Source organism: Silene latifolia, chromosome 10 (genome assembly GCF_048544455.1).
Source record: "Silene latifolia isolate original U9 population chromosome 10, ASM4854445v1, whole genome shotgun sequence".
NCBI lineage: Eukaryota > Viridiplantae > Streptophyta > Magnoliopsida > Caryophyllales > Caryophyllaceae > Silene > Silene latifolia.
The window spans coordinates 162,595,928-162,655,788 of NC_133535.1; the positions used below are offsets into that span (position 1 = coordinate 162,595,928).

A 59,861-nucleotide genomic window follows, 5' to 3' on the forward strand; every position below is an offset into this window, starting at 1 on the left:
GATTAGACGGTCTAGTGGTATAGGGATTGGTGTTTTGATTGCTTCTGATTGCTTGCACGATGTTTCCTCTATTTTGCGGAATGATGTCCCTTGTGGTCCATTTGCTAACATTATCCTTGAGTGTAGGGTACTTTTGCAGGATTCACCCGGTTGAAGCTAGGTTTTGAGAGGAGATCGGCCAACCGTGTTGCAGATGCTATCGCCCGCTTCTCTCTTTTAGATACTAGCCCTTCCATGGGATGTTTTGAGTGGGACTGCGCTCCCTACTTTCTATCCGAACTTTGTATTTCAGATATTGTTTTGGCATTTACGTCACTTTCCCCCGACCCTCCCCCTTGATGTAACCTAATTCTTCCGTCCTTTTTAATTTAATGTACGTCTTTTCCAAAAAAAAAAAAAGTAATTACTTTACTACTGATTTATACATTTATCTTTCTCAATACAAGATGGTGTAGTTGCAATCATAACTCACCTAACAATTCAACCTTGAGGTGTATACCTTCTGAAAGAGCGGCCTTACTCAACTTCAAGCATAACCTCACCTTTCGACAAAGATGTTTCATCTTCGTGACAAGGTGAGGAATGCTACAATTGGAGGCGAGTGGGTTGTGATAAAACAACTGGCCGTATTCTAAAACTCAATCTTAGTGGAGATGACACTAATAACTTGATTAAAATTGAGAAGCTCGAGTCTTTGGTGTATTTGCTTGAGCTAAAACAACTAGAGAGCTTGGACCTGAGCTTCAATGACTTTGGTCATAGCTTATGGGTTCGATGAAGCTCAATATTTACCTTCGAATAATTCGACATGTAATGATGCATCTACCAAAGTAATTAAGATAAACATGGCTTGTGCGTACCGTCTTACAATAACTCACCGAAAACAATGGGACTCACAGATGACGGAGGCGGTTGCTATCATGGAAGGGATTAGTGAAGCTGCGAGGCGAGGACATACAAAGATTGTGGTGGAAAGTGATTGCTTGCCAGTCATCGACAGGTTAAAGAAGAAGGACACGGGACGGAGCATGTTTTCTCTTGTGTTGCAGGATATTTTATTTTTATGTATTTCGTTCTCTTCTGTTATTTGGTCGCACACGAGTCGCGCAAACAATAGTGTAGCGCATTCTTTAGCTCATCTGTTAGCTAGAGTAGTCGGTAGATATGTGTGGTCGGATACTTTACCACCGACTGCGAACAATGCTGTTTGTTTTGATTCTCGATTAATGCAGTAAGGCCTTCGGGTTTTCTCCTAAAAAAAAAAAAAAAAAGAAGGGATATTCTATGGTGTACCCCTGAGTTTTTCGGTTTTCTATGGTGTACCCCTCATTTTTTTATATTCTACCTTGTACCCCTAAACTACTTACTTATTTCTCCATCATGGCCAAGTTTAACTCTCCATTAACTTTATCACTATCAAACAACCGTACTTTGACTTTTATTCTGACTTATTAGTGGTGTATCATCATCCTATATGAGAAATATCAGAAATCACTTTTAATAAGCACAAAATAATATTAAAAAATCTGTTATGATTCAAGACATGATAATAGGGATTTGATGAACTTTTAGTTAGATTTTTATACTATTTAGTGGGTTAATAGGTAATGCAGCCAACTACTAAGTAAATGAGTAAGTTATCGAGTAATTGAAATGGTAAATAAATGATTTAATAGGTCAATTAAGAAACCAAATTAGCAAAGATAATAAATAAGGTCATGGTATAGACTAATTTATAGAGTTGAGACACCATAAATTTTAAAAATGTAGGAGACAAAGATAAAAAAAAAACTCTGAAGACACCGTAGAATATCCCAAAAAAAAATAAGTAACTCACCGAAAACAGACCACAAATTGAGCCGCCCATCTTAACAAACATAATCTGCATATTTATTCTGAACCGAGCCAACCCAAGTGACATATTTGCCAACTTTTTATTAACAGCAACCCTTCTCTAAAACCGTAGCAAACTCTTCAAATCTAATTGTGGGGATATACTAAATCAAATCTAACATGTCTTTTTTTTTTTTTTTTTTTTTCTTCCGAAGAAATCTAACATGTCTTTATAAAGAGGATATATCATATATCTGTTTTAAGAGAGAAAATGGTCAAGCACAAAATCCGCATATAAAAAATCACCAAAATTGAATTCAATTAATACAATTAGGGTGGCAATTCTTAAAATGGGTAGTTCAAATCCGTAACAAAATGCAAATATTGTATCACCTGGAGCTACACTATCAGAAATCAGCTTGAAAATTAGGGATTAGGGTTTATGAAATTAGGGGTTTCTTTGAGCGAGCTTGAAATCGGTTTCCGTCTTGATGATTCAGACTCCGAATGATGATAATCCGACTTAATTGATTTGGTGAGCTACTTTCTTTCCCTACTTTCTGGTTTTTTCTTTTTAATATTAATCGCTTTTATAAAAACTTACAAAACACAATCTTAATTAGTACTAACAAAACACAATCTTAATTCCCAGAAATCAGGGGTTTGGTTTAATTGGTTGACCATTATTGTTAGAATCGGGTTTGGTATTGCGGATTCAAGTTCAGAATGATGATAGTCCTGCTTCGTTGATTTGGTGAGCTCCTCTTATTTCCCTACTCTCTTGTTTTCCTAGTCTATATATCAAGAAAAACCGTTACTATAAAATCGTTTTATAAGAGACTTCCGCGTAAAAAATGTTGCCTGTTGGTCTTAAATTCACATGGATGCTGAAACCTTAGACGTATGTGCCGGACACCCCACAATATACGTTATTACATTTCCACACATAATTCTGCATACCTCCAAAATACTTCTCATTGTCATTGGGACCTCTATTTCTGTACTCCTTGTGCTGCGTCTTTGTGACTCCATGACTTTTGACTCAAATGTAATAATTTGTGTCGGAATGACGACATTAGCAGCTTAGCATGTACACTATATATAATTATAAGTTCGTCTTTTGCAAACTTATATTGTGTTATCAACTAAACAGACTACTCTTTACTAAACTACCATTTACCATTTTACCGCTGTTTGTTTATAACAATGCGGAACACAGTAATTACTTCCCTACTGATTTATACATTTATCTTTCTCAATACAAGATGGTGTAGTTGCAATCATAACTCACCTAACAATTCAACCTTGAGGTGTATACCTTCTGAAAGAGCGGCCTTGCTCAACTTCAAGCATAACCTCACCTATTTCGACAAAGATGTTTCATCTTCGTGGCAAGGTGAGGAATGCTGCAAATGGAGACGTGTGTTTTGTGATAACACTACTGGCCATATTCTCAAACTCCACCTTAATGGAGACGACAGTAACCATTTGATTAAAATGGAGAAGCTCGAGTCCTTGGTGTATTTGCTTGAGCTAAAACACATAGAGAGCTTGGACCTGAGCTACAATAACTTTGGTCATCGCTCAATTCCAAGGGTTATGGGTTCGATGAAGCAACTCAGGTATCTCAATCTTTCATTTGCTTCTTTTGGCGGGTTAATTCCTTTTGATTTACGTAACCTCACTAACCTGCAAGTCCTTGATATGGGAAGTGATTGGGATAGTGATTATGAGATTGTCGTAGATAGTTTAGGTTGGGTTTCTGGTCTAAGAGAACTGCGATACTTGAACATGAATCATGTGAATATGAGTTATTCGCATGATTGGATTGAGTCGTTAATTGGACCACTCCCTTATATCCGGGAGTTACAGTTGAACAACTGTGGACTGACTCATTATAAACACGTTCACAGAAACTATTCGATTGCTGCTCATCTTCCAATCAGCTATTTAGATCTAAGTAGCAACAACCTTGGTGGAGATATACTTTGTATACTTCAAAATCTAACCTCTCTTGAATACCTTGACCTTTCTGACAGCATTCACCTTCCGCAATTTGATTTTAGCAATGATTCGATGAATCTTTGGGGTCTTGTACACAACTTGTGTACTTTGAGATTATTAGACTTGTCCAGTAATGATCTTCAAGGCAACTTTTTCCAACCACGTCGAAACTTATCCAACAATTGCTTCAACCATTATGATCTAGAGGATTTATCCATTATGAGCAGCTCTCTTACTGGTTATATTCCTGGATGGTTAGGAGAGGAATTTAGGAATCTTAAATCAATTGGTCTTTCTTCGAACAAGTTATCGGATGAGATTCCAGCATCTTTAGGGAAGCTATCATCTTTAAGGACACTTGATCTCTCTGGTAACATGTTATCAGGCGAGATTCCAGTATCTTTAGGGATGCTATCAAATTTGACGAAGCTAGATCTTAGCGGAAATAATTTGACTTCTATCGCACCCTTTCCCAGGTTTCCATCAAACTTAGAGACCTTAGATCTTTCTAATAATCAGTTTAGTGGCAAAATACCAACATCAATAGGACAACTTTCCAAGTTGCAAAGTCTATTTTTGAAAGACAATCCATTGGAAGGAGTGCTTCTCTCTGAACCTCAGTTTGGTAGCCTCTCAAGTTTGACTCTTTTAGAGATAGACGATACCTTGCTAACACTCAACCTGTCCTCTGGATGGGTGCCTCCATTCCAACTTCAATACTTCTCAGCCGCAAACTGCAAAATCAACGGAAAACTTCCTCCATGGCTTCAAACTCAAAAGAACCTATCATATCTCACTTTGTCTAATGCAAATATCTCCGGAGAGATGCCAAGATGGTTTCATACAATGCAACAACTTGAGTTTGTGGATCTTTCTAACAACAAGCTTAAAGGGTCTCCTATTTTTCCCATTAACTTTTACTCTATCTACCTCTCTAATAACTCATTGTCTAGGCAGATTATGTTAAATGGCAGAAAAACAGAAGTATATCTTCAAGCTAACACGATAAATCTCACAAATAATTCCATCTCTGAGCCACTTCCAGAAAATTTAGGTCATATAATGCCTAACTTGGAACTCCTACTCCTTGCAAATAATCAAATCACTGGTCCAATCCCAAGGTCTTTGTGTCAACTTACGTCATTGAGTAATTTGGATATTCAAAATAATCGCTTATCAGGGGTTATTCCAAATTGCTGGGCCAATATTTCAACCCTTTTGTATGTAAGTCTCTCATACAACAAGCTCGAAGGACATATTCCCTGCTTTAATAACAGAGATTCCTTTAATTTTGGGTTGGGTGATCAATTTTATTTGCATTTGAATGATAACATGTTGACTGGAGAGATACCTTCATGCTTGAGTGATCTTTCAAATCTGCAAATTTTAGACGTTGGTGGAAACCAGCTCTCGGGCAAAATGAACAAGTGGTTTAGAGCCAAGAAGTTCAAAGAACTCAAAATAATTCGGCTCAGAGGTAACAAATTTAGTGGCACTATTCCTAGGCAGATATGCTCCTTGCCTCAGCTCCAACTCGTGGACCTTGCACATAACCATTTTACAGGATACATTCCTCATTGTTTAAGTAACCTTACAGCTATGTCTTCACCTGATGATACATTTATTGCTTATTTGAGTCACGTTAGTGAGGTATATCAAGGAATCGAGCGTACATATACAAGCTCAGTACCGTATTTGGTAGATATAGACCTCTCCAGTAATAACTTGATGGGTAGCATTCCTGATGACATAACAAAGCTCTCGGGCTTGTTGAGTCTCAACTTATCATATAATAACTTATCTGGAACGATCCCTGAGAATATTGGGGGTTTGAAGTCACTGATTGCACTCGACTTGTCAAAGAATAAACTTAGGGGAAGTATCCCTACAAGCATGGGTCAACTATACAAATTGAGCCAACTCAACTTGTCCTACAACAATTTATCAGGTGAAATCCCGACTGGCAACCAGTTACAAACCCTCTCTGACCAATCCTCAATTTATGCCGGAAATCCTTATCTTTGTGGGGATTTTATGCCTAGAAAATGCAAGAGCAAAGCCGACGAACTAGGAAAGGGTGCGAGTGATAAAGGCAATGGCGATAAGGAGAAGAAGCTCAAGAAAATGGGATTCGACCTGGTTGTGGTGTCGGGATTTGCTACAGGTTTCTGGGGTGTTGTTGGGTGTTTGGTGTTAAATAGTAGGTGGAGGCATGAGTTTTTCCGGCGTCTTGAAGATGGGTATAACTGGTTGTATGTGATAGTTGTTCTGAAGGTGAGGTTGCTCAAAGCTAAGATGAAGAGAGGAGAATGAGATGGCTCTTGTGTTAATGCAGTTTGTGTATCCAACAAAGTGATTAGCATTGGTCACTTCTGGAGTCCTGTTATTGTAGTGACTGTATTGGCTCATTGTAGCTTCTTTTACTTTCTTATTTTCCCAAAACATTTTCGGTTACTGTTGCACTCCTAATATTGTAACTCAGTACTTATTGTGTGAGACGATTTCACAATGTAAGACCGTCTATTTATATAAAAATCACTCTTTTATTGATAGAACTAAAAGAATGATTTTTTTAAAACCGTCTCAGGGTGTGAAAAATGAGAAGTATGACCCTTTTATGGGACCAATTCGGCACTGGAAACTTAATCTCGAGTCTTTCAAACTCTATTCGATTTTGACGGTAATTTTTTTCGTGGCACGTAGTTTCTTGTAATGTCTATAATTCGAGTATAACTGACATAGACATCGTCAATACTTAATTAAACAACCATAAATCACAAGTCACAGCATGACTGGTCGACCTAAGAAACTAAGAAACTCTACTTATTGTAGAATTCAGAATGGTGGAAAAAACTGCAATGCATGAAATGAATTCTTACTAATAAATTGTTTTGCAACAGATTTTTAATCCCAAAAAAATAAAGAAATGACGGAAACGAAATTTGCAACAGACGACTTATCAGTCATCACATTAGTCAAAGTCTTCTCTAGTCGTCCCTATAATGCATTTCCACTGCTGTTTCAAGTTTTAAGTCAAGTCAACGTCTTTCCACTGCAAATCAAGTCCCTTTACTTATAAATGTAGCAAATCAACCCCATAAGTTTCTCTTAATGTGAAATTAACCACATATCTTATTTTTAAGAATTAAATCGTTAATTAAATATTTTACTATTATTAAAAATCAAAATTATTGATTAGATTTTAATCCTAAAATTCTCGTTCATTAAAAAACATGTTCAAATATTTTTTTTTAATTTATTTTGACGAAAATGTTCCTAATATGAGAATTGTTAATGATGTTACAACGAAAAGTGACATGACCAAATTTTTGTTTATATTAAAATTGGTTCGAATTTTTCGTTGAATATGTAAATACTATATTTAATTATTTAAAAAATATATTTATAATAATTTTTATAATAGAAAATATAGGTTTTAATTAAAAAAAATGGTAAAAAACTTGATTTGTGCTTAATTGCGCATTTTTGGAAAGTTATGGCCTAATTTGCTACAAGTGAAACTTAGAGCAATAACAATAAAAGAACTTTGGCTCTGTTTGGTAAATGACATATTGGCCAAATTTCAGCATATTGGAGAGGTTTAGCATGTTTGACTTACGAATATGCTATTAGAGCGTTTGGTTAATGTAATATTGAAATACCATATTGGGGTCCAATATGCTATTTTGCAATATGCTGCTTCTGCTAACATATTAGGTTAGCGGATTGGAATGAAAAAATATTGTCATATTTACCCCCTTGAAAAATACTAACCTTCCTTTTATATATTTAAAATAATTTATTCATATCCTTATTTGTCATTTTACAAAGAATCTAAACAATCTGCTAATCTAAAACTGTCAATTACCAAACACCTCTAAAACAATTCTGCTAAATAAATCTGCTAGTCAACCCCGCTAAATTATTATGCTAGTCAAATCTGCTTTCTAAATCTGCTTCTGCTAATATTAATCCGCTGTTTACCAAACAGGGCCTTTATATAAAGTTCTTCTTTTGCCATGTCATATTTTAGTAATTTCAATGTTTAAGAACTTTTGTTTACAATAGATCACATTTATATAAAGTTCTTAAAGTAAAAATAGATTATATGTAATTGGTCTTTCACAATTTTCAAAGTTATATTTATTGGTCACCAAATTCCAATATATAACAAACTAAGTTCTTATTTTATAACTTGGTTCTTAATTTTAAGAACAACTTTTAGTTGCAATAGAGAAACTTTATAATTTGGAGTTCTTATCGAAGACCCAAGAATAAGAACCACTATTACTATTGCTCTTGAAGGATTGATTTGCACATAACTCATAAGTTATGGGGTTAATTTGCTACATCTCCGAAAAATATTATAATGAGTAAAAATTGTACTGAGAAAATAAACTACGGAAAAGAAAAGACATGTGGAAAAAAATAGATGAGCTTTGACATTATAATATGTTTTTTTTTCACGTGCAGAGAATCTTAGAATCCCCACACAAAACACATGACACTCCTAAAAAAACAAACCCAGATTTCCCCCAATTTTTACCGAAATAAGAAAGTGTGATTTGATAATAGATTAGCGTAAATGATGATGATCATCTCCCAAATTTGAATTGATTTGAAATCCGTCCACCAAATTAGTAACAAAATGCAATCAACTATCCAGTGGAGTTGTACAATCAGAAATCAGCTTGAAATTTCCAATATTAGATTGATTGATTCAGGAGTTAGGGTTTATGAAATTAATTAAATCGGGTTTCATCTTGCGAATTCAAGTTGAGAATGATGATTAATTCAAGTTTCATCTTGCGAATCGGGTTTCTGTGTGCTTCAATTGACTTTGGTGAGCTCCTTTCTTTCCCTGTTCTCTTGTTTTCCTACTCGTATTGCTATAAAACCGTTTTATAAGAGACTTACTCGTAATTACAAGTTGTATATGTTATTCTGTTTAATCAAATTCACGTCGACGAAGGAAACCTTAGACATAAGGCATCAATCATTTTACGTAATTTAAGTCAAGTCATTATCATGGCTAATCGTGTGGTTTAGTTTTAAGACTTTTAACTGCTAATTGAAGTTCACATGGATGCCCAAACCTTAGACGTATTTTTCTGCTAATTGAATAGTACATGGGCACCCTACAAGATAAGGTGTTAAGAATAAGTCTAAGTATATGCATCGATATCTTCCATATTATCATGTGTATATTATGTAGAATATGTAATCTAGTTGGTTAAGGATAGTTGAGATATGGTAAGATATTATAGGAGTAATATTAGGAAGTTAATATTAGGGTAAATTGTTTGTACATACTATATATGCGTGTAACATCGATGTCTTTGTTCAAGGAGAATTACATTCATCATCTCGAGTTCTAAGTTTCACATGGTATCAGAGCCCATGGCTAAAGACTTGGGTTTCATGGGCCAAAGTTTGCAGTCGGACGAGCAAAGTTGCTCAGTTGAATTTGTCCGGTCTGAGTTAATATTGGGCCATGTTTACAGCTGGACGAGCAAAGTTGCTCAGTTGAATGAATTTGTCCAGTCTGTGTGAAAAGTGGGCCTCACATGTGCGGGGGATGAAAAGTGGGCCTCACATGTGCGGGGGAGTGTGAAGAAACCCAAAGTTCCACATGTGAGGGTTGTCCCACATTGATAAAAGAGGGTAAGAATCACTTTATAAGGCAAGGGGCTACTCCCTCTATTGCCAATTGGTTTTAGAGTGGAACCCTCTTGGGCCTAAGTTGTGGACTCTTTCTCCTCAGTTTGGGTGCGGCCCAGGCCCGTTGTTGAATTTCACATGGTATCTCGAGCCAAAAAGATCCACAGTTTCTCATAAACAAAAAAAAAAAAAAAAAAAAAAAAAATCAAATCAAACCAAACTCTTTCAAAACGAAGGTAATAAATTCGAAACTCTACATCATGACCGGAGATGACATGAAATCGAAGGGAAGGAAACGGTTGTGGAGTATTACACGAGGCTTAAGACGATTTGGGACGAGCTAGCAAAATACAGTAAGATAAAAGACTGTAATTGCGGCGCAGCAGTGTCCATAGCAAAGGAGAAAGAGGAAGAGAAAGTACACCGGTTTCTGGGACTGGACTCGAAGCTATATGGACAAGTTCGAACAAATTTGTTGATGGAAGATCCGATAGCCCCACTGAATCGTGTTTATGCCCTAATACTCAGGGAAGAGCCACATGCTTCGCTCACAAAGATAAAAGAAGAATATAATGATGCGGCCATGGCAGTTAAAGTAAATGGCGAAAAGGGTCGAGGAAATTACTCGAGAAATGATGAAGAAAATTCAGAGAGACCACCACCACCACGATGCACCTATTGCGGAAAATATTATCATAAAGAAAAGGATTGTTATGATAAGCATGGGTACGAGGAGGTGAAGGCACGAGAACGAGGCAGAGGAAGGAGAGGAAATGGAGGCAGCCGTGGAAGTGGGAACCGTGGAAGAGGACGAGGCCGTGGATATCACCAAGCACATGCAGTGACGGGAACTGGAAAGGGTGAGGAGCAGCTGAAGTCGAACATTCCGTTCACTACTGAAGAGATAGACAGGTTGAAGATCCTATTGAAAAATAGTCCCGAAGGAAGTGAAAAACTCCAAGGTATGAACTTAATTGTAAATTGTGAATGGTTAATTGATAGCGGAGCATCTCACCATATGACGGGAAAGAGAGAATATCTGCGATATACTTGGGAAACGGATGAAGCCACGGTCAGTTTGCCTGACGGCAGGAAGGTTAAAGCCACGGTTCATGGCGAAGTGAGATTGAGCGAGAATTTCATACTGAAAGACGTGTTACTCGAGTTCTAAGTTTCACATAAGGTAACATTTCCATCCATAAATCTGCAACAAAATGTGTAAACTATGTTTGTTTGTTTGTTAGTTAGTTAAGGAGAGGCACCCACATTGAAAGACGTTATGAAGACGATTAGCAATGATAATGACTTGTGAATCGATAATTATTTGAGGCGAATGACGTTAGTTTATATCCACACTATATATAGATTGTTTCTTAGCTTGTCTTTCACAAACTTGTTTTGAATTATAAATCAAATAAATAAAATATTAAATACTCCGTAAATATTACCATCATAGCTTCAGAACAATGGGGAATACAGTAATAACTTGCCTACTGTTTTGTACATTTATCTTTCTCAATACAAGATGGTGTCACTGCAATGGAAACTCACCCAACAACTCAACCTTCAGGTGTATACCTTCTGAAAGAGCGGCCTTACTCAACTTGAAGCATAACCTCACCTTTTTCGACAAAGATGTTTCATCTTCGTGGCAAGGTGAGGAATGCTGCAGTTGGAGGCGAGTGGGTTGTGATAAAACAACTGGCCGTATTCTAAAGCTCAATCTTAGTGGAGACGATACTAATAACTTGATTAAAATGGAGAAGCTCGAGTCTTTGGTGTATTTGCTTGAGCTAAAACAACTAGAGAGCTTGGACCTGAGCTTCAATGACTTTGGTCATTGATCAATTCCGAGGTTTATGGGTTCGATGAAGCAACTCAGGTATCTGAATCTCTCATTTGCTTCTTTTGGCGGGTTAGTTCCTTATGATTTCGGTAACCTCACTAACCTGCAAGTCCTCGATATGCGAAGTAATTGGTTAAGTGATTATGAGATTGTCGTAGATAATTTAGGTTGGGTTTCTGGTCTAAGAGAACTGCGCTACTTGAACATGAATCATGTGAATATGAGTTATTCGCATGATTGGATTGAGTCGTTAATTGGACCGCTCCCTTATATCAGGGAGTTATATTTGTCTAATTGTGGACTGACTCATTATAAACACGTTCACGGAAACTATTCGATTACTGCTCATCTTCCAATCAGCTATTTAGATCTAAGTAGCAACAACCTCAGCAAAGATATACTTCGTATACTTCAAAATCTAACATCTCTTGAACACCTTAACCTTTTAGACAGCATTCACCTCCCGCAATTTAATTTTCATGGCAATGATTCCAGGAATCTTTGGGGTCTTGTACACAACTTGTGTACTTTGAGATCATTAGACTTGTCCAGTAATGATCTTCAAGGCAACTTTTTGCAACCACGTCGAAACTTATCCAACAATTGCTTCAACCATTATGATTTAGAGGATTTTTATCCATTAAGAGCGGCTCTCTTACTGGTTATATTCCTGGATGGCTAGGAGAGGATTTTAGGAGTCTTAAATCAATCCGTCTTTCTTTGAACAAGTTATCGGGTGAGATTCCAGCATCTATAGGGAAGCTATCATCTTTAAGGACACTTGATCTCTTTAATAACATGTTATCAGGGGAGATTCCAGTATCTTTAGGGATGCTATCAAATTTGAAGGAGCTAGATCTTAGCGCAAATAATTTGACTTCTGTAGCATCCTTTTACAGTTTTCCATCAAACTTGGAGACCTTACGTCTTGGTGGTAATCGGTTGAGTGGCAAAATACCAACATCAATAGGACAACTTTCCAAGCTGAAAAGTTTATCTATTGACAATAATCCATTGGAAGGAGTGCTTCTCTCTGAACCCCACTTTAGTAACCTCTCAAGCTTGAGAGATTTAAACATAGACGATACCTTGCTAACACTGAACCTGTCTTCTGAATGGGTGTCTCCATTTCAACTTCAATCATTCTCAGCCGTAAACTGCAAAATTAACGGACGATTTCCTCCATGGCTTCTAACTCAAAAGAACCTATCAGATCTCACTTTGTCTAATGCAAATATCTCCGGAGAGATGCCAAGATGGTTTCATACAATGCAACTAATGGACTATGTGGATCTTTCTAACAACAATCTTAGCGGGTCTCCTATTTTGCCCATTAACTTTTTCGCAATCGACCTCTCTAATAATTCTCTGTCTGGGGATTTTATGTTAAATGGCGAAAAAAGTATATATCTTCAAGCTACCGAAATAGATCTCACAAATAATTCCATCGGCCGGGCCGCTTCCGGAAAATTTAGGTCATATAATGCCTAACTTGGAACTCCTACTCCTTGCAAATAATCAAATCACCGGTCCAATCCCAAGGTCCTTCACAACTTACGTCATTGAGTAATTTGGATATTCAAAATAATCGCTTATCGGGGTTATTCCAAATTCTTTGGGCCAATATTTCAACCCTTTTGTATGTAAGTCTCTCATACAACAAGCTCAAAGGACATATTCCCTGCTTTAATAACAGAGATTCCTTCAAGTTTGGGTTGGGTGTTCAATTTTATTTGCATTTGAATGATAACATGTTGAGCGGAGAGATACCTTCATGCTTGAGTGATCTTCCAAATCTGCAAATTTTAGACGTTGGTGGAAACCACTCTCGGCAAAATGAACAAGTGGTTTAGAGCCGAAAATTTGAGCGAACTCAAAATACTTCGGCTCAAAGGTAACAAGTTTAGTGGCACTATTCCTTGCGGATATGCTCCTTACCTCGGCTCAACTCTTGGACCTTGAAATAACCAGGTTTACGGGATACATTCCTCGTTGTTTAAGTAACCTTACAGCTATGACTTCACCTAATGATTCAATAATTCCTTATTTGAGTGACGTTAGTGAGGTATATCAAGGAATTGAGCATACATATACAAGCTCGAGCGTATTTGGTGGATATAGACCTCTCATGTAATAACTTGGTGGGTAGCATTCCCGATGACATAACAAAGCTCTCCTACTTGTTGAGTCTCAACTTGTCGTGTAATAAGTTATCCGGAACGATTCCCGAGAATATTGGGGTTTGAAGTCATTGATCGCACTAGACTTGTCAAATAATAAACTTAGGGGAACTATCCCAACTAGCATGGGTCAACTATACAAATTGAGCCACCTCAACTTGTCCTACAACAATTTATCAGGCGAAATCCCGATCGGCAACCAGCTACAAACCCTTTCGATCAAGCCTCTCCGTTTATGCCTAAATCCCTATCTTTGTGGGGATTTTCTGCCTAGAAAGTGCAAAAGCAAAGCCGACGAACTAGGAAAGGGTACAAGGGATAAAGGCAATGGCGATAAGGAGAAGAAGCTCAAGAAAATGGGATTCGACCTGGTTGTGGTGTCGGGATTTGCTACTTTGGTTTTGGGGTGTTGTTGGGTGTTTGGTGTTAAATAGTAGGTGGAGGCATGAGTTTTTCCTATTTTTGAAGATGGTTATAACTGGTTGTATGTGATAGTTGTTCTGAAGGTGAGGGTGCTCAAAGCTAAGATGAAGAGAGGAGAATGAGGCGGCTCTCGTGTTAATGCAGTTTGTTTATCCAACAAAGTGATTAGCATTCTTGTCATTTATGGAGTCCTGTTATTGTAGTGATTGTATTGGCTCATTTTATCTTTTATATTTTCTTATTTCACCAAACATTTTCGGTGGCTTGTTGCACTCTTAATGTGATTATTGTGTGGGTCATTCTCACAATTTAAGCTGGTCCATCTGTATAAAATCACTCTTATTCTAGAATTTGTGGAACTATAGAAGTAATGTTGTACTACGACTAAAAAGTATTTTAATAGAATGGAAGGTATATTATTTCCTAACCGACTTATTTGATGAAAATGTTCTCTTGTGCCAATTATAAAAATTACTAATTTCAATTAGCAGAAAATCAAAACAAATTAAACGATGGTATCAAGCTATGTAAGTTTGCGTTGGATGGGAGAGCCCGAACAATGGGAAATTTTGCGTCGAGAAAGAGTGTATGAGATGGACCATGGAGGGCATAGCCATAACATCAGGAGGAAGGTGATATAAGCAGGAGTACACAAAGGAACCTGAAATATGAACAAGTTTATTGTAAGTATATATATATATTTTTTGCCAAGTTTCTTTACAATACGAGTACTTTACTTGGGTAATGTATGTTAACAAGTTCTAGAATCCAAATCATGATCATAGAAGTTCCCTTTTGACAAGGAGTTAATGCGTATGGGCAGGGACGGACACAGAAATTTGGTATAAGGGAGCACAAATTTTTCTTAAATAAATCGTCTTCTATTTTATAAGGCACTTTTTGTATAATACTCCCTCCAATTTTCTATGTTGTTCCCTTTTATTTTTTGCCCAAGAATTAAAAGAATTAATTTGGACTACACAATATACATGATCCCACAGTTGATTTTTGACCACACAAACATTTCCCTTTTATTTACAATACGAGTACTTTACTTGGAGCCGTACTATCGTAAATCGACTTCAAAATCGGGGTTAGGGTTTATGGAATTGGGGGTTTTAGTTGCTTTCGCTTAAAATCGAGTTTCATCCGGCGGATTTAAGCTCATAATGATGATAACAAATGATGATTAGTTAGGGTTTATGAAATTAGGGGGAATGCTTCAAATTGGGTTTCGTCTTGCGGATTTTTGATTGGAATTATTTGGTGAGCTCCTCTCTTTCCCCACTCCCCTGTTTTCTCAGTATACATACATCAACAAAGCCCGTTACTATAAAACCGTTTTATAAGAGACTTACTCGTAACTAATTCTATATTTTTAACTCGGATCCATTAGGATGATTATATTTATTAATTACTTTGTTTTCTGGAATTCACATTTATGCAGGAACCTCAAAAGTATGTTGCCGGGGTCATCAGTCGTCACATAATTCAACTCACAAGTCCTGCAATTGTAAGTCAAAGTCGTCTCCATACGTCGCTAATATTTCCACTCGCAATTCTCCTGAAATACTTGTTTTTTAATCGCGACTAAAATTTTTAGGTGGCTTGTTGCTATTGTTGGTGATTAGTTTATTCTTAATTTTTGACATAAAGTATAATAATTCGATCAGATGTCAATATAATATTGACGTTACACATTAGCAACTAGATTATTTATAGGCTATCTTTTGCAAACTTGTTTTGTATCATAAATGGTCTCACACAATATTCATTCTATCATACTCCCTCCTATTTACTATATTCTTCCCCTTTCCTTTTTGCACAAGAAATAAGAAAGTGATTTTGGACCACACAAAACACACTACCCCACATGTAATTTAATTTGGACCACACAAATCAACCCAAAAACGGAAATAGGGAAGAAAACCTGAATAATCCGAATAAGGAAATAGGGAAGAAAATGGTGAATAGGAGGGAGTATTTAATACAGCATTGCCTTTAGATGCATGATTTTACATTTTTGGTCAAACATTCAACATTTCAACCTCATTTAGTTGGTTTTTGTTTGAATGAGCTATTGGGTCTGGGCCCTGGGGTAGGTGATGCTGTTATAGTTATTCAATCTATATAAGTTTGTGTCTTCCACAAACTTGTGTTGCCATTACCAGTTTACCACTGTTTCGATATAACAATGGGAAACATAATAATAATTTCATTACTGATTTACATATTCATCTTTTTCAATACAAGATGGTAAGGGGGTTGAATGTGGCTTAGTCTTGCCTTATTATTAGAAAATACAAATAAGCTGATTACGATTGCATCAACAATGGCACTGTCCGGTTGCTGCTTCAGATTCCGTGGTATGGAAGCCCGACCAGTTTACTGTTGTCAAGGTAAGATGGTTCATTAAATTTTCATCACATATTTTTTAGCTAAAGTCATCCTCAGCTGTCGCAATCTTGGTTGATTTAAGACTTTTTAAGTTGATAATTCACTCGTTTGTTTTTGTGAATCGGAGAAGACTTCGAAGTCTGAACATAAGATGGTTAGTTGCAGTTATAAATATGAAAGCCCCCTTTGTTGAAGTTTGAAGAGATAGAATAGTACTCCAGTATTGACTATTGCCATTTAGTACTGTTTGCTGCTACAAACTAAACAAAAATATAATCCGTATACTACATTCGTTCGAAACAATGGGGAATACATTAATAACTTGCCTACTGATTTACACATTTATATTTTTCAATACTAGATGGTGTAGCTGCAACGTGAACTCGTCCAACAACACATCCTTGAGGTGTAAACCTTCTGAAAGAGCGGCTCTGCTCAACTTCAAGCACAACCTCACCTATTTCGACAAAGATGTTTCATGGGAAGGTGAGGAATGCTGCCAATGGAAACGGGTGTTTTGTGATAACACAACCGGCCATGTTCTAGAGCTTGATCTTTATGGAAACGAGACCAATTACATAATATCGGGGAAGCTCCACTGTTTGGTGTATTTGCTTGAGCTGAAACAACTGGAGAGGTTGGACCTGAGCTACAATAACTTCAGTTATAGCTTAATCCCGAATTTTATGGGTTCAATGAAAAAACTCAGGTATCTCGATCTCTCCTTTGCTTCTGTTGGTGGGTTAGTTCCCTATGAATTAGGTAATCTCACTAACCTTCAAGTCCTTGATCTTGGTTATAACATGTTATTGGGTGAGATTCCAGCATCATTAGGGAAGCTGTCAAATTTAACGAAACTAGATCTTTCTGAAAACAATCTGAGCTCTATAGCATCCTCTTTTAAATTTCCATCAAACTTGGAGTCTTTAGCTCTATTTAATAATCCGTTGGAAGGTACAGTTTTGTCTGAACCCGACTTTGCTAACCTCTCAAGCTTGACAGATATAGACATGTCTGATACCATGCTAACACTCAACCTGTCTTCTGATTGGGTACCTCCATTCCAACTTCAATCATTTGAAGCCAATGCCTGCAAAATCAACGGTCAGTTTCCTCCATGGCTTCAAACACAAAAGTCCCTATCATTGCTCATTTAGTCTAATGCAAATATTTCCGGGATCATACCTAGATGGTTTCATACAATGCAACAACTTGACTATGTCGATCTTTCTAACAACAAACTTACAGGGTCAGTTACTTTCCCTATCAACTTTTCCACATTGTCCCTCTCTAACAACTCTCTGTCATCGGAATTTTTGTCAAATGGCAGTCAAACAGAAGTATATTTTCAGGCGATCAAATTAAATCTCTCAAATAATTTTATCTTCGGGCCGTTACCGAAAGGTTTAGGTGACATTATGCCATACTTGGAAGGCCTAATCCTTTCCAATAATCAACTTAGTGGTCCAGTGCCTATTTCTTTGTGCCAACTTACGGCATTGCATGCTTTAAATATTCAAAATAATAGCCTTTCCGGGGTAATTCCAAATTGTTGGGCCAATGTTTCAACACTTTCATATATAAATCTCTCATATAACAAGCTCAAGGGACATATTCCCTGCTTTAATAACAGAGATTCCTACAATTTGGGTCTTGCCGAGGATACTTTTTTGCATTTGAATGACAACATGTTGAGCGGAGAGATCCCTTCATGCTTGAGCGATCTCACAAATATGCAAATTTTAGACATTGGTGGAAACCAGCTCTCAGGTAAAATGAACAAGTGGTTTACTGCTGAAAAATTTAAGGATCTGCAAATACTTAGGCTTAGGGAAAATCAATTTAGTGGCACTATTCCTAGGCAGATATGCTCCTTGCCTCAGCTCCAAATCATGGACCTTGGACATAACCATTTTAGAGGATCCATTCCTAGTTGTTTAAGTAACCTTACAGCCATGACTTCACCTAATACATCCCAAATTACCGATAGAAATGAGGGTATTAGTGAGGTAATTCAAGGTATAGAGCGTGCATATACGAGCACACTACCATATTTGGTGGATATAGACCTCTCTAGTAATAACCTGGTGGGTGTCATTCCTGATGACATGACAAAGATCTCCGGCTTATTGAGCCTCAATTTGTCGTATAATCAACTATCAGGAACCATCCCCGCAAATATTGGGGATTTGAAGTCAATGATCTCACTTGACTTGTCAGAAAATAATATAAAGGGAAGTATCCCAAGAAGCATAACTGAACTATATAGCTTGAGCCATCTTAACTTATCCTACAACAATTTATCGGGCCAAATCCCAACTGGCAATCAACTACAAACCCTCTCTGACCAAGCCTCAATTTATGCTGGAAATCCTTATCTTTGTGCGGATTTTTTGCCTAAGAAGTGTAAAAGCAATGCAGACAAGCAAGTTAAGGGTACGAGTGACAAGGGCAATGGCAATAATGAGGATAAGCTCAAGAAAATGGGATTCGACCTAGTTGTGATGTCGGGATTTGCTACTGGTTTTTGGGGTGTTGTTGGGTGCTTGGTGTTGAATATGAGATGGAGGCGTTTGTTTTTCCGGCGTCTTGAAAATGGTTATAACTGGTTGTATGCGATAGTTGCTCTGAAGGTGAGCCAAAGCTAAGATCAACAGGAGGTGAGATGGTTCATGTGTGAATGTTTTGATGTATTCAACGAGTGTCATTGTATCTTCTTTTACTTTCTTACTTATAATCGGTTTTTGTCACACAAATGATAATAGTCACACTTCATTTATTTGTCCGTCTCTAGTTTTCCTACAAGAAAAACCGTAACTATAAATTCGTTTATACACGACTTTTAAAAAGTGTCGGAATTTCATTTTTTTTTTTTTCAAATTCACATGTTAATTATGTTTGTTAGTTGAGGACTTAAAGAGAGGGACCCTTGAAGGATGAATAATGCAGATCCCCAAAGGACTACTCCTTGGGACCTCTATTTGTATACTTCTCTTGCTGCTTGTTAGCCACTCCTTACTTCTGTCGCAAATTTAATGCATGTCGGAAAAGAAGAATAATGCGGCGTTATGCAATGTGAATCGATAATCATTGAAGTCGAATGACGGTAGTGTATATACAGTTATACACTATATATACATTGTTCATTAGCTTGTACATTATACTCTACTCAGTCTACTGAATTACCAGTTTACCACTATTCGTTCAAAAAATGGGGAGCACATTACTTACTTGCCTACCGATTTATACATTTATCATTTTATTAAATACAAGACGGTGTAGTTGCGATGATAACTCACCCGACAACTCAACAAATACCTTCTGAAAGGCGAGGAATGCTGCAAATGGAGTCGGGTGGGTTGTGATAAAAGAACAGGTCATATTCTTACTCTCGATCTTTATGGAAACTGGAGTAATAAGCTACTTGCCAAATCAAATCAAATTAGGTACCTGAAATCTCAAATGCTTTACACAAGTACTCCCTCCGTCTCGGTCATTTGTTATCTATTCATTTCGGCACAAAGACCAAGGAAATGAGAAAAAGTAGAGAAAAATAATAATAAACTAAGGTGTTCTCTCACATCTACACTTACCCCACATCACACACCCACTTGTCCACTTGTGTAAAGCTTACCAAAAGAGGAAATAGATAACAAATGAGTGATACACCTAAAAATAGAAATAGATAACAATTGACCGGGACGGAGGGAGTATTTCATTTCAGACAACTTATTTGGTTAAGTAAGCTACTTGCCAAACATTTTAAAAAAAGGGTAGCTGAAATTTCGGTTAAATAAGATACTTGAAAAGCATTGTCAAACAGAACTTTATGTAACCCGGCCTTTTACCTTATTATTGTCCAAAGTGATTTATTTACGTAGTAAATCTTTTCATAATGGAATTATCCAATTGTTAAATTATGCAAAGGGTTTGGGCCAGATCTAAATTGGGGAGAAATAGTCAACTTCATAAGTCACAAGGAGATTTTGCTTGTAAAATTCCACCTCTTCTATTCATGTGAGATACTCAAATATGGGGAATTAATGAGCTTCTTCACACCAGTTTATCCTTAAACGTGACAAATTTTTAAAATTATATTGCCTCCGTTTTTTTTAATAATGTTCTCATTTCTTAAATATATGTAATGAGTATTTTTAATAAAGTAGGAATATCAATAAGATATAGAAGTAGCACTTTCTTCTAATCCAAACATCACATTTGTTTCTTTTTTTAATACTCCGTACAAAACTACCGTAGTTTAGATCCCGTGCAATATATGCACGGTATTTATAAAATTTTACTTTTCAGTGTACTCCAAATTATTATGGATTTTAAATTGATAACCCACTTATTTTTTATGTTTCTCATCATTTATTTTGATTTGAGCAATAAAAATTATAATTGTAAAAAGTCATGAAATGAGTATTTTAATAAAAGTTTTCTTTGCCGAGAAATTAATGATGTTATTTTTAGATTTTTTTTTACTATTAACATTTTTTGTGTAACTTTTTATCAATGAAAAGTAAATGAATTTTCATCGTACAATTATTTTTAAAAAAAAGTATACATTTTTTTATCATATAAGAATGAAGATAAATTTATGCATAATGTGAAATATAGAATGTTTTAAATACTAAACTAGGTTTGTGACCCGTGAGATTCACGGATTTATCTGTTTGGGTTTTGTTATTTTTATCGTATTGTTTATATTTGTCTGAAAAATTAGTTGATCCATTTAAAAAATATAGTCTTAAAATACATAAAAACATCCGTCACATTAGTATGATATTAGATTATTATCCGCTTTGGGCCAAGCCTGCACGATTTTGTTCTTGGACTCCTTTACAAAAGACCTCATACTAATAGAGTAGTGCGTCTCTTATAAACAAGGCAAGACTCTTCTATTTCTTCCCAAAATGCCTCATTATTGCTAATACAAGTTTAAGTTCCGTACATTCCATACTTTTCAACTCACACAATGATGATACTGACAGTAGCATGTAGGCTATTTATTCAATAATAGATGATATTGACAGTAGCATGTAGGCTATTTATTCCTTGTCCATCAGTTGTACTATAAACTAAACAAGAAATACATACTACATTCAAAACAATGGGGAATTTGGTAAAAACTTGCCTACTGATTTACACATTCATCTTTTTCAATACTAGTAGATGGTGTAGCTGCAACGGGAACTCACACAACAACTCAACCTTGAGGTGTAAACCTTCTGAAAGAGCGGCCCTGCTCAACTTCAAGCACACCCTCACCTATTTCGACAAAGTTGTTTCATCTTCATGGGAAGGTGAGGAATGCTGTGAATGGAGACGACTGGGTTGTGATAACACAACCGGCCATATTCTCAAGCTCGACCTTAATGGAGTCAACAATAATCACTTGCTAAAAATGGAGAAGCTCGAGTCCTTGGCTTACTTGCTTGAGTTGAAACAGCTAGAGCGCTTGGACCTCAGCTACAATATCTTCAGTTATAGTTCAATTCCGACATTGATGGGTTTGATGAAGCAACTCAGGCATCTCAATTTCTCGTCTTCTTCTCTTGGTGGGTTAGTTCCTTGTCAATTAGGTAACCTCACTAACCTGCTAGTCCTTGATCTTTCTTTTAACAAGTTATTTGGTGAGATTCCACCATGTTTAGGGAATCTATCAAATTTAAAAGAACTAAATGTTTCCCAAAACAATTTGAGCTCTATAGCATCCTCTCTTAGATGGCCATTAAACTTGGAGTTCTTAATACTTAATAATAATAACTTGAGTGGCAAAATACCAACATCATTAGGAAAACTTTCCAAGTTGCAATTTCTAGATATTAGCTACAATCCATTGGAAGGTACAATTTTGTCTAAACCACACTTCGCTAACCTCTCAAGATTGACGTATTTATACATGGATCATGCAATGCTAACAATCAACCTGTCTTCTAATTGGGTGCCTCCATTTCAACTTCGATCATTAGTTGCCAATCACTGTAAAATCAACGGACGGCTTCCACCATGGCTTCAAACTCAAAAGAACCTATCATATCTCGATTTGTCTAATGCAAACATCTCCGGGGTCATGCCCAACTGGTTTCACACAATGCAACAACTTGTCTGGTTGGAACTCTGTAACAACAAGCTTAGCGGGTCTCCTATTTTTCCCATTAACTTCAGTTGCTTTAAACTCTCTAATAACTCGCTCTCTTGGGATTTTTTGTCAAATTACAGTAAAACTGAAGTCTATCATCAAGCGCAAGATTTAGATCTCTCACATAATTTCATTTATGGGCCGTTTCTAGAAGGTTTAAGTCATACGATGCCTAACTTGGAAACACTCTACCTTACCAATAATCAAATTAGTGGTCGAATCCCCAATTCTTTGTGCCAACTTACATCATTGTGTGAGTTAGATATTCAATATAATAGCTTGTCAGGGGTAATTCCAAAATTTTGGACCAATATTTCAACTCTTTCATGTGTACGTCTCTCGTACAACAAGCTCGAAGGACATATTCCATGCTTTAATAATAAAAACATAAATGGGTTTGATCCTCATTTTTATTTGCATTTGAATGACAACATGTTGAGCGGAGAGGTCCCTTCATGCTTGAGCAATCTCACATATTTGAGTGTTCTAGACATTGGTGGTAATAAGTTGTCGGGCGAAATATTCAACTTGTTTAGTGTCGAAAAATTGAAGAAACTGCAAATACTTAGGCTTAGAGGAAACCAGTTTAGTGGCTCTATACCTAGCCAGATTTGCCTTTTGCCTCGACTTCAAATTATGGACTTTGGACATAACCATTTTACGGGATACATCCCTCGCTGTTTAAGTAACATTAAAGGCATGACTTCATCTATTCCACTGTTGGATTTCTACCGTTGTGTCGTTAGTGAGGTAATGCAAGGAATAGAGCGTTCATATACGAGCTCTCTGCCATATTTGGTGGATATAGACCTCTCCTGTAATAACTTGGTGGGTAACATTCCTGATGACATGACAAAGATCTCCGGCTTGATGGGTCTTAACTTGTCGTATAATCAGTTATCTGGAACGATACCTGAGAATATTGGGGGCTTGAAATCATTGATCTCATTGGACTTATCAAAGAATAAACTTAGGGGAAGTATCCCTACAAGTATAGGTGAAATATACACGTTGAGCCACCTTAACCTGTCCTACAACAATTTCTCGGGCCAAATCCCGACTGGAAATCAACTACAAGCCCTCTCTGACCAAGCCTCAGTTTATGCCGGGAATCCTTATCTTTGTGCAGAATTTTTGCCTAAGAAGTGCAAAAGCAAAGTTGACAAACAAGATAAGGGTACAAGCAATGACGGCAAAGGTCGTAATAAAGAGATACTTGAGAAAATGGGGTCGGACTTGGTTGTGATGTCGGGATTTGCTACTGGTTTTTGGGGTGTTGTTGGGTGCTTGGTGTTGAATAGGAGGTGGAGGCATGCATTTTTCCGTCGTCTTGAAGATGGTTATAACTGGTTGTATGTGAGAGTTGCTCTGAGGCTGCGAGGAGCCAAGTCTAAGATTAACAGGAGATAAGATGGTTCGTTTGTGTTAATGTAGTGATGTATCAAACTACGCGTATAGTTATTGTCAATGGTCTATATCCTTGTATAATTGTACCGTTTTCTACTTCGTTTCTCGCTGTACTCAGTACGCCTTTTTCCAAGATTGAATTGCATCTATTGATTATGTTTACTGTTTTACGTTACTACGTTAGTCCATCATATCTGTAACTGAAGGTGAAAAGAGGCTGCACTTGGGGAATGATTTAACGAATGATGAAGAAGTCCGGCCAGTATTCCTGGACTAGCGGATAGCTAGTTATATACCTGGTAGCTCTTTCGACATGTCTTGTAGTAAACTTGGCAGCTCTTTCGACATGTCTTTATTGTCAATGGTAATTAGTTTTTCTAATTTCTACAAGACATGTCGAAAGAGCTACCAAGTTTGTTACACTAGCGGATAGTTATATAGCGAGCCTTGGCTTAACGCATGATTAAGCGCCTTACTGCCTCACGCCATTGTGTAATTGTGTATCAGGTCTGTCATTATTTGTAATTTTAATTCTTACTCTTCTTGCTTCAACTTGGTTTAGCCTCTTCTCGGCATACCAGGTATGGTATTTTACTCTTCTTGCTTCAACTAATTATTTGGAGAGAGACAAGTGTAAATGAACATCTCCTAAACCCACACATTGAAACATCAGGTAATTTGACATTAATTAACTGCCGCCCAAATCATCCAATATAGGAAAATTGATGATACACGGGTAGAGGTCGTCGTACCCGATCAAACAAATTCTCAACTAGTAAAGGGTAGTCGAGGTCGAACCACAAGGAGCATGGGTGATTACTAATTGTCTAAATTCTTATGCTTACCTAAGTCGGATAAAACAAGGATGAATTGATTAACTAAGGGCTAGACTAAAGAGCAAGATATAAAATAACTAATTAAATTCTAAAATAAAGAAGCAAAGCAAATTAGCGTGGTTTTACTTGATTGATAAAAAGCCTAGGGCGTAATTAAGCGGCAAACAATGGTTTTTAATTGTTCCTGGACTTTCATTCCTGAATGTCCAGGTTTTTAATTGTTCCTGGACTTTCCTAGTTTCCCTGTGCCTTTCATTTCCTTACATGGATCTTAGGCAGTCCTTGTAGTATTCTCTAGCGTCCTCTGTTCGCGTATATTGCAATGATGACACTAGTAAAAGCAATTGCCTTTTCCAGGAGTTTTGTTGGTTCATGGGAGGCATTGACTTGTAAAATTTATCAAATACTGTAGTGGACTTGGGGAGTGTATACATAGGATGAATTTTACTAATTTTTTTTTACCAAAACAGTGTTTTTGTATTGTTATCACAAGGGTAAGAAACCTTGCTATTGCCGGAGAGTTCGAGGCATTGTAAACTAGTCTGTAGTGAACTAATGCTGCACTACACAGCATTGTAAACTAGTAAATATGCTAGCCAATGACTGACATTTATTCATTGTGACAGGGTCTTTGTTTACAGAGGTTTTTTATCTGACGAGGAGTGTGACCATCTTATCTCTTTGGTAATCATTCTGTGTCCATTATTCCAATATGAACGAGATTCGCTTGAGTCGGATGTCTTTAATGTGTTCTCTATCACGTCACATTTTTCAGGCAAGTGGAAAGACTAATTCCGTAGTCAGTGATGCCCAAGGGCGGACTGCAAGATCATTAGCTGATGTGGATGTGAAAGTAAGTTCTCTTGTTTCGGAAATGAAATGTAATGTACCTTGTTTGTCTTTAACCTTTTCCGGGTGTATTTGCTACTGTTTAGAATTGGTTGGAATGTGCACGCAGTAATATACACTTTTATTTTCCTCGATGATGTTTCTGAATTCTGATACCAAAATTCAGCAAATCTGATTCTGTTTATGCTGATGAATGATCTTTCATTCTTTCATATTTCTTGCTGTTAGGACGAAATAGTAGCACGAGTAGAGGAAAAGATTTCAGCTTGGACACTTCTTCCTTTAGGTTTGTTTTCTTCAATCCAGTGTTTTGACTTTAAAACTCGGTTATCTTATTCATCTTTCTACGATGATCATGTTTTGCATGCTACGTTGACAGGCAATAGCAGGCCTCTACAAATCCTGCATTATGCCAATGAGCAGGCAAATGAGAAGTACGACTATTATGGCAACAAATCCGCATGGCAACTTAATGAACCTTTGATGGCGACTGTAATCTTGAGTCTTTCAAACACTTCTCGGGGTGGTGATATTTCCTTCCCTGAATCTCAGGTGAGAATAAATCTTTTTGCACTGTCCGCTTGCTACCCTGCACTCCACAATATGAGAAGTTTGTCCAATTTATTTGTTTTACATTAGTCATCTTCAGTCGTCTTTTGTGCAATAATGCAGATTAAAACCTCGGGACTGAAGAGCAAGTTGTGGCCTTACTCTGTTAGCCATAACAATTTACTGAAACCCGTTAAAGGAAATGCTATTCTCTTCTTCAATGTCCACCCAAATGCATCTCCTGACAAAAGAAGCCACCACGAGAGAAACCCGGTGACTGAAGGTGGAATGTGGTCTGCTGTCAAAGTATTTTACCAGAGAGCAGTCAGTGGGATTACTGCTCCAACTGATCACGAAAACAGTGACTGCACGGATGAAGATGAAAGCTGCTCAAAATGGGCTGCCCTCGGGGAATGCCAAAGAAATTCAGTATTCATGGTTGGGTCTCCTGATTATTACGGGACATGTCGAAAGAGCTGCCAAGTCTGTTGATCTAAATACTCGCTAGCGGTTAATTACAAGGCTAGCCTTGGGTTCACACATGATTTAGCACCTTATGCCATTGTTTACTCGGTTAGCTAGCTGCTCCCCGGCATTTTGTTATCAGTCTTGTCATTATTTCTTTTATTCTTCTGTTTTCAGTTTCGTTTCGCTGCTTCTTGCACGCCAAATATGTTGTTTTGTTTCGTCGAACTCATTAGAGGGCCGTGTTAGCCGAAGATAATTAATACGTATTGCGTAACGTAGTAAAACAAAAGGAATGACTTTGACGAGCAATTTGATAAACAATTGAGGGAGTAAAATAAATTGGCTAATATTTTTGATAAACAATTGAGGGAGTAAAACAAAAGGAATGACTTTGACGAGCAATTTGATAAACAATTGAGGGAGTAAAACATTTACATTTATCATGAAAAAAATGTTTCTAAGTAGTCCCTCTGTCCCGGTCATGTGTTTGCTTATTCTATTTTAGGGTGTCTCAATCAATTGTTTGTCTTTCTATTATAGGAATGACTTTGACGAGCAATTTGATTCTCCATACTTAATTTAGTCCACTTGTCATCTAATAATTGGTTTCCTCCTCTTTCCTTGGTCTTTGTGCCAAATCTAAAGGCAAACAAATGACCGGGACGGAGTGAGTATTCTTTTCAATAAAAACAAGTTATATATACAAGTTGAATTTTACGAACAAAGTCTTGTCTTGGAGATTGCATAAAAGAAAATAAGAAAATAAAGGTAAACCAATGATCGGAACAAAGGGAGAGTTACTGAGTACTACGTATGATTGTATTTGCATAAGGGAATGCTAATTCATAAGACTTCAAAGTCTGAACATTAGTTGGTTAGTTGCAGTTATTAGGTAGATTCTTCATTAACCAGCTCTCTGGCACAATGCTCAAGTGGTTTAGTGCAGAAAAATTAAAGGAGCTGCAAATACTTAGGCTTAGAGAAAATCAGTTTAGTGGCACTATTCCTAGGCATATATGCTTCTTGCCTCGGCTCCAAATCATGGACCTTGGACATAACCATTTGACGGGATCCATTCCTCATTGTTTAACTAACCTTATAGCAATGACGTCACCTAACGCATCAGCATTTGTCGATACAAGTGATGTTAATGAGGTAATCCAAGGTATAAAGCGTGCATATGCGAGCACGCTACAATATTTGGTGGACATAGATCTCTCCTGCAATAACTTGGTGGGTGGCATTCCGCATGACATGACAAAGATCGCTGGCTTGTTAAATCTCAACTTGTCGTGAACCATTCCCGACAATATTGGGGATTTGAAGTCCTTGATCTCACTAGATTTGTCAAGGAATAAACTCAGAGGAAGAATCCCAACCAGCATAGGCGAAATATATACATTGACCCACCTTAACCTGTCATACAACAATTTATCAGCTATTACTTCCGATTAGTGTCTGATACAAACGATAGGCCCGAATTGACCCAAGCTGAATTGGCCCGATCCGCATCCAATCCAGTTGACCCATTTACCAGGTCTACTCAATACTAACATATGTGCCACCAAATACTACTCGTACATGCTGCGCTCAACATCATGTCATCATTCATAAACATGTGGACAACACAAGGACAATAGGTAAGAATAATGCATTGCATGAATGCGCACTATTTTTGTGCAACTAGTTTCATTTCTATTCATTAGCCTTGGCTGCCCTCAAGTTGTAGACATTGGTGGAAAACAGTTTACTGTTTAGGGCATTAAAAATACTCAAGTTAAGAGGAAACCAAATTAGTGGCACTATATGCCTTGTCGATCTCCAACTCATGACATTAACATGTACATTATATATGTAAGATTGTAAGGTATCTATTAACTTGTGTTTTCCACAAACTTGTATAGCAATAGCATTAACAATGGAAACTCAGTTAATAACTTGCCTACTAATTTACACATTCATCTTTTTGAATACAAGATGGTGTAGCTGCAATGGAAACTCAGTCAATAACTCAATCTTAAGATGTAAACCTTATGAAAGAGCGGCATTGCTCAACTTCAAGCACAATATCTCCTATTTCGACAAAGATGTATCATCTTCGTGGAAAGGCGAGGAATGCTGCAATTGGAGAAGGGTGGTTTGTGATAACACAACCGGTCATATTCTCAAGCTCCATCTTAATGGAGCCGACTATAATAACTTACTTAAAATGGAGAAGCTTGAATCCATGGTGTATTTGCTTGAGCTGAGACAACTGCATAGCTTAGACCTGAGCGTCAATGATTTCAATTATAGCTCAATTCCGATATTCATGGGTTCAATGAAGCAACTCAGGTATCTCAATCTCTCATTTGCTTCTCTCGGTGGGTTAGTTCCTTATGAATTAGGTAACCTCACAAACCTAGAATTCCTTGATCTTAATAGTAACATGTTATCGGGTGAGATTCCAGCGTCTTTAGGGAATCTATTAAATTTGAAAAAACTAGATCTTTCTTATAATAAGTTGAGTGGCAAAATACCAACATCAATAAGTAAACTATCAAAAATGAATGAGCTTGATCTTTCTTATAATAAGTTGAGTGGTAAAATACCAACATCAATAGGTAAACTCTTCAAGTTGCAAAGTTTAGATATTAGCTACAATCCATTCGAAGGTACAGTTTTGTCTGAACCCCACTTTGCGAACCTCTCAAGCTTGACATATTTAGACATGTATGATACGATGCTAACACTCAACCTGTCTTCTGATTGGGTGCCTGCTTTCCAACTTCTAGAATTCTATCTTTGATAATCGCAAAATCAATGGACAATTTCCTCCATGGCTTCAAACTCAAAAAAATCTATATGATCTCATTTTGTCTAATGCAAATATCTCGGGGCTCATGCCTAGATGGTTTCATACAATGCAACAACTTGACTCTGTGGTTCTTTCTAACAACAATCTTAGCGGGTCTCCTATTTTTCCCATTAATTTCTCCATAATCAGTCTCTCTAATAACTATCTGTCAGGGGATTTTTTTTTGCTAAATAGCAGTAAAAGAGAAGTATATCAAAATGCTACCTTTATAGATCTTTCAAATAATTCCATCTATGGGTCGCTTCGAGAAGGTTTAGATCATAGAGTGCCTAATTTGAAAATCCTCTTCCTTTCAAGTAATCAAATTAGTGGTCCAATCCCCAATTCTTTGTGCGAACTTAAGTCGTTGATTGGTTTAGATATTCATAATAATAGCTTATCTGGAGTAATTCCAAATTGTTGGGCTAATATTTCAACTCTTTACTTTCTACGTCTCTCGCACAATAAGCTAAAAGGACATATTCCCTGCTTTAATAATAAAGATTCGAACCAGCTCGAGACATTGGGCAATAAATTTTATTTGCATTTGAATGACAATAAGTTGAGCGGAGAGATCCCTTCGTGCTTGACCGACCTCACAAATCTCACGATTTTAGACATTGGTGGAAATCACCTCTCGGGCAAAATGCTAAGTTGGTTTAGTGCCGAAAAATTAAGGGAAGTTAAAATACTTAGGCTCCGAGATAACAATTTTAGTGGCACTATTCCTAAGCAGATTTGTTCATTGGCTAAGCTTCAGCTCATGGATTTTGGACATAACCAATTTACGGGATCCATTCCTGGTTGTTTAAGTAACCTTACAGCCATGACTATTCCCATAACATCACATTATTTTGATACGCATTTCGATACAACTGGTGTTAGTGAGGTGATCCAAGGTATAGAGAGAGCATATACGAGTAATCTACAATACTTGGTGGATATAGACCTTTCCTACAATAACTTGTCGGGTAGCATTCCTGATGATATGACAAAGCTCTCTGCCTTGATAAGTCTCAACATGTCGTATAATCAGTTATCTGGAACGATACCTGAGAATATTGGGGGTTTGAAGTCATTGTTCGCACTAGACTTATCAAACAATAAACTCGGGGGTAGTATCCCAACAAGCATGGGTGAACTATACAGCTTGAGCCACCTTAACTTGTCCTACAACAATTTATCAGGTCAAATCCCGACTGGCAATCAGTTACAAACGTTGTCTGATCAAGCCTCAATATATGCCGGAAATCCTTATCTTTGTGGCGATTTTCTGCCTAAAAAGTGTAAAAGCAAAGTAGACGAGCAAGATAAGGGTAGGAGCAATAAAGACAAAGGTTTTAATAATAAGGAGAAGTTCGAGAAAATGGGGTTCGGCCTGGTAGTGATGTCAGGATTTGCTACTGGTTTCTGGGGTGTTGTTGGGGGGTTTGGTGGTGAATAGGAGGTGGAGGCATGCAGTTTTCCGACGTGTCGAAGATGGTTATAACTGGTTGTATATGAGGTTGGCCAAAGCTAGGAGGATCAAGAGGAAATGAGATGGTTCATTTGTTAATGTAGTGATGTTTCCAATTCAAGTAATTGACTTGCACAATAGTGAGTTTGATAAGTTAAATAATTTTGATAAATGTATGTCGATATTGGTGTTGTTGTTTATGGAGTTCGTCAACATGTTAATCGCGCACATAAAAATTGTTGGACGAACCAGAAGTAATTCTTGTTTAATCCTTATAGAACGAACAATTGGAATTGACATAACTTGATTTAATAGCAATTGTAAAGGTTATCTCAGAAATAATAAAAACGCAAACGAAACTAATTTCCTTATAAAATTTTCGTTTCCGTGATGTGAACTGATGTTGTGCAACGCAATCAAACCTGTACCCGGACCCAACTGACCTATTTTCCTGGTGTAATTGCCACTGTTAGAATCTGGCTGGATTATGCACACAGTAGTATATATAATTTCATTTTCCTCGAAGCTGTTTCAAATACCAAATGCATTTCTATCACATAAAAAAGGAGCAAATATTGATGTTTATTTTCGCAATACACAATTTTACTATTTCAAACCCGAGTTTTCACTGAAATTAGTGTAGATGATCATCTCCTAAATTTGAATTGAATTGAATTGAAATCCGTACACGAAATTAGTAACAAAATGCAATCAACTATCTACTGGAGCTGTACAATTGAAAATCAGCTTGAAATTTCCAAGATTATCGTTTACTCTGTATATGTTATTCAGTTTAATCAAACTTACGACGACGAAGGAACCTTAAACATAAGGCATCAATCATTGGATAATTTAAGTCAAGTCGTCATCATTGCTAATCGTCGCTATCAAATTCACGTCGATGTTGTTGTTGTTGAATAATTGTACGGCCGTGACTGTTAATTGAAGTTATGCTGAAAATTTTTCAATCCGCGTTTACCACACCCCCTAAAGAAAATCATCATGTAAGGCTATGAATATAATCGTGTTTTAAACTTAATTTTAAAGTAAATTCAAAAGTATGGATATTGATGGATATCCGCATCCAATCCGATTATTTTGGATATCCGAACATTGGATATACAAAACATTTGGTTTGAATATTGAATATCTTTCACAAGAATGAAAAATCGAACCTTTTGACACACAAAATTGGCAAGTGAGATTTTGTATTTTTTGGGTATTAACCAGGAGTCTCGTATTTTTTGACCTTTTCTTTCGCAATAATGAAAAATAGAACCTTTTCACACACAAAATTACCCGATTTCTCTAGCATTTCTGTTTTTCTTAGTTTTTGTGCTGTTCTCAACACAAAACATGGTCATAAAAAATCACCCAAATTGAAATCAATTAATACAATTATGGTGGCAACTGGCAATTCGTGAAATCGGTTCCTCAAATTAGTAACAAAGTGCAAAATTTTTATATCAGAAATCAGCTTGAGAATTAGGGATTAGGGTTTATGAGATTAGGCGTTTCTTTAAGCGAGCTTCAAATCGGGTTTCGAGTTGCGGAATGATGATAATCTAACATGATTGATTTGGTGAGCTACTTTCTTTCCTTACTTTCTGGTTTTTTCTTTTTAATATTAATCGCTTTTATAAAGACTTACAGAACACAATCTTAATTAGTACTTACAGAACACAATCTTAATTAGTACTAACAAAACACAATCTTAATTCCCAGAAAATCAGCTTGAAGTTTTCTGGTTTAGTTAAGTTAATTTAGGATTAAGGGTTAGTGAAATCAGGGATTTGGTTTAATTGGTTGACCATTATTGTTAGAATCGGGTTTGGTATTGCCGAAACCTAAGACGTATGTGCCGGGCACCCCACAACATTGGGACCTCATAATTCTGCATACCTCCAAAATACTTCTCATTATCATTGGGACTAGCTCCTCCTGATGCGTGTTTGTGTCTCCATGACTTTTAATGCAAATGTAATCATTTGAGTCGGAAAATAACAATAATACAGAGTAATAAGATGTGAATCGATAATCATTTGAGGCGAATGATATAACTATATGTACACACTATATATATATATAGGCTGTGTCGATCAGCTTGTATAAGGAATAAGGTGTTTTTTTAACAAACTTGTACATTAAACTACCATTTACCATTTTACCACTGTTTGTTCATAACAATGCGGAGCACAATAATTACTTGCCTACTGATTTATACATTTATCTTTCTCAATACAAGATGGTGTAGCTGCAATCATAACTCGCCCAACAATTCAACCGTGAAGTGTATACCTTCTGAAAGAGACAAAGATGTTTCATCTACATGGGAAGGTGAGGAATGCTGCCAATGGAGACATGTTAGTTGTGATAAGACAACCGGCCATATTCTCCGGCTCGGTTTAATTGGATACTCGCTTCAAATGAAGACGCTCAATTCCTTAGTGTACTTGCTTGAGCTGAAACGACTGGAGTGGTTGGACCTGAGCCACAATAATTTCACTTATAGCTCAATCCCGAAATTTATGGGTTCATTCAAGCAACTCAGGTATCTTGATCTCTCGTCTGCTTCACTTGGCGGATTAGTTCCTTATGATTTATGTAATCTCACTAACCTACGATTCCTTCGTCTTTATGGTAACATGTTATCGGGTGAGATTCCAGCATATTTAGGGAATCTACTAAATTTGAAGGAACTTCATCTTTCCCGAAATAATTTAAGCTCAATAGCATCCTCTCTTAGGTTTCCATCAACCTTGGAGTCCTTATTTCTTTCTTTCAATCAGTTAAGTGGCAAAATACCAACATGATAGGAAAACTTTCCAAGCTACAAAACTTATATATCAATTCCAATCCATTCAAAGGTACAGTTTTATCTGAATCCCACTTTGCTAACCTCTCAAGCTTGATAGAACTATCCATTGACGATACCATGTTAAAACTCAACTTGTCTTTTAATTGGGTGCCTCCATTCCAACTTAATTTTTTTTCAGCCAATAGATGCAAAATCAATGGACAAATTCCACCATGGCTTCGAACTCAAAATAACCTAACAAATCTCGAATTGTCTAATACAAACATCTCCGGATTCATGCCAAGATGGTTGCATACAATGCAACAACTTGACTCAATGGATCTTTCTAACAACACGCTTAGCGGGTCTCCTATTTTTCCCATTAACATTTTCTTTATCGACCTATCTAATAACTCTCTTTCTGGGTTATTATTGTCAAATTGCAGTAAAACAGAAAAATATCACTCGGCTCAAGAAATATATCTGCAAAATAATTTTATCACCGGGCCGCTTCCGGAATGTTTAGGTAGTATAATGCCTTGGATGGAAAACCTACTTCTTGCCAATAATCGAATCGTGGGTTCCATCCCTAATTCTTTGTGCCAATCTAGGACATTGACTACTTTAGATATGCAAAATAATATGTTAACAGGAGTGATTCCAAATTGTTGGGGTTTATCTCAGACAATGCTTGCATCCCTATACCTTTCGAATAATAACCTTAGTGGTCCAGTCCCTAATTCATTGTGCCACCTTACGTCATTGAGTATTTTGGATATCCAAAATAATAGCTTATCAGGGGTAATCCCGAATTGCTGGGCAAACGTTTCAAGCCTTTACTTTGTACGTCTCTCGTACAACAAGCTCAAAGGACATATTCCCTGCTTTAACAACAGAGACCCCTACCCGAATGAGATAATCACTGACTTTTATTTGCATTTGAATAACAATATGTTAAGTGGAGAGATCCCTTCATGCTTGAGCGGTTTCACAAATCTGAAAGTTTTAGATATTGGTGGGAATGAGTTCTCGGGCAAAATGGTCAAGTGGTTTAGAGCTGAAAAATTAAGGGAACTGCAAATACTTAGGTTTCGAGGAAACAATTTTAGTGGCACTATTTCTAGGCAGATATGCTTCTTGCCTCATCTACAACTCATGGACCTTGGACATAACCAATTTACGGGATCCATACCTCATTGTTTAAGTAATCTTACAGCCATGACTTCACCTATACGTCCTAATAATGTATCAAAAGATAACTTTCAAGGCGATATTAAGGAGGTAATTCAAGGAATAGAGCGTGCATATACGAGCACGCTACCATATTTGGTGGATATAGATCTTTCTGGCAATAAACTTTCAGGTAGCATTCCCGACGACATGACAAATATCTCCTGCTTGATGAGTCTCAACTTATCATATAATCAGTTATCTGGAACCATTCCTAAGAATATTGGGGGTTTGAAGTCATTGATCTCACTAGACTTATCAAGGAATAAACTCAAGGGAAGTATTCCTACAAGCATAGGTCAAATATATACATTAAGCCACCTTAACCTATCCTACAACAATTTATCTGGCCAAATCCCTCACGGAAATCACTACAAACCCCAATCCCACCAAGCCTCAATTTATGCCTAAATCCTTATCTCTGTGGTGATTTTCTGCCTAAGAAGTGCAAAAGCAAAGTTGACAAGCAAGATAAGGGTACGAGCAATGAAGGCAGTGGCGATAACAAAAAGAAGCTCAAGAAGATGGGATTCGACCTGGTAGTGATGTCGGGATTTGCTACAGGTTTTTGGGGTGTTGTCGGGTGTTTGGTGTTAAATAGAAGGTGGAGGCGTGCGTTTTTCGGGCGTCTTGAAGATGGTTATAAACTTATAACTGGTTGTATGTGATAGTTGTTCTGAAGGTGCGGGTGATCAAAGCTAAGATCAGGAGAGGAGAATGATAAAGCAGTTTTGTGTATTCAACAAAGTGAGTAGCATTCTTGTCACTTATTATTATTATGGAGTCCTGTTATTATTATTATTATTATTATTATTATTATTATTATTATTATTATTATGGGTTAAGAGCAAGCTATAATTGTAATTATTGGGTAAGGCGGTTTTGTTCTTTTATTGATAGCAGCAAATGTATGTTTTTTTCTAGAAAAGGATCCGTCTCATGGTGTGAGGCCGCCTTATTCTAAAATTTGTGAAACTACATTAGTAATGTTGTCCGGAGTACTACTTGAATAGAAGCAAAAGTATATTATTTCCTTAACGACGTATCTGATGAAAAGGTTTACGTTTCTTATAGAAATTACTGATTTCAATTAGATGAAAATCAAAAAAAAGAAAAAAAGTATATGAGATGAGCCTGGAGGGCATAATTTAGTGCCGTAAAGTGAAAACAAACTAGTAATGTTAGTATTCTAGTAGAGATAAAGTGGTAATATTACCTTATCATAACTAAAGAATTCATAATTTCATCATGTCCCATTTTTATGGCACTAAGATGGACATAAAAATCACAAAAGAAGTTCGTAATGTCCTGAACTTGTCCAGAAAGCCCAATTAGACCCAGTCCGGCTCGGCCCGGCCCGACATTTTGTTGTTCCAATTGACTACCGTCATGTTCGATCAAAAAATGTTTATTTCAGATGATGCCAACACAAACATACATTTTGCATATTTTCACCAATTTTTTTTACTAAATTAAGGAAGTCAATCAATCAAATTAGTAACAAATCAGGGAATCTGTACCTCAAATTAGTAACCAAATAAATGGAATCGAATCACCGGAGGTACTACCGAAATCAGCTTCAAAATTAGGGATTAGGGTTTATGGAATTAGGGGTTTTAGTTGGGTTCGCTTAAAATAGGATTTCGTCGTGATGATAAACAAATGACGATTAGTTAGGGGTTAGGGTTTATGAAATTAGAGAGAATGCTTAAAATCGAGTTTATCTCCCCTTTGTTTTTCACCTTTCCTTTCTATATTTTGGCTTTTTGAGGTATGCGTTCATCCATGGACGGTTTTAAAAGATGATTCATGTCAGCCGCCGACTGCAAATCATTTTGAAATTAAGGCTCTGATGTTGTTGCTTAAAATCGAGTTTATAAAACCATTTTTACTTACTCGTAAGGAATTCTATAATTTTAATTCCGATCCATCATTCTTTGTTTTCTCGAACAGGAACCCCTGACGTATCTTGCCGGGCACCAGTCATCACATAATTCTTCCACTTACAACTTACAAGTCATGCAATTGTAAGTCAAAGTCGTCTCCATTAGTGGCTAATATTTCCACACGCAATTCTCCTGGAATTTTTTTTTTTTTTTTTTTTTTTAAATCGCCACTAACATTTTTAGGTGGCTTGTTGCTATTGTTTGTGATTGCTTTATTCTTAACTTTTGACATTAAGTATAATCATTCGATCAGTCGACAATATTGACGTTAGCAACTAGATTATTTATAGTCTTGACACCAAGATGTCATTTTTTTATGCTCCTATGGGAGTCATGTTGTCTCATGTTATTTGCATACTGTTATTGTGTAGCTATCCTAAAGCTTTTAAGGAGAAGAATCTGTTTATTGTTGAGGGTGATACGTTTCACTTTCGACATTCTTATGTATTATTGCTAGCCTTCTCTAGCAAGCTTCGTCTTTTTGAGTTCGCTGACCATCAACTTATTATTGCTTCTTGGACTAGATTTTGCCTTAATTTTTTGAGCTGGTTTGATTCTCATTTCTTTGGTTTTCTTAAGATTGTTTGGGCTCTTGTCATATTGATTAGAACTAAACATAGTCTTGAATCTTATTTGATTGTTATTACAATCCATTGTACGTATAACAGTGCACACGAACTTTATCGGTTATGGTTGCTATTAACTTTAATTAGTTTAGCGCTTTGCGACATTATAAAGTCACTTATGCGTCAGTTTATTTTCATGTTTTTTCCATGAATATTGCCTTTTGGAATGTTAGGGGTACTAAAAGAAAGAATTTTGCCGAAGAACTTAATTTCTTTTGCTCGTCAAATGGAATTAAAATTTTAGCTATTTGTGACACTAAATCGGAGTCTAAGCCTGATTCTCATCTGATAGCTAGTTTTGGATTTAATAATTGCGATTTTATCCCTAGTTCAGGTTTATCAGGCGGTATTTGGTTATTTTGGAAAGAGTCTATCTCCATGACTTTTTCGATAAATGTCGTTTTTAAGTCGAGAAGATTCATTGCTTGTGAAGTGTGTGATTTAACGATTAATGTGAAATTTTGCCTTATTTTTATTTATGCTCCGGCTCAGTCGGCTGATAAATCAGATTTTTGGAATGAATTTCAAAATTTTGTCCTTAATCTTGATTTGCCTTTCTTATTACTAGGGGATCTTAACGAGATTAAGAGTCCTAGTGAAAAAGAAGGGGGCGCAAAGGTTACCAATGCGCGTTGTGTGAGATTAACTAAGTTTTTAAGTAATACAAATTGTATAGATCTCCCTTTTTCCGGTAATTTTTTTACTTGGAGAAAAAAGAAAACTGGTCCTGAAAATGTCTTTGAAATTCTTGATAGAGCTTTAGCCTCTCCTGGTTGGATTAGTTGTTATCCAAATATGCAGTTTGTGCATCATGCTTTTACTAGCTCCGATCATTGTCCTATCTCTGTGAATTTTCAGGACCAAATTCATAAGAAAGCCCCTCCTTTTCGTTTTGAACTCATGTGGACTCTCCGAAATGATTTCAGTAAAATGGTCAAAAGTTGTTGGCAATATCAGTTTCAAGGATCGTATATGTTTTGCCTTTCTCAAAAATGTAAATTTTTAAAACAAAAGGCTAAGAAGTGGAATCAGTCTACATTTGGTAATATTTTTAGACAACTTTCAATTGCTGAAAAAAAGTTAGAAAATATTCAAAAACAACTAGGCTCTACTCATAATACCATTTTAGAAAATGCACAAGTGAGATGGCTGAAAAAGCGTGATGCGCTTCTTGACTATAAACGCGTCTATTGGCAACAAAAATCTCGTATAACCAAAGCAAATTTTGGAGATAACAATACCAAGTTTTTTCAAAGTTATGCCACGATTAGACGTAGTAGAAATGGTATTAAGCAGTTTATTAATAAGAATGGTGCTTGTATTACTGATAAAGAACTTATTAAACAAGAAATTTCTGACGAGTTTAAACTTAGGTTTACAAAAAATCAACTTTGTAATTTTGACAAGAATGAGGATTTTAAGTCTATTAGTGGCTTAATTACAGATGAAGATAACAGATTTCTTACAGCTAATATTAGTAGGGAAGAGGTTAAACAAACTGTGTTTAGTTTAGCCGCAGATAAATGCCCAGGTCCCGATGGATTTCCTGCAGAGTTTTTTCAAAAATACTGGGATATTGTAGGAAATTCTGTCACCAAAGCAGTTTTAGCATTTTTTCATTCTGAGAAATTACTAAAAGAAATGAATCATACTTTCATAGCATTGATTCCTAAAATTGAAAATCCTCAAACAGCAAACCATTTTCGCCCGATTAGTCTTTGTTCAACAATTTATAAAATTATTGCAAAAATCTTGACTAATCGTCTTCGAAGTGTCTTGCATAAAATTATACACCCGTTTCAAGGTGCTTTTACACCTAATCGCTTTATTCAAGATAATATTCTTTTAGCACACGAGATTTTTAACTCTTTTAAACGTAAAAAGGGAAAAGGAGGTTGGATTGCAATCAAACTTGATATGGAGAAAGCATACGACAGACTAGAATGGAATTTTATCGAGGAAACTTTTAAACAAATGGGTTTTAATGCTAAGTGGATTTCATGGATTATGGCATGTATAAACACTGTTTCTTACTCGGTGTTAGTAAATGGAATACCGGGAGACGTTTTTAGACCCACTCGAGGTATTCGACAAGGAGACCCACTTTCGCCATACATATTTATTATGTGCGCCGAGATTTTAGCAAGATCTCTACAAAATAATAGTGATGTTAGCTCTAGTGATATTGGTGTTAGAATTGGATCCGGGGTGGAGAAAATTCCGTTTCTCACTTTTGCGGATGACACTATCATTTTCGCTAAAGCCTCTAACCAGAGTTGTAGAACTATTAAGTCTATTTTAGATAAATTTTGCACGATTTCCGGACAATTTGTTAATTTTGACAAATCCACTTTTCAATGCACTAGAAATATTGAGCGTTCTCTTCGTGAATCATTTAGAGGCATTCTCCATATGAACGAGGAAGCTCATTTGGGTAAGTATTTAGGATGTCCTATAATTGATAGCAGAGTGACTAAAAATACATTCGAGAACATTGTTCAATCTTCTTGCACTCAATTATCGAAATGGAAAGCAAATTCTCTTTCTCAAGCAGGTAGACTAGTTCTAGTCAATGCTAATTTAGCCGCGAAGGGGACTTTTTAGATGCAAAGCTTCCTCCTCCCTTCATCAATCCATAATAGATTAGATAAAATTAATAGAGACTTTCTTTGGAATAAAAATCCTTCCCAGCGTTCTCCTAATTTGGTTGGTTGGCATAAAGTTTGTTTACCAAAGTCGGTTGGTGGTTTAGGAATTAAATCTTCTGAAGCAGCTAATAAAGCTCTTCAAATGAAACTTTTATGGAAAATTCTTATGGATAAGGAAAGTATTTGGGTCAAAGTGGTATCTAAAAAATACTTAAGAAATTGTTCACTCTTTGATCATAAGCCTAATTCAGCGTCCTCTTGGCAATGGCGTAAACTAATGAGTCTTCGGACTCTATTTAGAAAAGGACTGAGATGGCAGGTAGGTAATGGTAGTAACATTAAGTTTTGGTCTGATAATTGGGTTTTTTCACACCCACTTACAAGCAGTATGGTTGATGATGATAGTAACCGATCTTAATCTTTTGGTTAAAGATTTCATAACCTCGCACAAGCAATGGGATGTTTGTAAATTATCCATTTAGTGAATAACGATATTGTTAATCGATTACTAACATTCCAAAGGCCACATAATGATATTCCGATATACCCTTATTTGGGGATTGTCCGTAGATGGAAATTTCTCTACCAAAACAGCAACTTGGTTAGCGCAAGGTTTGTTCAATCAAGCTCTTGTCAAATGTGAATTTCAGTGGATTTGGAAATTGAATATTCCTCCAAAATTAAAATTTTTTCTTTGGAAAGCCTGTGTTGACGGCCTTCCAACGAAAAGTAGACTTCTCAAGAGTCATATTGATGTCCCACCTCATTGTGTTCTGTGCAACAATCCTATTGAAAACAAAGATCATTTCTTTTACGAATGTCCCTTGATTGGGTCTGTCATCCAAGACCTGAACATTATTAGTTTCAACGAGTTTTTGTCAAATTATGATACTATTACAAGTCAAAGTTTTCTAACGAAACTTAATTATCTCAAGGATTTAATTCCAAAAGATGACTTTATAAAGATTATTTTTATTTGGTGGAATGCATGGTTCCATAGAAATGATATTATCTTTAATAATGTTAATTTAAGTATCAGTAAACTTATTACTTTATGTAATAATAGCATTAAGACATGGAATGTGACTAGATTTAAGGATCTCAACAATCCCGAGGTAGAAGAGTCAGCTAGAAACAATTCTAGTAAGGAAGAGATTTGGTGGGAAAAACCTACAAACGGTTTCCTAAAGCTAAATTTTGACGGATCGAGAATAGAAGGTAATAAAGCTGCTTTAGGATATTCTATAAGAGATCACAATGGTAAAATCGTTTTGCTGGGAGCAAAAAAGTGCGGATCCAATAGTATCGTTGTTGCGGAAGCACTTGCTTTAAAAGAAGGTATTTTAGCAGCTAAATACCTAGGAATCTCAAAATTAATTGTGGAGGGTGATAACTTATGTGTTATTAACTCGATTCGAGGTACTTGGCAAATTCCGTGGGAAATTTCTAGTATTATCAAGGATGTGAAATTAGACCTTCATTTTTTCGAGGAAGTGATAATTAAACATTGCTTTCGTGAAGCCAACAAGGTTGCTGACTTCATGGCTTCAATTGGACATTCATGTCCAACTCTTTCGAGGTGGTTTGATAGCCGGTGGCTTCAACTTACCTCCCTCATTCGAAAGGATGAGATAGGTTGGTCCTACCCTAGAGGATCAACCTAGTTTTCTTACCTAATCAAAAAAAAAAAAAAAAAAAAAAAAAAAAAAAAAAAAAAAAACTAGATTATTTATAGTCTTTCTACGCTGATCATCTTTTCTCTAGCTGAGCCCGGGATTTGTTATCAGTCCTGTCATTATTTTGTTTATTCTTCTTTCTACGCTGATCATTTATAGTCTTTCTACGCTGATCATCTCGTAATCCAAGGTATAGAGTGAAAAGAATGAGACGATTAATATAATTGTTATTGATAATTAGCAAGGGTTACAGGTTATGTTATATATACTAACATATGGAGAATCAAGTAGCTAAACAAACTCCTAGATACAAGTTTAACGGAAGCTATAAACAAGGAAGTAAAAGATAATACAATGACTAAATAAGTTACACAAGAGTAGGTCTTGCTTAAGACGGGTTGAATTTTAAGACGGGTAGTTACACTCACAAAACGAATATGGGGGACAAGGTGGGGGCACCCCCATGTGCCTCCCACTATCCTCTATTTGGGCATTTTGTCTCACAAAATGGTATCCGTCTACAACTTAAGACGGATAGTGCCCGTCTTAAGTAAGAATTTGTGGTTACACAAATATAGGAAGGAATAAGTCAAGGTAGTTGCTCATTTGACTTCGAGCTATCATTGACGGGTTTGTTGTTTATATCCTTAATACGCTCCCGCAAGATGGACGGTCGAAGAGTAAGGCCAATCTTGGACGAAAGAAGAAGGAACCGAGATTTGGACAACGGTTTGGTGAGAGTATCAGCGATTTGATCATCACCGTTGACATGTTGTATGCGAATGGTTCCGAGTTGGACTTGTTCCCGCACAAAGTGAAAAGAAATAGCAAGATGTTTCATTCGGGAGTGGAAGATTGGATTAGCAGAGTAATTTGTTGCACCAAGATTGTCGCAAAAAATAGTAGGAGCAGCTGGTAGAGAGATACCAAGTTCGGACAGAAGAGACTTTAGCCATAATATTTCAGATGTGGTGTCTGCAATAGCTCGAAACTCGGCCTCAGTAGAGGATCGTGACAATGCTCGCTACTTCTTAGAAGACCAAGAAATAGGATTTTGGCCAATAAAGACAACATAGCCAGTAGTGGACACATAATCAGAGGAGTCACCTCCCAAATCCGCGTCGCAAAAAGCATGAAAAATCAGCGGAGCACGTTTGAGGAGATGTATACTGTGATGAATAGTTCCTTTTAAGTATCGTAGCAACCGTTTGAGAGAGGACCAATGACCTGCAGTCGGGTGAGTAACAAATTGCGCGAGTTTATTTACAGGAAATGCAATGTCGGACCTTGTCAAAGATAGATATTGTAAGCTTCGAACAATAGCACGATACTCAGACTCATTTTCAGTCGGTAGATGATCTTGTCGAATGAGTGGCGGATGTGGGAGCATAGGTGTCGTAGAGGGATTGCAGTCCATCATATTGTAGCGAGTGAGAATGTCGGAAATGTACTTGGATTGGTTGAGGTGGAGACCCGAGGTCGTTGGAGTAACCTCCATCCCGAGAAAATAAGACAAGCAACCAAGGTCCTTTAGAGAAAAACGAGAAGAGATAGCTGCAATAAAATTATTAACTTCGGTAGAATTGGAACCTGTAATAATTATATCATCAACATATACGAGAGCATATAATCGTGTCGTAGGACGATCAAAAATAAAGAGTGACGGATCAGAAATTGAATGACGAAAACCAGAGGAAATAAAATAATTTTTGAGCTCAGTATACCAAGCCCGAGGGGCTTGTTTGAGACCATAAATAGCTTTGCGTAATTTACAAACATGAGTCGGAAAATTAGAATTAACAAAACCTGGGGGGCTGTATCATGTAAACGTCCTCATTCAGTGTGCCTTGCAAGAAAGCATTGTTAATGTCGACCTGTCGAAGTGACCAGCCATGGATAACAGCGAGTGAAAGAATAAGGCGAATAGTTGTAGGTTTAATAACGGGACTGAATGTCTCAGTATAATCGAGGCCAGGGCGTTGGTGAAAACTCTTGGCTACAAGACGGGCTTTGTGTTGTTTGAGGCTACCGTCGGGGTTATATTTAATTCGGAAAACCCATTTGCAACCAATGGTATTTGGGGCAGATTCGGGTGGAACTAAGGACCAGGTGTGATTTCGGGTTAAGGCATCATATTCGTCTTGCATCGCAGCACGCCACAACGGTTCGACAAGAGCCTGTTTAACGGTGGAGGGGGTGACACATATCACTAGTAGAAAAAGTGTCATTGACATCGGTTATTTTGCCCCATTTACATCGGTTTTGTGACGATGTTTCTGGGGGCGACGTATATAGTATTTTAACCTTAACATCGGTTCTAAAACCGATGTAAATAACATACAATATACATCGGTTATAGGTGAAAACCGATGTTAATAGTGTCTCAATTACATCGTTTTTGGTCTAAAACTGATGTAAATATTATCATTATTTACATCGGTTTTGGTGGAAACTGATGTAAATATCAACCTTATTTACATCATTTATTGACTAAAACAGTAAAACCGATGTAAATAGATATTTTTTTAATTAAAAAAAATTATATTTCTCTAGACTGTTTTCTTTTTCTAAAGCCCAACTTATCATTAGCTTCAGCCATATCATTTCCTCATGTCTTGAGGGAAAAATTTGGTAATGAAATCTAAATACATGTATCATTTCTCGAAAATTTTGGCAATGAAATATAAATACATACATGTATCATTTCATGAAATCTAAATACATGTATCCTTACATCGGTTTTAATAAAAACAAACTAAACATAATTGTGTAATATTCCTCGTTTGTTCCTTATATTTGAGCTCCTTCTAACTTGCACATTGCGGCGAGTTTTCACCTTGGAAAGATTAGGTTCATCATCTGCTCACAACAGGTTCAGGATAGGCTTCCCATGTCTAAAAAAGCCAAGTAATGTCAAGTTCAGCAAACCCGTGTCCCGAATCTAGGTAAAATAGATAGTATTTATAAGTGTATAACAAGTGCACTACTTACCTTGTTACAACAGCCTCATGTATTTGAGGATGACGTCAAAACAGATTCCAAAATGAGGCGCAATCTGCATACAAAATCCAAAAGATTTGTACTACAGCATGGTAGTCAAGGATCATCAAATGTTGCGATAATTGGAGTATAACTGTCAAATTGTCAATAAATGGAGTAAGAATGGTACCTGGAAACCCTTGTATTTAATCATCCCTTTAAACCGATCAAGTATGTACAAGTAACCATCATGATCGAATTACGCTATATCCCTTGTATTCAGCCATCTGTCATCTTCAAATGTAAAATGAGTATCATCACTGTTCAAATATCCTGTCAATGAAGCAATATAATCTCATGTATAACTTATCACAAATACTAATTTCATACTCAGCAGTCTTACTTAAATAACAAGTGAATGCGAGGATTGAAAGCGTATAGGGCGGCTGGACTGTAAGCTATAGGTATGGTTGTTCAGAACTAGGCTAAACATAAGATGCATTAAGAAGCGTATTATAATATCTCGGGAGATTTCGTAATATAACAAGCGGAATATGATGATAGTTGCAAATATGAGCTCTTTAGACTATAAATTAAGTGCTGGCATGGGATTTTGCGCACAAAGATGGATCGCCAATGAACAAAGACAATGGGAGTACCTTGTTTAGGCAAAAAACCAACTTGTTTGGCCGCACTCCAAGTTGTGTCCCCTAGTCCTATAAGAAACTACATTATTATGAGAATAAAACATGCATTTGTAAGTATATAAATATATATATACACATATTTGTAAGGAAAGAAAAATATGTAAATGAAAAATTATAGACAGCGTATTGATAGCACGTAACAGATTCTGAAATGGACGAGGAAGCCTAGCTAACACTATGTAGATGGCTAAAGTCCCTTTAAACAAGAGAAAAGGGGTCATGTTTGAAAGCACATGCCATTTCAGCTATTAAAGAAGCAAAAAGAAACTATCAGGGTCTATAACAGTACACACATTGATAATAGCCCAAAAACAGGATAAAAGTGTTCCAGTAGAAAATCATCAAAAGACAGTGAGACATGCACAATTCTATGACCACTTCAAATGCCATCATTTCAAAAGGTTAGATTACTGATTGTCACATTTGAGCTAGAAGACAGACATAGATCTTTCCCAATTTCTTCTTACAGTTCCAGTATATATATTTATTTAAAACTGGACACAGGAAAGTCAGGTAATTTAATGTATTCAGCACTGGACACAAGAAAAGTAAAAACAGATGGATATGAACAATCTTCAAAAAGAGACCAAGAAATGGATCAAAAGATGATTAAAAAGCACCATCACTAATTCATTTGAGCTACAGTGAATGCAAAGAACCGCTCAGTTGTAATCAAATAAGAAATAGTACCTCATATGGCCATCCATCAACAACAAAAACATCTAGAGAGTAGCCATCTGTGGATGAGAAGGCATGTGCTTCCTGAATAATCAACCCTACCTCTGCTAATAGGGACGTTAACTGCAAAACCAGAGATATAATTAAGGCGCTGACTACAGAGGGGAGGTTGGGTAAAAAGGGACAAACCTCCAGAGGTCTGGCTAGTGACACACAGGAAAAAAAACCATCTATTGGAGTCTATGGGTGCAAGGTTAAGCATGTGATACACCTCTTCTCATTAAAAATCTCAAAAGGGCAAGGGAAATTTTGGCGAAACACCACGGTATTTCTCAACTTCATTTATTATAAAAAATGAGGTAGCTACTGAGATCATAGACCATAGAATATAACACCAAAGTACATAGCTTATATTGACTCATCGTTATTGCATCAATGGGGTTCAAGGCTTCAAGCACAACAGTAGAACATACACATAGTCCATTAGTCCCAAAGTCATACCTGAGATCGGCTAATAAAATCACTAAGCAGTTGTTGCTTAAAGAGAAAACGGGGAAGTGTGAAAAAAGCAGGGTAACACATGAGAGACATAAATAGAAATAAATAAATAAATAAGGGGAAGTAAAGAGATGAAACACTGAGGAGTGCAAGGTAAACAGAGCGCCTTATCACAGAGGAACGATACAAAACAAGAGTGCAGAAGACTTGAGGGTAGCACTACCAGTACCACGGTTCAACAAGAAACAACCCTTGAAAGCTCACCTAGCTACTGGACATTAAACAAGCATAATTTCTTTCCAGGAGAGTCCTTCAACTGGGTTACCTACAAAATAGCACTCTCACAAACATGCCACTGTTTCAAAGTCTGTCTCACGAGCCGAAAAAACGATGAAAACAGGCTTGGAGAGATCAAACAGCAAAGCAAACATGACACGAAACATTGCCTCAACTGGTGGAACCTCACCTGGTTCGGTTTTGGGTCAGTAATTGGGGTCGGGATATTTTTTTCTCACGGGTCAAGAAGCCTATTTCGAAGCAGGACCTGCCATCGTCCTGTCCTACGTGGTATCCGGCCTAAAGTGAAGTGTCGGAGCAACATAAAACTATCACAATGACATTGCATGATAAGCATTTCATAAACGAATCAAAATTGATAGATTCAAATACAACAAAATTTGATAAATTTCCAATAAAATACCAAAATTATGGTACTTTCAAATTCAAATTAGTATTTTATTTTTCACAGTAATTACATTTAAAACAGATATTTTAAAAAAAAGTACCTGATTAACAAGCACAACACGATGATTATGAAGCTGTTGAATAATCATATCACAAATAGTCATTTTTCCCAACGTCGTACCACCGGAATCACCTGCAAAATCAATTAATTACCTTAATTAAAACCTAATTAAGTAATCAAATAAGCATAAACTACGCAAATCATCAAATAAATTAGGGTAATTAGGGTTTAATACAGACCGATAACAAAGGGGTGTTTGGGAAATTTAGGATCAGGAGGAGTGAAAGAAGAAGAACGAAAGGGGGCGATGGTTATGTGACATCATTTGTGTGGTTGGAGAAGGGATAGGATAGGTGGCGCTGGTGATGCCGTCGGTTTGTCGGCGATGTTGCCAGGGACAAAAAAAAAGGCAAATGTAATACTCGTGTGTGAAGAGGAGAGGAGAGGAGAGGAGAGGCTAGGCCGCTAGGGTATATGGTTTATGACGGAGTATATGGCTTATGACTTCCGAGAAAGTGATGGGTCGTGTCATCGTGTGTCAACAGGAGAGGCTAGGTAGTTTGCCTATTAATTTGTTCACTTATTAATGAGAATATTTTTACATCGGTTATTTAAAACCGATGTTAATATTTATCCCATTTACATCGTTTTTGTTAAACCGATGGCACAAATACTTTTGTACAACGGTTTCTAAAATAAATGATGTAAGGTGAAAAAAAGGTACACATTTTACATCGGTTTTTGTAAGAACCGATGTTATTTAATTATATTTACATCGTTTCAACTAAAATCGATGTCTTTGTGGTGATGTCAATAGGACTTTTTCTACTAGTGTATTTGGAGGGTACGGTGGAAACAAGGGCAGTGGTGGAGTTCGGTTGAGTGTATTTAGGGTTGGGTTTCCGGATATTGTTGGACAAACGGGTGATGGGGCGAGATGTAACAGGCGGTGGAGGTGGATGAGGAGGGGGAGGAGGGGGAGGGGAGGTGGAAGAAGCGGTGGTAGAAGTGACAGGAGGGGAAGAGGGAGATTCGTTTGGGGTGGGGTCATTAGGGGGTGTGTCGATTTGAGGGGAGGCAGAGGGATGCTCAGATGAGGGTGGGGCAGCTGGTGGGAGGACGGTGACGGTAAGAGAGCACCAATCAGACGAGGTAATGGTAGGCGGAGATGATGATAATTTAAGGAGCGAGGAATAGGGAAACTGATTGTCAAAGAAGCGAACGTGTCTCGAGGTGTAGACACGAGATGTGAGGGGATTGAGGCAGAGATAGGCACTTTGAGTTAACGAGTAGCCGACGAAAACACATTGAATTGAGCGAGGTTGTAGTTTATGAGTGGTGTACGGTCGTAACCAAGGAAAACAGAGGCAACCAAAATTATGAAGTTTAGAATAGTTCGGGGATTGATTGAATAATTTAATGTATGGAGAGTCGTTTTGAAGGGATGGCGTGGGGAGTCTATTTATGAGATAAACAGCTGTGGAAAACGCATAGGGCCAAAGTGATGACGGGACTTGGGCGTGAGTTAAAAGAGATAGGCCAGTTTCAACAATATGTCGATGTCGACGTTCGGCGAAACCATTGTGTTCGGGAGTGTGAGGCGGGGATGTTAAATGTGTAATACCATTAATATTCAAATGAGAAGTAAATTTGACGAATTCACCTCCGTTATCGGAATAAAAACGTTTAATGGGTTTGTTGAAAAAATTTTCCACAATGGCTTGAAATTTTCGAAAAATGAGCTCAGTTTCGGATTTTCTTTTGAGGGGATAAAGCCAAATATAATGTTTAAAATGGTCGACAAATATCACGTAATATTTGTAAGACTCGTGAGAGACAACGGGAGATGTCAATAAATTAGAGAATATTAAGTCGAGAGGAGCAGTAGAAGAAAGAGTTGAGTCACCAAAAGATAACTTATGACTTTTATTGATTTGGCACGCAATACATGAATCGGAATTTGAAATGCGGAAATTAAATCTAGAATTCAAAACTTGAGTAACTTTATTTGAGGGATGGCCAAGTTGATGATGCCACGAGGCTTGACCAGGAGCTACGGCTATGTGTGCTTGAGGCGGATTGGGCGTCCAAACATACGTCCCATCAATAAGACGCCCTTGAAGAAGGACCGCTCCCGTCGGATTTGCCTTAAAAAAAAAGGAAGTGGGTGAGAAAACGGCATAAGCATTATTATCATGACAAAATTGAGAGACGGATAATAATTTGCGAGAAATAGACAGGACAATTAAAACATTTGTAAAATTAAGAGAGGAATTAGATGAGGGAATTTGAAAAGAACCAGTATGAGTTATATTGAGAGCACTGCCATCGCCAATGACGAGGTCATCCGGACCCTCATACGGATGGTGAAGAGATAAGGTGTTTAGGTCATCGGAAATATGATGCGAAGCGCCGCTATCAACGGTCCAAGAGTTGGGTGGCTGTGTCGATGGGTGTGTAGCTGTATGGTCTTGCGGGGTAGGGCCACGACGCTGTCGAGTAGGGAAGACAACATTGGGATATTTGGTGAGAAAGTCTCGACAGTCAGAGACAACGTGACCAACTTCGTCACAATAGTGACAACGGCCTTTGTAGGGTTTGGAGTAGCCGGTCTGGTTGGAGGTGGGTGTGGATGATTTGGGTGCATAAGAGTTGCGGGATTGATAGTTGGACCGTTGATTATAGGTAGAGCGATTGGTGTTGTTTCGGTAATTGGCAGCATGAGCGGAAGGGACGAAATTGGTGGAGGCAGAGGAGGCGGGTGCATTCTTAAGGCGGAGCTCTTGCTGGATTAATTTCTCATGAAGGGCTTCAAAAGAAATTGATGTATCGCGAGCTCTAAATGCCTCGATGACGGATTGATACTTGTCATAATTGAGACCGTTTAGAATGCGAGCAGTAATGTCATCGACATCCATAGGATGTTCGAGTTGGGCTAAATCATCGGTGCAAGCTTTGATAGCGGTCATGTATTCGGTGATGGACATATCATCAGTGTGGGAAATATTCTCGAGGCGATCTTTAATTTGGAGACGATGACCTCGAGAGGAATTGGCAAAGGTTCGGGACAAGGTGGACCAGGCAGCGTGAGAGGTTGTATCGTTAACGATGAGGGCAGCGATTGGAGGTGCGAGAGTGCCAGTGAGGGCACCAAGGATGAGTTGGTCTTGCCTATACCAAGTAGAATAGGCCGGGTTTGGGGCGATTTTGGTGGCAGTTTTGGGGGGTGTGGGTTCAACAGTGATCGTTTTGGGTGGAGGAGTAGAGGTGCCGTCAAGGTAGGAGAAAAGCTCGAGGCCATTCATGATGGCACGAACCTGAAACCTCCATTGACGGAAGGTGATGGTGTCCTTAAGTTGAATACAGTTGGTGAAGTTGACGAGGGTGAGAGGATGGGTCGGGTCAGCCGCGCTAATAAGTTGAAGCGGGTTGTTGCCCATGGTAGTCGGGTTCGAGAGGTCGAACAGGAGACACACGAATGAGGCGAGTGATTTTGATCGTGAGGATCGTATTAGACTCGTGATACCATGAAAAGAATGAGACGATTAATATAATTGTTATTGATAATTAGCAAGGGTTACAGGTTATGTTATATATACTAACATATGGAGAATCAAGTAGCTAAACAAACTCCTAGATACAAGTTTAACGGAAGCTATAAACAAGGAAGTAAAAGATAATACAATGACTAAATAAGTTACACAAATATAGGAAGGAATAAGTCAAGGTAGTTGCTCGTTTGACTTCGAGCTATCATTGACGGGTTTGTTGTTTATATCCTTAATATAGAGAGAGAATATACGAGCAATCTGAAATACTTGGTGGATATAGACGTTTCCTACAATAACTTGTCGGGTAGCATTCCTGATGATATGACAAAGCTCTCTACCTTGATAAGTCTCAACTTGTCGTATAATCAGTTATCTGGAACGATACCTGAGAATATTGGGGGTTTAAACTCATTGTTCGCACTAGACTTATCAAACAATAAAACTCGGGGGTAGTATCCCAACAAGCATGGGTGAACTATACAGCTTGAGCCACCTTAACTTGTCCTACAACAATTTATCAGGTCAAATCCCGACTGGCAATCAGTGAATTGATAATTATTTGAGGCGAATGACGTAAGTTTATATATACTAAATACTCCGATCCGTAATTATTAGCTCATACTTCATAACAATGGAGAATAATATTGTAATCAGTTGCCTACTGTTTTGTACATTACATATTTTCAACTCACACAATGATGTAAGTCGCAATTATTCAAATAGATGATACTGACAGTAGCATGTAGGCTATTTATTCCTTGTCCATCAGTTGTATTATAAACTAAACAAGAAATACATACTACATTCAAAACAATGGGGAATTTGGTAATAACTTGCCTACTCATTTACACATTCATCTTTTTCAATACTACTAGATGCTTTAGTTGTAAGGCGAGTAACTCGGCCACTCACTTAATAACCGTGAAATGTAAGCCTTCTGAAAGAGCGGCCCTGCTTAACTTCAAGCACAACCTCACCTATTTTGACAAAGAGGTTTCATCTTCGTGGAAAAGTGAGGAATGTTGTGAATGGTGACGGGTGGGTTGTGATAACACAACCAGCCATATTCTCAAGCTCGAGCTTAATGGAGTCAACAATAATCACTTGCTAAAAATGGAGAAGCTCGAGTCCTTGGCTTACTTGCTTGAGTTGAAACAGCTAGAGCGCTTGGACCTAAGCTACAATAACTTCAGTTATAGTTCAATTCCAAGATATATGGGTTTGATGCGGCAACTTAGGTATCTCAATTTCTCGTCTTCTTCTCTTGGTGGGTTAGTTCCTTGTCAATTAGGTAACCTCACTAACCTGCTAGTCCTAGATATTTCTTTTAACAAGTTATTTGGTGAGATTCCAGCATGTTTAGGGAATCTATCAAATTTGAAGGAACTAAATGTTTCCCAAAATAATTTGAGCTCTATAGCATCCTCTCTTAGGTGGCCATTAAACTTGGAGTTTGCAATACTTAATAATAATCAGCTGAGTGGCAAAATACCAACATCATTAGGAAAACTTTCCAAGTTGTAATTTCTAGATATTAGCTACAATCCATTCGAAGGTACAGTTTTGTCCGAACCACACTTCGCTAACCTCTCAAGATTGACGTATTTATACATGGATCATGCCATGCTAACAATCAACTTGTCTTCTAATTAGGTGCCTCCATTTCAACTTCGATCATTCGTTGCCAATCACTGCAAAATCAACGGACGACTTCCATCATGGCTTCAAACTCAAAAGAACCTATCATATCTCGATTTGTCTAATGCAAACATCTCCGGGGTCATGCCCAACTGGTTTCACACAATGCAACAACTTGTCTGGTTGGAACTCTATAACAACAAGCTTAGCGGGTCTCCTATTTTTCCCATTAACTTCAGTTGCTTTAAACTCTCTAATAACTCGCTCTCTTGGGATTTTTTGTCAAATTACAGTAAAACTGAAGTCTATCATCAAGCGCGACATTTAGATTTATATCTCACATAATTTCATTTATGACCAATCGTTGGTTGGCGCAGTGGTAGCATGGGGCTGCGCTTGGTAGGGAGATCTGCGGATCGATCCCCCACAACTGCGAATGAGAGGGGTTTAAATACCGTAATCCTTGGACACGCCCCGAAATCCGGATTAGTCGACCCAATGTGGGTCGGATTACCGGATGGTTTAGACCAAAAAAACATAATTTCATTTATGGACCATTTCTAGAAGGTTTAGGTCATATAATGCCTAACTTGGAAACACTCTAACTTACCAATAATCAAATTAATGGTTGAATCCCCAATTCTTTGTGCCAATTTACATCATTGTGTGAGTTAGATATTGAATATAATAGCTTGTCAGGGGTAATTCCAAAATGTTGGACCAATATTTCAACTCTTTCATGTGTACGTACTCTCTCGTACAACAAGCTCGAAGGACATATTCCATGTTTTAATAATAAAAACATAAATGGGTTTGATCCTCATTTTTATTTGCATTTGAATGACAACATGTTGAGCGGAGATGTCCCTTTATGCTTGAGCAATCTCTCATATTTGAGTGTTCTAGACATTGGTAGTAATCAGTTGTCAGGCGAAATATTCAACTTGTTTAGTGTCGACAAATTGAAGAAACTGCAAATACTCCGGCTTAGAGGAAACCAGTTTAGTGACTCTATTCCTAGGCAGATTTGCTTTTTGCCTCGACTTCAAATTATGGACTTTGTGTGACACCCCCATACTCCAAGTGCCTTACCAGGACCACTTAAGGTATGAGAACGTCACCATATCGGTTACCCGAGCAATGATAACCGAATGACAATGAAGAAACATGATTTAAATAACAATATAGTTTAAAGTGATTACACGATCAAAACCAAAACTGTTAAACTGAAATACAAGGTTCTCAGACGGTCTACTACTAAAACTATCAAAGCTATAAAACATCGTCTGGCACAGCGAAAGACTTCTAACTGCCACGTGATGACTCATCCCAGCTATCTCATACGCTTCATATCAAACCTGCTCAATAACTGCTCACCATCCCCGAATGAATCACCACAGTTTTTAAAACAATAAACGGGGTCAGTACTAATTACACAATCAAAGCCACACTGAAACAATCATACAAACAGCTCACACACAATCCCAGTCTCCATCTCCAATCACCTCATAACTGACTACACACTAAAGTGTGTAGCCCTGCCAAAGTACCCATCGCAACAGATACTCTTCGCCGCCAGTGGGGACCGCAGCCGTTCCCACCTAAGCCCCGCTCATTGTTGGGGCTGGTGTCCTTTACAGGTAGTGCAAGGACTTATAAATCTCTAAAAGGATCAAAGGGTATACTTTTGTATTATAATCAGTTGGTCCACGTTTATCAATAACGGTTGGCTTGCTAGATAAGTTTGACGTTATTGTCATACAGATGGCGGTGATCAACTGGTCCCTAAAAGTCACACCTATAGGATACGTTTGAGAGATGTGACGGTATGAAAATACAGTCATGTTGATGCCAGAAAATTGACTAAGCAGTTAGTCCGAGTTATTTGACTAGTAATTAGTCAAAATGCGATGTTGAGATATTTTATTTAATACGGATTAAATAAAATGGGCTAAGGCGAATTAAACAGTTAATTCGTAAATTAAATATAAACGATTATATTTAATTAATGTTGTAGACACCTCGTTTCTGCACCTCCCGCAAACCACCCGGTGATGATTGGGCCGCATGTTTGATTCGCGGAACGATTTGTGACAGTTCGTAAGATTATCGTCAAGTGATTGCTCAAATAGTAATGTCTACCTCTTAGTTGTCATCTACGCGCCGATACGGTCGTTTTGGCAGTAATTAGAGTACATTTGGAGTCCGAGTCAAAAACCGTCTTCATTTCCTAAAACCGTCAAATCCCGAGTCAAAGCAATGTGCTTGTCTACCTAAGGTTAGGATGTCATAAAATGTCGAGATTATATCTCATTTTGAGTCTCATGTCATTTCATTAGGCTAAACTAAAAGTTTACATTACAAAATGTGCATTTCATTTAGTTAAAATGACAACCCGATCTTTAGGCCCGTTTTACGAGGTCATAACTACTTTTATGGGTCAGGCCTATTTCACAGAAAGTTCTAGATCTTTCTTTTAGCTTTCCAACGCCACCGAAATCACCTTATTACGAGTCTTGTAGAGAAAGTTATGCCTAAAATACGACAGGCTGTCAAACGCGTTTTCTACGCGCAGAGAAACCTACCCGGGAAAGGACGCAGCAAGTGCTGCGCCTCTTCCAAGGGACGCAGCACCTGCTGCGCCTTTTCCCAGGGCTTTCTTTTTGTCCAAGTTTCCGCGTTAAACCTAAGTCGGTTATTTCCGGATCTTAGCTTCCGTATCCTAGTCTTACCATAATTCCTCCGTGTGATTAGTATAAATAGGAGCCTCCGTTCCTCATATTTCTCACGCGAGTGTCCGCCCTTCTATTCTCCCTTTGCATTCTAGACTTCGTTCTTACTAATTGGCGCCTACGTGCTTGGACTTCCGACCACGTAAGCTCGGATCTTTCCGGGTACCAGCCTCTCCGTTTGCATGACCGACCAATTTGACCACTACACTCAATCAATCTAATTAATCAACTTGTTAAATCGTTTTCCTCCTTCGAGGGCACTCTTTCCTTGCATTCGCGTCGAGCATCACTAATCGATCTTCTTAGTTCTTCTCGTTCCGTCAACATGTAAGTCTGAGGGTGTATTAATTCCTTTTATTTATTGTATTTTTTTATCGTATATCAATTGTAAGGTTTATGTCGAGAACACCATTAAAATCGATTTCTAAAACCGTCTTTAAAAACCTGTTTTTGCGGATTTCCAGTAGACAGACGTCGAGAAAAGACGCAGCAACTGCTGCGCCTCTTCGAAGGAGCGCAGCGCCTGCTGCGCCTCTTCATGAGGCTGCCGCAGTTCTTGCTTCTTTTCTTCTTCCTCCGTCCTCTGTAATTCGTATCAAATTTATTTCTTTTGTTTCGTTTGTTTGTTAATCCTTCATCATAGTAGTATATAATTCACATGTATATTATTCATCATTAACATGTTTTAATTCGTCATAAATCCGACTCAAATCCCTAATAATTAATATTTGCGGGTTTTTCGTCATTAAATTCAATTCGGGTTTTAGAAATTCAATTCGTTCATATTGAGTTTCTGGGATTCATTGTTGATATATTTTCACCTGTTTGTTCATTAATCCGTCGTCATTCATCATGTTTGGTTAATAATTCGTTTCGTTAGTTAGTTTAATTAATCATTCATTAACATCGACCCTTCACATAATTAATCCGTCTTATTTCCGTCTTAACCATGTTTTACTGTTTTATGACCTCAATCATATGTAAATAATCTGCTAATAACTTTCATCCGAGTCTAGAATCGCAATCAATTCCTTAAAATCACCAATTAACATTAACGGTTTTGCGCTTCCGGCTTCACAAACTACGAGTTCACCCTTGGAACAGACGCAAAGAATCGCTCGCGCCTCTTCTTCCAAAGGGCGCAGTTTCTGCTGCGCCTGTTCCAGGATGAGTTCTGTCTCTGAACTCCTTTTCTGCCTTGACCTAGTTTAATTAGCTACGTATTAATCAACTAATAATCGTATTATCACCTTCTGTTCTGTTCGTTAATTTAATTTTCATTCTTTTATTCCTTTTTCTCAAATTATCCGTTTTAAAGGTATTTTCGACATAAATCGCCTAATCCGTTGTAATTAATGTAATTTCCATTATTGTAATTTATAATTATTGTATTTTTCTTATTGCTTGTATGTTTTTCCCATGTAATTGAGCATTAAATCCTACTTCGACCTAATTGCATGATAAACTACTTGTTCACCGACTTAGTAGTAATTCTCACATGTTAGGATAAAAACTTGGATGTTGCATTGCATGCATACAACCGACGATATATCAAGTACGAATAACTTCCCTAATCATTAGTAGAGGCCGCTATCGAGGCGGGCGGGATTAGGTGTTCGATCAAAAGAGCTTCCTAATACGTACCCTCACCCCTTACTCCAGATCTCCGTGAGCACCCGTGTTCATTGGCATCCACGAGAGTCATTCTAGACATAGAATGCTAAGGGTAACGATTGCCTAGTGTTCATGTCTTTACTTTATGTCTTGACATGACATGAGGTATTCGAACGGTTCCAATTTCCCATAAAAATTGGTGGCGACTCCATACAAAATGCAAACGCTTGTTTTCGCTTCTCACCAAGCGCCCCCGTGGGCGGCCCGCTGTCCACAGTTTGGCGACTCCGCTGGGGATAATACACTTACGTGTAGCAAGGGTGAAACTCGAACAAGGTTAGGGAATAGTTTGTACAAGACAATTGTCGGTTTTCATAACTCGGTCTTCCTAGATCGTTTAATTCGGCCTTCCTAGGCCCAACCCAACCCATTCGACCAATCGTCCCGTCTAAACGGTCCTAATTCTTATTTGGGCCTAAGGATGGATAGCGATTGACGTCATCCATACCATGATGCTTACTCTTGTTTGTATCAAGGGCCTTCACTACTTGAGGAAATGGACTAGGAATCGGCCTTACTCTTGTTTGGCACGAGCCTCTCCACAGACTTCGGGTTTGATGGTTCGGTATGGCAACCCACCCTTTAAACCAAAACCCTTCTAAATGCACTCAGCATCCCGTTATAATGCTTGTATAAATGTGTAAACCTTACGTGATCACCATCTCTAAACAAAACCATGACGAATTTTCAAAAAATCAAAACCCTTTTTTTAATCAAAATTTCGAAAAAGGCCATTTGATATAGCGCAAAATAAGTCCAAACTCTGTCCATATGTCGAGTCAAACTTCGGGCCTAAAACCCATTTCAAAATTAAATCCAATAAAACAAAACCAAAAACAAAAGAAAACGAAGAAAAAAAAAAGTCCAAAAAAACAAAAAAGGTCCAAAAAAAAACCAAAAAAAAAGTTTTATTCAAAATATTTTTTCAAACCATGTACATGTAAATATGTAAATTCAATTGGGCTAAGTTAGAGTCAAAGTTCAAACCGACCATGTCCTGGTCGGAACTCCGTCGAGTCATAAACCCGTCTTCCTTTACATTTTGGGTCTTTTCAAAATTCAAGTCAAGTCCTAAGACGTCACGCCGTCATTTTGGACCCCCTACCCCAATTCAGTTAGGATCTAAACACTCGAGTCGCACGTTCCGAGGCTTAACACACGAGTCTCAATGGGCCTCATATTTGAGTCTAAACTACAATAGTCTTCTTAACACCTATAAGCAAACCTCGAGTCTAGAATCAACACGTGTCATCAATCCCGTCAATCAAGTCAACCACATAAACGTCACTCTGTCAAAGTCAACACTCGAGTCTAAAGGTCAAGGTCAAACATCGTGAATCCAAACACGAGAAGTCGCTCACGACATTTCATGAATTCACAAGTCAAGTCTAGATGTGTCATCTTATCCCTTCCTGTGTTGGTTGCTTTAGTATGCGTGATCCCATGTCGAATCGAGTGTAATGCGCATCATTTCTGTCAAGTAGGAATCCAGCAAGTTCCGTCAATCAGCAAGGTCACGAAGCAGATCAAGCCACCATCACCGTGTCTCTCCAGGACGTTTATGCCATGGTCCTGCGAGTTCAAGCTACAGTGAAAAATTTGAGCATTCGCGTCCTCACCCTTGAAAATGGAATGGTGGAAAAGAACATCCCACCTAGAGAAACATCTAGTCTAGGTCGTCCAAAGCTTACCTCTTGCAATAACCATCGTCCTAGAAAGCCAAAAATAGCTGAAATGAAACCTGGGAGGCATCAAAGGGTGCTTACTGATTTAGGCATGTCTTATGCCGATGCTTTGAAGAGACTTTCTGCCTAAGGTAAGCTACACCCAATAGGTCCGACTCCGGATCCACCTTTAGAGAAGCAAGTAAACCTCTGGAAGGGCAACAAATACTGCTTATATCACCAAGGTAGAGGCCATGATATTGAAGAGTGTTTTCTCTTGAAACACACCATCCAAGATATGATCGAAGAGGGCAAGCTTCCTAAGCCACCTTCTGTCGGAAAATCCAAGAAAATCGATCCTCTTGGGTCTAATATCATTAAGCATGATGAAGAACCATCTCTAGATTTTTATCATCTCCTCAATCATCATGATGACGAAGAGATCAATGTCCTCGAAGATGAAGATGTCCAAAATGGAATGCTCATGCTTTCCGTTGCCTTCAACAATAAATTCTCCAAAATAGAAGGAGCCATTGATAGCCTAAACTCTCGACTTTCCAACATGGAGAGTCAGTTTAATGAAATGGGTAAGAAGCTTGAGACTCAATCTTTCAGGATGAAGAATGTCCAGACAAACCCTCAACCTAGTAGTCCTAAAGCAACGAGTGGGCAATCCATTCCTAGTTCTTCTCATCCAAGAATCAAAATCAACAAAGGCAACCTCATGGAGCCTTCGTCAAAGAAACCTAACAACTCTCCAAGGTCATTCACAAAGGCTTCCGAGAAGAAAACTACCCCACCAAGGAAATTCACAAATCTTGGGGACACTTACTCCAACGTTCTTAAAAGGTTAATGAAGCAAGGCAAACTTCAACCCATTGGACCTACTCCCGAACCCGAAAGGAAATCCAAATTCTGGGATGAGAACGCCTACTGCAAATACCATAGAGGCAAAGGGCATGATACAGAGAAATGTTACAAATTAAAACATGTCATTCAGGATATGATCGAAAGTGGGAGGTTGTCCCTCTCAACTTTTAACCCACAGGGTAGCTTAGGCAATCCTCATGGATATACCACATATCAAGAAACTCTTCTTGACTGTTATCCTTCCAATGTTCCCAATGATGAGGACGGGGTGCTCAAATGGGTGAATGCTCAAAGTCAGATGCCGAAGCCAGT

At 37.6% G+C, this 59,861-nt stretch overlaps 2 protein-coding genes across 10 annotated transcripts; both read left to right on the forward strand.

The window, feature by feature from the left end:
• Positions 1 to 1,908: 1,908 nt before the first annotated feature.
• Positions 1,909 to 26,801, forward strand: LOC141606799 (putative prolyl 4-hydroxylase 12). Of its 9 annotated transcripts, XM_074426117.1 has the most exons (11): positions 1,924 to 2,368; positions 2,486 to 2,587; positions 14,439 to 14,630; positions 15,395 to 15,460; positions 16,306 to 16,346; positions 16,706 to 17,053; positions 25,359 to 25,416; positions 25,508 to 25,585; positions 25,810 to 25,867; positions 25,961 to 26,133; positions 26,254 to 26,801. In XM_074426117.1, exons 3-11 carry the CDS (start codon positions 14,616 to 14,618, stop codon positions 26,620 to 26,622), a joined length of 1,206 nt encoding a protein of 401 aa, XP_074282218.1. In that variant the 5' UTR covers positions 1,924 to 2,368; positions 2,486 to 2,587; positions 14,439 to 14,615; the 3' UTR covers positions 26,623 to 26,801. The 9 variants fall into 9 exon arrangements, with proteins under 9 accessions (XP_074282210.1, XP_074282211.1, XP_074282218.1 ...); XM_074426118.1 differs by lacking the exons at positions 1,924 to 2,368; positions 2,486 to 2,587; positions 14,439 to 14,630; ... (1 more) ...; positions 16,306 to 16,346; positions 16,706 to 17,053 and adding an exon at positions 20,862 to 21,909; XM_074426113.1 differs by lacking the exons at positions 1,924 to 2,368; positions 2,486 to 2,587; positions 16,306 to 16,346; ... (3 more) ...; positions 25,961 to 26,133; positions 26,254 to 26,801 and adding exons at positions 8,321 to 8,680; positions 11,024 to 11,380 and having other exon boundaries at positions 16,706 to 19,176.
• A 2,700-nt stretch (positions 26,802 to 29,501) lies between these two features.
• On the forward strand, positions 29,502 to 30,878 carry LOC141608835 (uncharacterized). Its single transcript, XM_074428183.1, has one exon. It carries the CDS (start codon positions 29,502 to 29,504, stop codon positions 30,876 to 30,878), a length of 1,377 nt encoding a protein of 458 aa, XP_074284284.1.
• The last annotated feature ends 28,983 nt before the right edge of the window (positions 30,879 to 59,861 follow it).

Excerpts from the sequence above, each read along its gene's own strand:
- LOC141608835 (XM_074428183.1), top strand. The coding sequence starts at position 29,502 with ATGCAACAACTTGACTCTGTGGTTCTTTCTAACAACAATCTTAGCGGG.
- LOC141606799 (XM_074426109.1), top strand. The coding sequence starts at position 3,331 with ATGGAGAAGCTCGAGTCCTTGGTGTATTTGCTTGAGCTAAAACACATA.